Source organism: Tasmannia lanceolata, unplaced genomic scaffold (assembly GCF_043159265.1).
Source record: "Tasmannia lanceolata isolate RefF3 unplaced genomic scaffold, GAP_Taslan_0.1 ptg000008l, whole genome shotgun sequence".
In the NCBI taxonomy this organism is placed as follows: domain Eukaryota; kingdom Viridiplantae; phylum Streptophyta; class Magnoliopsida; order Canellales; family Winteraceae; genus Tasmannia; species Tasmannia lanceolata.
The window spans coordinates 27,182,341-27,254,429 of NW_027518685.1; the positions used below are offsets into that span (position 1 = coordinate 27,182,341).

The window sequence follows — 72,089 nt, forward strand, 5'->3', positions numbered from 1 at the left end:
AACAAATAAACAAAATCTTAGAAATTTGAAAAACTAAAGGCTTTTTTTTTTTTTTTTAAGGATTTTTGATAACCGGTTGTGAGCCGAAAACTGATTATTGGACACAAAATCAAGGCACTGTTCGTTTAAGACTATTACAACTGATTATGAGTGCCAAACCGATTGTTGGACTCTCCCACTAGCGAAAAGGACCTCTCTCTCTCTCTCTCTCTCTCTCTCTCTCTCTCTCTCTGAGCTTATCCTCTAAATCTCTCAGCTAGCACTTATCCTTTCCCGTCACTCTCTCTTCTCAATGTCACAGTCCCGCGGCGTAATTTTAAGTCCAACAATCAGTATATGACTCATAATCGGTTGTCACATCTTAAACAAACAGGGCATAAACGTATGCACAAGTACAAGAAACATGTTCTTTTGGGATTTTCATACCCACAGCAAATTTTGAATAATTTTAACAGTAAAATTAAGCCATAGCTGTGGATGATCTTGACACACCAAATGGGTTGTTTCTCATAAGAAAAGTACAACAAACAAGGTGAATTTTATACTTTATTAGACAACGAACATCGTGTTCTCAGAACATAAGCATGTAATTGTCTGTCTTGAAAAAAAAAAAAGGCTTAACAATAAAAGCATGTTAGAAACCATGGTAGCATGAATGCTCGAATCTATTTCTTTGGCATAGAACATAAATGCTCAAATCCATTTCTTTGGAGTCTCATTGGCTGGGAATTCCTAGAAACCATGATCATAAGAGTTGATCGTTAATGTAAAACAACCTTACTTTGGATAATATCTTTTTGTTATTAAAGAAAAAAACAAGATAGCAATTTTAATGAAGACAAAAAACTGTATATTAATGTGCAAGCAATGGGAAGCCGTTTATTCTAAAGAACACATTGGCTAGGCAAGTTGCAGTTGTTTCCTCTTGGATATTGCACGGAGGAGAAGAAATTACAAAGATATGTGCAGTTTAATTACAAAGATAGTTGTTTTGTTACTGACCACCACACTGGAGTTTTTCTTGTTAAATAAACATAAATAGGAGAAATGTTGTCATGACATAATGCCAAATGATCTTGTTTAATAACATAAATAGGAGAAATGTTGTCATGACATAATGCCAAATGATCTTCTACGGCATCATCAATGAAGTTTCTAGTTTCTTCTACCGCTTTTGAACCTAAAAATTGGAGTAATTTCAATGGCCTTAGGTTGATCCTGTGTGCTTTTTGCATACCCAGCACAATAACATTAAACTAAATAAACCCAAAATTTGTCAAACTTGAAATATAATACAGCCACAAATAAACCCAAAAAATCATATTGTGAAAGATCATATTGTAAACATCTCAGTAGGAGCTTTTGTTTGGGTTGGTTGTATCAATACATGATGTCTACTTACATACCATTAGCACCGCATTAAGATGCGTGAGGCCACAAAAAACCAAATTCATTTTGCTATCGACAACATGGGATTGTATCTTCTCCACTTCAAGACAACACTGGCATGTATAGTTTGCAATAAGATCATGGCAACCATAATATTGATGAGAGTAGCTTTGACCAACATCCATCATCCCTACATTGGCATCTTTTTACTGTGTGACTATGAAATGCCATATTACCACAGAAGTTATTCATTTATTTAGAAGAGGTCACTAGATTAAGATAATCCTAAAACTTTTTTGACAGTAACTGGACAAATCTTTTCTAGAAACTCATGTTCCAAGAACTTCACTAAACTACTATATCAGCAATGGAATAGTAACATAAGATCACACAAAAAAATTCAAAAAAAAAAAAAAGAGGAAAAGAGAAAACAGATACAAAAATATATTGGGATTTTGATTTTTCTCATTTCTTATGAGAAAAATCAAAATAAAAAGTAAAGAAATTGTTCTGTCACTAACCCATAACCCATTAACCTGGATCCTCTTTTTTTGTTAGAACCACCCGTATGTCAGATGTAATATATGCGCTTCTAGGATATCTAAAATTTCATTGATAATTTCTTGTAGAATTGGCAGCTTTATGGTGATATTATCACAGTTATATGGCTAGCTTTAAAAGCAACATCATGTAAATGTTCGAAAGAATTGTTTAGGAGATCTGGAATTTTTTGGATTAGGGATGTTTGGGTCTATTTTCAGCCATTTCATCAAAAATCAATTAACCGAAAAAAAAACTGTATTCAGACGTTTCTCTGTAGATCCATGAAGAATTCGATATTGTTAGACATCCAATTCTATGCAGTTCAAGAAGCCACACATTGCCAAAAATTCCACTTTCGGTCACCTCTATGCAGTTCAAGAAAAACCATAATAAAGTATCAATTCATAGCCATAACATTTCTTTTTTGGCCATCTCATCAAAACCCAGAAATCAAAATATCATTTTGCAGTAGCTCCACAAGAATCCATCACTATACAGTAAACTTTCATCCATTTCTCAACCTAGATTTGATCGACAATGAAAAGGGGCTCTTTAATAGGAATAGGTAAGATGAATAAACAATTGGATATTGCCAATTCACAAAGCACAATTCAGCCATGTATGCATTTAATTGATTGAGGTGTATGCATTTAGTTGATTGAAAGGTGATTCTCTAATTCTTTGAACCTTATATGAAACAATTTACAGCACAAAATTCAATGAAGAATGAGAATTTGCAGGCATGATCAGGATAGAAAAAATGGATATGTATCTATCTAAATAATTAGTGTTGTAATCATTTACCATAAATGAATATGTAGGACCGTTATAAACCGTCAGAAAAAATGCACGCATAGGGGCTGGCATCAAGATGCCAGTTGGTTGTGGATGATGGAATATTCTTCCGCAGTCTGGTTGGGCGGAGGTTGCACATATGCTGATTCTATTAATATTTCTATCGGCGCAGTTCCCAATTGTAAACAAAACAAATAAAGCTTCAAAGTTCAGAAGATACAAACACGTCATTAGCTAGTTCGGAAAAAAAAAGTAATAAACCTCAGCCTGGGCATCCTGACCCAAGGACTTTATTTCATCGTAATTCTTCAGAAGCTTCTGCATCTCAATCTGCTTTTGCCTTTTCATCTAATTTGTGACATTTTTCCGAAGGACCTACTGGTATATCCACCCCACACCCAGGTTTCTTATTTCTCTCCAAAATTTTATGAATTCTGTTCTGGAAAAACAAAGAATTAAATAATCTCATAATGTTGATCAAAAGTTAAAAATAAGAATAGCAATGGAGTGAGAAGATACTAGGACATTTCTAAAAGGAAACAATATCTTTTCCTTTTTTTTAGAGATGGACAATTTAAAGAAACAGCAATATGCTAGTTTTGTGGGATGTTCATTGTGATGTAAGAGTACAAGAGCATTCAATATGTTCCCAAGAGTAGCATCTGACTGAGATGAATCTCCTTCCACTTTTGATGAAGAAGGAGATCCCATCTCTACATTAACAGGTTCATGTTTCTTGCGGTCACATAGCAACATTGAATATTATGCTTCAGTCTACAATTAAAACAAAGATATACTACTTGTAGGGATAGTAGTTTTGGTCCTCTTGATGACAGCTACTAGCAAATATTTACAAAAAAAATTCACCTGTTGCATACAAAAAAAAATTCCTCTTTTTTTTTTGAATGGCTGAAATTTCATTAAAAGAGTCCGAGATGGTCAAGCACAAAAAAGAAAAGGGGCATGAAAAGAGAAAATAACAAGAATACAAAGGAAAAGCAAATGAAGAAATTAAACCCGATATCTGGGTGGAAGGAAGTCAAATTGGTCAAGATCTTCCAAATGCACCCCCTCTCTAGCAAGCCTATCTGCCCCATTAGCCGATCTCCTGATATGTCGGAAGGATATGGAAGAGTTGCCCAAAATGTCCTTTATCTCCTCAAAATACTCGGCAAATCTCAAAGGGAAAGCATGAGATCCACTAAACCAACGGATAACATTTTGTTTTCTAGTTTTGGATTACCTGGGGTTTTCTCTTATTTTTGGGTTATCTGCTATAGATTGAACAATGTCCAATCACTGGGCCGTTGGTGGGACATTCGGCAATAAATGTCATTTAAATAAGATTTGCATATCCATTGGTAAAACAAAGAAACTCAGATACCATACACGCATGAAATGTGGCTGAAAACAACTGACATGATAAAAAATAAACATCATATTTTTTAAATTAAAAGACAAGCTTAAATTATGAAAACCACCTTCCCAGAATAGTGATGCAAAAAAACCAACATGAGAAATGATAAGTGGTCCTTCCCGTAGTGCATTTCCAACCTGTAAACGCAAGTAAATACTAAATAGTACTCTCTAAGACAAAAATCATATTCAATATCAAACCATTCTTTACTTGCAGATAGAATTCAATAAATACAACATGAGAAAAAAAGACTCAATGTCTCTCGTGTTATGTACATCCAATGCAAAATTTAATACGAATTCTTAAAGTTCAAATAATATCAACTTGATGTTGAAAAGAAACTGCATTATGTGATAGACCTGAGAAATTGCACATGCAGTCAGAAAGAGCAATTGATATCCATTTTCCTGTAGCAAAAAAAAAAAGAGGCTTATACAAAGTTCTCAAGAAATTGCATAGCTCTATACCAATAATCAATTTTAAGATCAAAACTCAACAAGAGAAAAAAGTGAATCAGATCTACTCCTGATCTGACCAAAGGCAAATAGATAGTCCGACTTGAGAATATTGTACATTAAATCTTGCAAACAAAATGTTCATAAAGGATTGCAATAAAATGCACGAAAGGAAGATGATTATCATGGATTAAAATGATGAAAAGTATAACGATTATCCGGAATGTCAACTTTTGTTTCAAGAAATTTTGTAATAAATGCAAGTAGGGAAAGCAGTCTGTACCGTACTCATGAAAACTAGATCCTGGGGAGGATTGAGAACCAGCCCCATGGACGTAACTCAGATAAGGTGTCAATTTGGTGCTCAATGGCCGCAATCAAGGAGCAATGTGATGGTCGATCACGGCATTTCTATATAAATGCCACATTGATGGAAACATGGCCATTGGAAAGGAAGGCATGAAGGAAAACTGAGGAAAACAAGATGAAGGTGAAAGCGAAGAAGGAGGTGTCTATGAGGAGTTACCTTTAGAGATGTACGACAGGGACTATTAAACCAAAATGTCAAATGAGGATGCCAGAAGGTGGATACAGAGGAGAGGTGGTTCCTAGGTGTGAATCCTTGGTGTAAAACCTTAAGATAAGTAGATTACTTCGTATCGTCTATTGTTTTTACTAATTTTCTTTTTATTTTTTGAATGGTAGCACGTTTCTACTATTTTTCTTAGTCCACACCCCCCCCCCCCGGCAAACCACTTTCCTAGGAATCCCAAATCTCCATTATTCTTACCCAAAACCTCTGATGGATTATTTCTTACCTTTCTCTACCCATACCTTACCTTTCTAAGCCCTGCCTACTTCTTCCTACCCTATACATCATCCGCCCACCTTTACCTAACCCTTAACCACCAACACCTCATGCACACCCTATCTTCTACCCAAATCCCCCAAAACACCCATTATAAAAATTCCACTACGTTAGAAACATCATTCAAATCCATCCATACCCTACACACCCTTTCGTTTGGTACCAAACTAATTTTACACCTATCCTGTCTGTGTCACTGTTCGCAAATCTTTTGACATAATGGAATGATATTGACGAAGTCCCCAGTCGATCTTGAATCTCATCAAACCAATGAGTGAATCTCCAAGGGGCGGGGTGACTACCCTGACAAACCTGAGAGAGTCTCCCTCCACTATTGCTCGATCCATAAGACTAACCTTGAGGAGCCTAATTCCCTGAGACACTACTCTAACCTCTGCTTTATTAGAGTCTGTGACCTCAATTGGCCCTGAGAAGGCCCACAATGTAACTCCCGTCTCGTCTTTGAGCACTCCCCCAACTCCAGCTGGCCCAAGGTTATCCATAGTATAGCCGTCAAAGTTGAGCTTTAGGCACTAGGGGCCTAGAGGGTCCCACTCTGTGAATGCAGCCATAACGATCCTGAACTAGCACATATCTCCCTGCATCCATACCACAGCTCGGAAACAGAAACAAACCTGAAACTAGGCAGGGATTTAGCCCAGGATATGGTTATAATTATCACCTTCCAAAATAAGAATCGAGTGCTTTTTACCAATCCTCTGAACACTCTGGGCGTTTTGTTCCTTCCAAAGGACACAGATCACAGTTAGCAATGACAGTTTCTAAAGAATCTTACCTTTCTTTGGCCAAGGTGCAAAGGACCAACACTCTAAGAGATTCATAAGCTTAGAGGGAAGAACCCACGATATACTAAACCTGTTGAATAATCTACCCCAAATCTTGCTAGCCATTGTGCAATGGAAAACATTTGGTCGACTGGTTCTCCTGATTGAATGCATAGGGCACAATGATCAATGATAACATCTGGCGATTGAGTAAGTGGTCCACTGTCAATATTTTGTCAACGAAGGCGGTCCAACTAAAAGCGCACATCCTGGACGGTGCTGGAATACTCCACACTTTGGCCAGAGGCGGTGCATTAGGACAAAGGGAAAGCTGATGGTAGAATGATTTGACGCTGAATACCCTAGATGAGCATCAGATCCAAACCTTGTTATCATCTCCCGTTCTCTCAATGTAATGGGCTTCCAACATCTCTATAAGCATGGCCACGCTATATAACTCTCTGTCAAAGAAATTGCAGTCTAGCTTCCAAGAGATTTTCCCATTCCTCCATTCGAAACAATCTTTAACAAATGCCTTCTTGTCTACTACCATTGCATATAGGTCTGAGAATGCATCCTTCGGTGGTGCCTCTCCACACCACTTGTCATGCCAAAATCGTACCTTGACCCCTCAAGTAGACCCTATATCTAATCCCTTCATTACACCTTTACTTTTGCCTTAATATGTCTCTCCACACAATCAAACCTACGTGTCTGAATCTATAATCAGATATCCAATGGCCTGGTACAGAGAACCATACTTACGTTGGATGACCTCGACCCACAACTGATTATTTTCTTTTCCATATCTCAAAATTCACTTCCCCGGGAGTGCCATATTAACTTCTTTTAATCTTCTGATACTGAGGCCCCCAGCTCGTCGGCTTGCGAACGTCATTCCAACTCACCAGATCCATTCCCACCCCCCACCCCCCCCCCCCCCCCCCACCCCACACACACACACACACACACACACACACACACACACACTCACACTCACACTCAATCACTCACACACACACACACACACACACACGCGCACAAAATAAAAAAAATTTGATTCCAAGTGTCTAGTCTCTTTTCAACCCTTTCCACTATTTGGTCTCACTCCCTCTTTTTAGGCCTACCCACACCAAGGGGGAGACCTGTCGAAACGTAGTCTATCTTGCACCCCAGGATTCCTGCAATCCCGTCGATGTCCTCGGAAGCGCATCATTCACATATGACAGAGTGCACTGCAAATGAAAATTATGAAACACATGGAAGATGGAAATAAAACCTAAAAAACACGGGACTCACTCCTTTTTTGGGACAAATATACAAATGCCTATACAGATTGATGTGGCTAAATAGAGATTAACTAATTGAGCAAAGAGACCAATTTCCTAAAATTGATATGCAAATTCAAGTAAGGTCCATGCTAAATAAACAAACAACTATAATCTCCAGACTCAGAATAGAGACAGGGGCAAAGATTCCATGTCGGAAACTAGAAATTAAAACGAAAACACCAGCATGTACCTTAATGAAAGAAAAGAAAGTAATGTACCTGTCATGGGATGGAAGTCTCAAATAAAACATCACACTTCAAGGTTGCAATTAGTGATGCAGTCATCTCTTTCCAACCATTTTGTGCACTATAAGACAGACAATACATATAATTCCATTGCTACAACAACCCGCCCTGTACAACAAAATCTGGAACCAAATCCTGTTCGACCATTCTATCCAACAGCTCAAGCCCTTTACTGAGATGCCCACTCTTGCCCAACCCATTAATTAACCTGAATACGCAATCAGTTCTGGCCAAAAACCCTTTCCGAGAGATTCAACAAAAACATAACTAGCCTCTAGAAATTTTCCTTCTCTACAAAGACTACAATGTTGGATATAATAGTAGGGCAAAACCCATTTTTCATCATGAATTAAAGTAGCCCATATGCTTCAACAATCTTCTCCACCTCACAAAGGCCATTCAAGTAAATATTGTAACTAATTGAATAAGGTTTCCAACCAATCCTTACTCTTTCATTCAACATCATCTTAACCTCATCAAAATCTCCTCGCTTGCAAAGCGCATCAATCAAGATACTGTATGTTACATTGTTAGGAAAACAAACCATCTTCAACATAAACTCGATTAACTTCTTAGCATCTTCATTTTTTCCTTTGGCACAGAGACCTTGCAAGATTGGTGTATAAGTACAAACAATTGGATTACAATTCCCCTCCAACATCTTATATAACACATCATACGCCTCTGATATTCTTCCAGATCTAGAAAGCCCAGTAATCAACGTCGAATAAGTCATTGCATCTGGACTAGGGGTGCAACTCGGGTCGGGTTGGATGGGGCTGAGGCCAACCCTAACCCAATGCAACCCCCGAGCCTCGGGTTGAGATGGTCAACCATAACCCAACCCACCTCTAAATTTCTCAAATCTAACCCAACCCATCGAACCAAAATTGGGTCAGGTTGAGATGGGTTGGTTCTGGTTCACCTTGGGCCAAATAGAAAACTACAATAACTCATAGAAAATCAAGATAAAATTAGAGGGTGGAGGTCGGGTCGGGTTGCCAAGGCCTCAACCCTAACCCAACCCATCTAACCAAAATCGGGTCAGGTTGAGTAGGGTTGGTTTGGGTTCACCTTGGGCCAAATAGAAAACTACAATAACCCATAGAAAATAAAGATAAAATTAGAGGGTGGAGGTTGGGTCGGGTTGCCAAGGCCTCAACCCTAACCCAACCCGAAATTAAATCGGGTTGGCTTTTCCCGACCCTAACCCAACTCAGCCCGAGGAAACGCCAACCCAAGCCGAACCCAAATCGGGTTGAATCCGTTGGGTTCGGGTTGAGCCCGACCCAAGTTGCACCCCTATCGGATCCTGGACGACACCCGCACTTAGACTTTTAACATTTTTTTTTGACGTTCAAGGGGTGCGGCTTCTCCTATAAGGGGGTGCGAATTTATCATCGCCCTATATTTTTATGGTGTGTAGGTGAAGTCAAGTTTTTTTTTTTTCCCTTGTAGGCCCTATTTAATAAGCTGGCGAACCATTCATTTGTTGGCCCACAGCGTAAATAGCCTGTACCCGGAAAATCAAATTATCCTATGAAGTGGGCCCCAAGTACATTTTTTTAGAAAATAATGGACTTCATGCGCACACACCATAAGTATAAAGAGGAGATATTCGGCAGGCGCCATTATTATTTTCATTCATAAAAAACCCCGCGGACAGCTGCTTCCAGAGAAAAGGTTAGGGCTTTCTATTTCCCAAATTTCTGAATCGACGATCCATCGTTTAGGGTTCTGATAATTGTTTTATGATCTTTCTGATTTGTGAAGTCATTCAATTACTGTATTTTCCTTCCATGCGATTCTCTGTTGTCTTTCAGATTAGATTGTTTTGATTTCAGCGCCAGAGTTAGGTTTTGGTACAGAGAATTAGAAAAATTAGGGTTTGGTTGGAGTTCTCTTGTGTTCTTATGTTATGTCTCTTAAGTTTTTTTTATTATGTCATGCATGTCGATGAACTTTTCGTTTCTTGAAAACTGAAACCTGATTGTTAATGTTCTTCCTGTTTCTATTTCTTTATGCATGTTTTTGCCAAATATAGAGGTGGTTTGAATACATGGATGGATTTTATAATCCAGGATTGTAAAATCATGGATTTCAAAGCTAAAACCTGGATTCTATCAGCTAAAACCTAGATTTTACAGGCTAAAACCTAGATTCTACAATCCTGAAAATGTACAATCCAGGTTTTAGCTTATAAAATCCAGATTTTAGCTATAAAATTCAGGTTTTAACATGTAAAATCCAGGATTTTGCTGTTCTGGATTATAAAATTCTTTCATCCAAACGGCTCAATAGAGTTGCTTATTCTTCCTTTTTTTTTCAGATGTTTTCTGTGATTCTTCACGGATTGCCACAAAAGTATATATTACGTGTATGTTGTTTTTTGAATGGCTTATATCACGTGTATGTCTGACAGTTATGATTTTTATTACAGATTATATTTTTCAGTAATTGTAGGAGAAATGGCAAGAAGTTATTTCAAGCAAGAACATGACCTTGGTATGTATTCTTTGCTTATAGATATGCTAGTTTTTATGATTTGAGTTTTGAAATATATATTTATTTCTTAGGGTGTTTCCTTCATTGTCATTCTACGTGCAGAAAAAAGGCGTGCTGAGGCTGCTAGGATCAGGGAGAAATATCCAGATAGGATTCCGGTGAGAATTGTCCTTGAATTGTTTTTTAGCAAGATTCCTCGATTGTTTCCTTGTTGATGTAGGACCGACTATGGGAAGGCTTTTTTTTTAATCGAAATTGTAGGATCTGACCTTATGGGAGGACTGGTCATGGGTAATAATTTGGGTAAAGGAATAGGAGTCTTGTTAGGTTTTGAAAATATGATTTAAACTGGACTGAAAGGGGCTTAATAAAATCACTTGGATGATTAGAATGTGCCTAAGAATGAATGAATCTGACTGTTATAAACTTTTCAGAATACCATCAAGGGCTTGCATGAGGATCATCAATAAGAAAGAGACAAAAAAATCAGGTTTAAACTAATTGTATGGTTTGCTTATCAATGATGAAAATCAGAGATCGAGTAAATTGTTTGAAGGGTTTTAGAGGGATTCTAAACGGTCCCAGGTGAAGAAATGATGAAAAAACTTGCTCTAATAGAGCATGTATGGAGAATGAAGGTAAACAAAGGATTGAAAACAGAAGGAATGTATAGTTGTCAAACAAATCTAAATACCTTCTATAAGTAGGAATATGGTTGTGTTGGAGCTGCACTAATGAAAACCCGAGGCCTCACACCAAGGGGTTCCTAGGGCATCCCACTGTATGATTTGAACTATGAAGCATCACAGTTTAGAAAAGGCATGACACCCAATCAACATATGAAACTGTCAATTATCTTTCATATTCAACTTTTTTTAGGGCCGATAGGCCCTTCATATTTATAGGGTATGCAAGTCATAAGAAAATTGGAAATTTTTTTTCTAATCCTTGTTGCAAACTAGGACTCCTAACTCATCATGGTAACTAATCCACTTCAAATCCCAAAAATGCAAGGATTCCCTTACGTGGCAATGTGGGTCCTTGTGGTAACCGTGGGGAGGGGGGGGGGGGGGTGGGATGGGTGTTAGTCGCGCGGGATTTTAAATCGACCGGGGACTTATGGACCGTGTGTCACTCCAGTAAATCCCAATGGGCTGCGGGTCACTATTGGAATGCCTGAGACTCATCAAGCAGGGACTTTAGTAGGGATTTCAGAGTGATTGGGGTTTTGAAGTTCTACATTATTCGTGAAGAAATGAGGGACTGGAAAATCCTAAGACGTTTTTCATTCCAATTTTTTACCATTACCATAGGATATTTGTGGAAACCCAATTGTGGGTCCAAATAAAAAAGTGTTGTGGGACCCACTAAAATGGGTTAGACGAATAGAAAAAGGAGAATGTAAAGTCCCAAAAGATTTTACATTCCAATTTTTAGAATTATCCCAGGAACTTTGTGGGCTATGTTTTTGTGGGTTCAGATAAATAAATGTTGTGGGCCTATCTATGGCAGGGACCAATAAATGATTGGATTATTTTTTAAAAAAAAGGTGGGTCGTATTGTACTTGCCTATTCTAGCCACTTATTTTCTGCGAAATGAGGGGATTTTTGTAAAATTTTTAACATGAGGTCATTTTTCATAAAATATAGGTATTTTACGATTTTTTCCATTTTTAGAATTGTTTTTCTTTTTCTTTTTTCCTTATTTTCCATGAGATATTGGTTATTTCTATGAGATAATGGCATTTTGGTCATTTTTCATGATATAGTGGTATTTTTTGATTTTTTTATGATTTTTAATTTGCTCCACTCTTTTCTCCATTTTAATGTGGTAAGGGTCTTTTGGTCATTTCCCATGATATTATAGTATTTAAGGATTCTTTCCATTCAAAATTTTCTTTTTGAAAATTTTAGTATTTTCCATGAGATAAGGTTATTTTTGTCATTTTGCGTGAGTATTTTTTTATTTTTTATAAAATTTTCAAATATTCTATTTTTCTCATTTTTAATGAGATATGGGTATATTGGTCATTTTCATGAGGGAAAATAGCTGCCGATTAGCACTTTGAAGTTCTACCTGCTTGAGAAGGATTCTTAGGTGAGCCTTTTGACAAGAGAATGGAAATTTGGAGGAATTTCTTGGCTAAATCCCAGACCTCGACTAACTTGGGTTTTCAAAGTGGAAGCTAAAAGTCAAGTGCTATGTCACAAATATTGGTTAGAAATTGAAATATCGTGAGAAAAACACAAGATTTTGATTAAACAATAAAAATATGATTTTTTTGAATGATAATAAACTGTAAAAATACGCCATTAAAAAAAAAACTATAAAAGTATGAATTTATCGCGAGAAATTGATTTTTTGCAAATTTCTCACGATTTTATCGTGAATTATTGCAATAAATTTGGGACGTGACTTTAAAAAAATATCTCGATCTTCTCGTTACCTCTAAAATCCCCCAAACATCCTAGGCTAAAACCTTCGGCCTAATCCTAATTTCGGGTTAAAAAAGTGTTCATATTTTATATTTTTAAATAATTTTATCTTTACTGTTTTCCAATATAAACCCGGATCTTTTATTTTAAAAATATCGTTAGATTTTCCTTGCTGAGCAATTTCCGGGAACGATATTCGTGACAGGTCGGGTGGTACTAACACGCTACTCCTCAAGTTTTCCGGAGTACCCTATGGGTTTGTTTGATTTTAGGTTAGGTTTTACCCGGAATAAGTTGTTGTACCGGATTCCTTCTGTAAAAGGATAGCTAGCCTTCAATTAGTTTTATTTTGTGTTTGTCAGCATTTTTTTTCTTTCTAATGTTGAATTAACTCTCTCCAATGTTTGTTAAATGCCGGCGGCTGTGGTTCGGGGTATGGTGTGGGTCTTGTTTTGGTAAGCTTCCCATCTTTCTGCGGGGCCATCTCCTTCCATCATCCAGCAATTTTGGATCTCTGAGCCGGAAGAACACCATATCCAACGACCCTGTGTGAGATTTGTCGTTTGTAGACCTATGAGTGACTGATTACTGATTAGGGAGTAAATAAGCCGCCGCGTCCCCATTACTTTGCATTCTAGCGGAAGGAGGGCTCTTCAACTTTGCGTTTCAGGTGGAAGGAGGACTCTTTTAGAAGCTATGATTTAGCCGACACTTCGAATTTATTGTGGACACATGTGTCCTGTCGTGTCCGACACGACACACGTGTCCACCCGTGTCAACACTCCTTTGGACACTTTTAAATATATTGCTAGGAGTGTTAGAGTTTATGTGGGCGTTTGGACACATTTGTGTAATAATCAATAATTTTATGTGTATGTATGTGTCACCAATTCTAGATTTTTAGATGTTGTCATGTCACACAACTCATATCCATGTCGAAGCTCGACAAATGAATCCGTATCAACAAATTATGATTATATATACTTTCTATTTTAGCCGTGTCCCTGTTTCTAAATTTTGGGAGTTTGTCGTGTCCGACACTCGTGTCAGTGTCGTCGACACGCGAAACTCGTGTCCGTGTCCACAAATCATAGTCTAGAAGGCTTCAACGAAGAAGCAGGGCTGGTTTGGTTGGAGATATGCTTCGGAAAAAAAAATCGAGGATACATCCGGCAAAATTTCCTCCACCGAAGACTTCTCTCCTCTGCGATGAAAAACGATAGTTTTTGGATAGATACGGCAGAAGACATTTTGGGGATACGATGTTGATCTCTCTCACGACTTGCCCTAGCTACATGAAATTCCTACTTTTTCTTGGGTTTTCAGTTGCACTTCTTTTTCGGAATAAACTTGGAATTTCGGATAAGGCTTGCGCAGGATAGATGGCGTACAAACACTGAATAGATACAAAATCTAGAATAACTTTTTTTTAAATGGTGAAATCTAGAATAGCTTTTATCTCTAACAATTTAACCTAAAATCAAATAGGCCCTAAAGTACAATGCGACTAACCCCCACTCTTAACAAATTTAGTGATTATTTACAGACGACTTAAATGCCCCTATCACTTAAGATTTTTGTAATATACTTATGGGCCCAATTTTAAACACCTACAACTTAAAGAAACCAAGTATATTGGTAGGAAAAGACCGTCGCAACCATCCTGTAGCTTAAGGGACTTAAAAGACACCTAATTATTAAAATTTGGAACTAAGAAATAATTATAGTGAGTTGCCTATCATGGAATGATTAACAATAGAATTTCGAAAAAAACGAGTACACTTAAGCTCAGTGTTTAAAAACGCGGAATGCGGCTGAAAAAAAACCTAGTCGACTCGACGCGGACACGGCCAAGAACGCGGTCGACGTTGCTTAGTTATAATTTTATATAAAATATGAATAAAAAATATAAGATGTGATGGATCAAACGGACGGTTTGGATCATCCTAAAGTATGGGCAGTACACCACTTTTTGGAAAAATTCTGGACTATATGTGATGCATCAAATGGACGGTTTGGATTATCATATGGCATGGGCAGTACTGCACTTTATGAAAAAATTCTAGACCATGTGGCCACACACACCATAGGATGATCCCAAGATCCAAACCGTCCATTTGATGACCCATCAAATCATACCCTGCAAAATAATACTTGTGGTGGCATTATCAAAATGGCGGGTGAGAGTGAGAAAGAGAAGAGGGATGCCAACTTTAAGACAAAACTATTAAGATGTTGACAACACATACTTCATGATGGAATAGCTGTCAGGTAGCCACCTTTATGCCTCCAGCTTTGTCTACTATGTGTAGGCGTACAACACACTTACCTAGATAATCAAGAGAAAGTGATATATTCTCTCCTTTTTTTTCTAGGAAAAAGCTGGATTTGTGTTTGACTCGGCTTGAACTCGACTGAGATGGCCCAGACTCGTCGAGTCCGTGACTCCATGACGCGGTCACCACCAATCCGCGTGGACTCGGCTGAGTTCCGAGCCGAGTCAACGTGTTTTTAAACACTGCTTAAGCTAGAAAACTTAGTCATTTGGAGATGCTAACATAAAATGAAATCATGTATGACTATGGAAAGATAAAAGTGAGTCTCTGTGTGTACATGAGAGAGAGAGAGAGAGAGAGAGAGAGAGAGAGAGAGAGAGAGAGAGAGAGAGTCATTAATAACTTCGGACTCATGCCAAGACACCAAATATGGCAACTTTTCTCTTTTGTAAGGATAATGAATGATTTAGATGCCAATAGGCACTCATTTTGCCGCTAGGATTGGGATCCATGTATGAGACCATTCCAAGGTTTCAGGTTTTGGTTTCAGTATGTGTTCCGTTGTGATAGAAATGGAAACATGTCGGTTTCGGATTGAAATTTTGGTCGAAATCTTGTAAAATATATGAATACGTATGGAAACATACCCAAATGGTGGACATTTAAGATGAGACTTCAGTAAGTGCTAGAATAAGCAGAGACACTAAAAAACCCATCACATAAGCAAAAAAAAAAAAGGAATTGAGTATTTGTGGGATTTTAGATTGGTTGAACTAGCGCGGAATGTGTTTTTAAGTTACTAGAGAAAGTAATGTCTTAGGAATACATAGTTATTAGGTTCATTATGCACCCTCTCTCCACAAAGACTGGTTCATGACTCATGAGGGAAGGACAATTTTTAGCTGGTGTGGAATCATGTCTAAGGTGAATATGGAGAAGGCATATGATCCATCATTTCTGTGTTATTGTTCTAAATTATGACCCTTCAATATTTGCTATTAGAGAGGATGAGGTTGCATGGGTCGAGGGCCATAATCTCTCCCTGTCAATTCATTGACATTGCTCTCATTTTTTTTCATGCATCCTCTATCACATGTGGATTCATTTTTAGATTTTTTTTTTAGAAGCAACGATTCATTTTTAGATGTTGAGCCCATGTTGGGACAATATGTCAATCTTGATTCTTGAGAAGATAGGAGATCTATCATACGGATGGTCCATGTGTAGGAACATTTGCTAGATGCACGGTTACACGCATGACTTGCGAGAAGTGTTATTTGATTGCCAGTTTTCTAGGGCTTCTCTCATGCATTGGCAGTTGAAGGAATCACTTTAGGGGTTTGGAGAAGTGGGTTGAGACTTGGTCAGATGAGACGCTAAGGATGACTAGAAATAGAGGTTTTTTGGGATGGTTGCAATTAGTAGAATGGGTGAGACCTACAGGGACATTCTAAGGCATGGGTGGGGTTGGTGATTTCTAGAGGATGTTCGATGTGGGAAGGAGCCTTTTGATATCATTTCTTCCAATTTGGCCCACTTGGCACTAGGGGTGCAACTCGGGTCGGGTTGGATCGGGTTGAGGCCAACCCTAACCCAACACAAGATAGCATTCCCTCAACCCTAACCCAACCCAACTCGAGCCTTGGGTTGAGATTCTCAACCCTAACCCAACCCGCCTCTAAATCTCTCAACCCTAACCCAACCCATCTAACCTGAAATCGGGTTGGGTTGAGTAGGGTTCACCTTGGGCCAAACAGAAAAAAAATACAATAACTCAAAGAAAGTCAAGATAAAATTAGAGGACAGAGGTCGGGTTCGGGTCAGGTCGGGTTGCCAAGTCCTCATCCCTAGCCCAACCCGAAATTAAATCGGGTTGGCATTTCCCAACCCCAACCCCAACCCAACCCTACCTGAGGAATGCCAACCCAACCTGAGCGAAAATCGGGTTGAACCCGTCGGATTCGGGTTGAGCCCGACCCAAGTTGCACCCCTACTTGGCACTTGACTAAGGGAATGAGAAAGAAGCTTTTTTGAGAAGAGAGTTTCCAATGCCTCTTCTCAGCTTCTCTAAAGAAATTTGCTTGTGGAGATGTTATTGTTGTTTTCATTGTTAAATCATAGCCGACCCCAACTAGTTTGGGACGAAGGCTTTGTTGAGTTGAGTTTCATTGTTAAATCATGTAGGAGATGTTTATTTCCCTAACCTTAACCTTTTTGTAAGGTGATAATAGGATGGCCTGTCTAGAATGGGGCATTAAAAATACCCTTTCCCACAAATAAAGGGAAAAGAGAAGTGTAGCCCATCCTTCAACATTTTGAAAGCTCCATGACCATGTGCTTGAGAGTTGACGCTCACTATTGTAACAAGGGTATTACAACCCAGCTAGGTTTTTATGGACTTTCCTTGAAGAATCCATTTTTTGAGACTTCACTATCATGTCTAAATGTGATGCTTTCAATTTTGGAAGAGCCTCTCGGCTTATAGATTATCTTATATTCTGCTAGGCATTAAATAATTCTCTTGATTCATTGGTCACAGAGAGCTCGCCGTTCTCCCACTTTCTTCTGATTTGATTTCCATGTTTGATGAGATCTATGAGATTTTGGATCTTTTGGTTTGTCAGGAAGCAAATAAAATAGTAGATAGTTTTGCTGATCATATAGTGGGCTCAAATTGTCTGTTGTGGCTTTCGTCACCCTAATTTGGGGGCGGCTGGTGCAGATTGTTTTGCTATTGGTAAAAATGAGTTATCGTTGTAAAGAAATCTCCAAAAATTTGTTTTTCAATTGTGGTCGGGTCCATAGAATATATGTGTTGAGCTCTTGCATATGAACATTATTTTAGGTCTAGCATTTTTTTAACTGCAGCGAACTGCTAACTGCCACTTTTGGTAAGACATTGCTAGGCTAACCACAACCATTCCAACGTATCCATGTGAAAAGTGATAGCTGTGGGCCACACCACAGTTAGAATCCTTGTGTGCAGTACTTCTTGATTTCAAATCCATCTCTAGGGACTCTCACAATCATCAAAGCCAAAACGTGAGTGCACCAATAAGGGATCTCTGGCTTGTGATCCAACACTCCCATAAAAAGTCCTCTTTCCTGTAAAGGTGTTTTAGATGGGCCCCACCATGTCCATATGGAATGAGCTATGGGCTTCCGTTCATGATCTTATTTATTTAAAGGTAGGAAGTTTTGTTGGCTTTTAGGAATCTTGAGTCACATTTTATGTCAGTTTTAGTGGGCTCGCTTTAATTTTTACTAGTAGAACTGTTTTCTTGTTTTATATCATTTAAAAAACTGTTTTTTTTTTTTTTTTGTTTTATACGTATTTTTGTCATTTTATTAAGTTGTTTTAAGTGGCTTTTAAAAACTCATGAATTTCACAAACCTGGGGGTATGCTAATTGGGTTTTACTTGTGTTTGGGATTACAAATAGGAGTTTTGAAAATTTCCATGATATCTGTGGGTATTTGAATTTTTAGATGGGATTTGGTGATTCCTCGGAGTTTGGTATAGAAACTTGATTAGTTGGATGTTGTGAAGATCACCATTCGAGACTCCTTATGGACATTCCCCAAATTAAGTTCTAGATATGGTGCCATTGTTCGTCAAGGCGCATACTAGCGATGATGTAGAGCCCTATGCTGATCTTGTGAAGAGTTTAAATGTAGACGTGGTAAAAGAGATAGAAGCCAGCAATTAACTATACATTAATACAACTCGACTCACATCTACAGATCGGTGAGTTTGTCGAAGAAGATTTATTGATGTTATTCCAGTGCAAGGAAAGTTTCCATCAAGGAATTATCACAAATAAAATCTAAGAAATCAGTCATTGTGGCATCATCTAGAAGGTTGTGCTGGATGCATATTTTGTGGGGTTGCTAAAGGATGTGAATATCATTCCATTCACAAAAAAGGATGTGAATACCATTCCAGTATTTAATGTGGCTGATATTTATGAATCTGTGGCGCATGATGAATTTGTAGGCATCGACAAGAATGAAGATGCATGGGTAAATGAACTTCCTATGAAGCCATTGAAGAGAACATTCAATATTACTCGTCGGTAAGGAACATTTGATGAGTTTCTAGTCTAGTTGAAAGGAAAGTAATTTGAAAAAAATCAGATGTCAAATACCCCTTTAAGTTTTCAGTTATTTCCTCATACCCTCCCAAATTCCTCCTCATTTCCTGAACAAATCAGACATGGAATGGCCCATAAAAAAGAGTCAAGACTCTCTTTACCTAATGCCCAATTAGTATTGTGGAACTTGATTTCCCATAGCAATCGCTTTATAGTGCACTGCATCCCTTCAAAGGTTTGTGGGTTTCTTTCCATATGGACGCAAATATCACCGAAGGAACCACATACCGATGGAACACAACTCTCTTAGAAATTAGAGGCCTCCACCAGCTCTGAAATTATTCCCTCAATGATTCAGGAAACAGCCAAAACACATCGAGTCGTCACAACATTGAAATCCAAATCATGTGGGCAACAAGGCACCGAAGGAAGATGTGCTTGCTTGATCATGTTGTGGCATTTATCGGCTCTGTATTGGTTGATCTTGTTGTGGCCTTTACTGTTGATACTTTATAGTGTTTGTCTTGGTCAGAAAATTAGGGGAATGTGGGATACTATGAGAATCTTCTCCCACACCCACCGATGTGATGTCAGCTCAGTCTGGTCTATTCATCTAGTAAAAGCTTGACTTCTAGATGACATAGCATGAAAATCATTCTGATCATTTGGGCTATTGCTTATTTTTTGTAACCGTCCATTTGGAAGGCACAAATTAGTTAGATGTGATCATCCAATGAGGATGATTTTCTGGTCATGTCATCTCCACAACAGGGCCCACCAAATGAATTGTCCAGATCATATGGACATCATGTGGGTGGTCCACATGAAGCTTATATGCACTTCTCTATGCAAGGCTTCTCATCGTATCATTCCCCCAAAATGCTTGCAACACGCACATGGTTCATTATGTGTATAACATCTCCGCTTTGAACCTCTCTTGCTTACTTTTAGAGTGTGGAGCATCCAAGCCCTGCCCAGAGTTTGCGCTTTTGGGTTCGTTATGTGGATAAACATCTATAGCTTCCCTCAACAAAACTCTTATGACTATTTGCGTAAGCGACATATGTTAATCATAGACCATTTTGCATTATGTGCCGCAAGAGTCATTGGATCTCATGTTCTCCATTGCAAGTTGGCTAGAGAGGTGTGGAATAGAATCTTGAATAGATTCGGCATATCGTGGGTGTTCCCTGCAAGACTTATTGATCTCTTAGAAGGTTGGTCTTTTGTACCATGTTGGAAAAAGGAAAGATCGTATGGAACCTGTTTTTACCTCTGACAACAGGTTCGCTCGGCTGTTTAGAGGGTTGGTTAAAAGTCTTCAATTCATCTTCTTAAAGGTGCTCTCTCTTACTATATCCTACGTAAAAATCTCCCCACCCCTAGGTTCTTGTTAACTTATGACCTTTGGCATGGGTAGAGAGAGGTCTGTGCCAGGAATTAACAGGATTGAGAGCCACCTAGCCCATGTGGTTTGAAACTTAACTTTGACGGTTCCAGCATGGGGTCCCCGGGCTTGTAGGAATAGGAGGTCTTCTTAGAGACAAGTTTGGAGTGACGAGGTGGGCCTACTCTGGCCCGGTTGGGATTGTTAAAGTATAGAAGATTAAATAACCCCTTCTCGAATAGCTTAAGCTTTTGAAGTAATTGGTTGTTTCACGTGGTATCAGAGCAATTTCCCTGGGTTCAAAACTCCTTCATATTAAAAATACTTATGTAATGGAACCCAAAAGAGGGGCCACAACTGCCATGTGTAGTCAAACCCTAAAAAGAGGAGCCACACGTGAGGGGGTGTGTTAATGTATAAAAGATTAAATAATGCCTTCTCCAACAGCTTAAGCTTTTGGAGTAATTGGTTGTTTCACAGGGATCACAAATTCAATTGAAGCTGAGATCAGAGCGATTCTTCAGGGGATCATGATGATTGACCGTAGTCTTCTAGATTGGACGATAGTGGAGGGAGATTCCCTCAACGTTTATTAGGTGATTAAAGGGTAGTCACCCTCATCCATAGAGGTTTCTCCTGGATAGACGAGATTCAAGAGCAGGTGTCAGCCTCTTCTATTTCCTTTCACCATGTCAGAAGGTCGGCTAATTCAAAAGCTGACAGGTTAGCGAGGTAAGACATAGCTAGAGCCTTTTGATTTTCTTCCCCCTTGGGGGTGCTGTTTCAATGATTCCTTTTCTTGTGATTTCTATTTCTCTTGTATTGACCATCTCGGTCGCAAGGCGCTCTCTTTCTCTCTCTCAATAAAATTTCTTATCATTTAAAGAAAAGCATCTCTGCTTCTATGGTTTATCAGATACATATTGTTTACAGTTTTGAACTTTTCTCATGCAAATCGGACAAATGTGATTATCCATGAATTATGATATTCTAGCCATGCAATCTCCACAACAGGGCCCACCAAATGAATTGTCCAGATCATATGGATATCATTTGGGTGGCCCACATCAAGCTTCTATTCACTTATCCAAGTAAGGCTTCTCATGGTATCATTCCCCAAAAATGCTTGCAATATGCCCATGTTTTTTTTTTTTTATCATCAGGCTTCGAAGGTCTACCAAATACATATTATTACAGGTTTGAAAGTTTTTTTTGTGTGATTCAATTCCTTGTTGTATGCTCTTAATTAGCTTTAGATTATTCAACCAGCTTTGTTTGTTGATTTGATATCGTATTTTATGGTTAACATTGCTTTTCTGAATAGTATCTATTTTCTTCCTTTTATTTTCTGAATGATCAGTATCTGTTTTCTTCCTTGCTCAAATGTTTGAGCATTTTTCAACAATTTCCTGTATCATATAATGACTTATATAGAGGCATGCCCTTATGACTTTAAGGTGATCGTGGAGAAGGCGGAGAGAAGTGACATTCCGAACATTGATAAGAAAAAGTGAGCATTTTTCCGTAGTAGTATTTGTCTTGTATGGCTTACAACAACTATTTGTTCTTTGAACTTACATTGTTTGTTTTGTTCGGATAATTTTTTTAAAAGATAACGATAAAATATACTATAACCCCTTCAAAGTAGTCAACAAGAAGTCATTGCCCAGGGAACAAGGTGTCCCCCAAGCGATCATCAATCTACAGAATTAAAAATAAAATAAAAACATAAACAGTCCCTCCTACATTCCTTCCGACGACTGTCCACCCCCATCTAAAAGTGCCCATTGCTGCAGACTTTCTTGCTTGGTTTGTCCGATAAGCATATCCTCCCTTTCGGCTTTCTTTGGCTAGCTTGTCTGAATTCCTAGTTTGCCGATTGCCTCCAATGATTAGATTTGGTTGCTTTCATCTCAACGAGGTCCCTAATCTCATCAGTGATGGTGGATGGCTTCCAAGGACCTACTGCTTTGTTGGTTGCCCATGCATTGACATTTGACGAGTAACCTTCAATAATCAATGGTCCAGACCCCTGTGTCGTAAACCATTTCGAGCCCTATAAAAGCGCTTGAGATTCTGCCTCGTTCGTATCCCAAATCCCTGCCGGCATTGAATAAGAGAGTATTGCACGACCATTGGAGTTCCAGAATAGGCCACCTTACCCGCCCGCCCAAGATTTCCTTTCGAGTGCCCATCGAAATTTAGTTTATCCTATCCGAGTGAGGGTGGGGACCATCTCTTCAATCCTTTATTTTTTTCAAACATTATAACTTTCCAAATCCTCAATATCTCGAGAACACTATAGAAAGGCGCATTTTCCCCCATCCTCTCTATTTGTACTCGAATATACGGTTGTTCCTTTCCTTTCATAGGTGCCAAACCATTGCGAATGGTACCATCTTCCACATCACCTGCCCCATCTCACCAAAAGGCCCCCCACTCCAATTCAAGATGTTCTTTATGGAATTTTGAAGGGGGTATCGGAGGTCAAAACTTTTGATGATGTACATCCAAATGCAATATGAGAATGTGCAATGCACCATTAAGTGCTTTAAGGATTATTCACTGTGATTGCAAAGAACACACAAACTTCTCAGTCGGAATTTCTTTCTTTTCAATCGATCACACGTGTGTATCTTTTTCTTTGTCACTGTTGTAGCGAACACCATCACTTGGGGATGGGGTCTAGAATACACACTATTCTATCTGAAGAATACGAGGAACAATAATAAGAATAGAGACAGAAGCACGGATAGGTGTCATATTTCACTATGCTTGGGGTTTCACCTAAGCTTTAGGGATCACACAACTCTCCCATCCCCTCCCCCCTCCCTCCTTCCCACATATAGTCAGACTTTTACCACCCTATCTAATAGGTATAAGCTTGAAAATGCATGGCACAACAAGTACTCTCCCAACCAAAACGTCTACCCAGAATCTTGTCCCTTCCCTCTCACTCTAAACCTAACTAAGAGTTCATACAGGGTCTGGACTCTGGACTCACAAATATACTAACATGCACCCAAGCCGTTTCCTAATGAAGGCTTTCTACTCACCCAGCCCCCCCAAACCCACTGTACTTATCACCTATAACTTGGTGCCAATGAGCATTTTTCTCTTCCACAAACTTCACAATCACTTGCTAAGTAGAGCATTAATTTTTGTTCTGAAGAATTGACACAAACCACGAGATTTTCTAAATGATAACAACTAAGGGAACCTTTTGTAAACTAATTATAATTAAGGGAAGAGGAGAGAATTGTATAATATGCAAAATGATGTTCAATAGATTATTGACCCACAAGGGAGAAAGGGAGAAGTACAACCTAAAGAGACCCACAAGGGAGAAAGGCAGAAGTACAACCTAAAGAGATCCCCATCAAAGAAAAAATGCATGTCATCTTACATTCTGAAATTTTAAATGGACTGATTTTGTTGGTAGCCAAAGGGCTCCTTAATATTTCTAAATGACTTTCTATTGCAAAATTGGGGATGCCTGATAATAACAGTAACAACAAAATGCAGGTACCTAGTCCCGGCGGACTTGACTGTGGGGCAATTCGTCTATGTAATTCGCAAGAGAATAAAGTTAAGCGCAGAAAAAGCAATCTTCATATTTGTAGACAATATCCTCCCTCCTACAGGTCTCTTTGATACAATCTAAATCAATTTCATATGATTACATATTCAAGCATCTTAGCTAATTCTGATCAACGGCTATGTCGGTTTTGATTTTGTAGGGGCAATAATGTCGACAATATACGACGAGAAGAAGGATGAAGACGGATTTCTCTATGTGACTTACAGTGGAGAGAACACATTCGGCCGCCAGAGTTCGTTTGCATAGTCATGATTTCTATTTGTTCTCTGCTCTTATTATGTCACCTTCATATATTTTTCTCACATTTGTTTTATGCCATTAAGGACCTCTCTCCACTCGTAAAGCTGTACATCCCATCCTATCCTGTACATAGGTTTCTAAGAAGGGAGAAGCATGGTTCCTAAGAAGTCTGAACCCGGTAAATGTTTTAAATGATAATTCCACTCTTCTTCCATGGTCATTTTAACGTGTTTATATGCATGTCTGTATATGGCCTGGTATGTTTCAGAATACAAAATCTTGGTTCCGTTGTGAAGACTGCTGAGGTGAGTAAGTAAATTCTATCTCCAGTGAAAGGTGGTACTGAATTATTTAATGTTCTAATGGGTTTCCCATACGGTCTTGTACTTGTGTTATTCACAACAAGTGTGTTTAATCAAACAAGTGTTTGACAAATAGATGAGCGTCAGTATCAAAATGTGGGGGTGCCGTCCAAAGCTTATTATCGGACTCATAAATTAAGGGCAATGATAAATTCGCCCCACCTGTAGGATAATTCGCACCCTTGAATGTGAATTGACGTTGAAAAGTTTTACCGGCGTGCGAATTATCCTATAGTGGGTGCGAATTTATCAACTCCCAAAATTAAACGTGATTTTGAGTCCAAAGCGACTTAGGGGAGAGAGCCACCGTGGAGACAACGGCGCCCAACGGGGACAGGGTGGGGGACCACATGTATCCTACGTGGGATGAAGCCACGTGCATGGCACATGGGATGCGTACCACGTGGCGTGCTCTGTCGCGAGTGACGGTAACCCATGCCGCTCTGCCTCCCCTTCCACACTCTCATGTCCCCTCTTGTGGTCCCCACCTCTCTCTCTCTCTCTCTCCTTCCTTTTGTTTGTTTCTCTTGTTTTTGTCACTGTTTGAATTGACGGTGTTTCAATTTGAGAAAGGAAAGAAACTAGTTGTGGGCCAATCAGATTCGCTTATTGTGCTCTTGACCAATAGGTCGCAATTGTCTCTGCTTTTCTCTATACGCGTGTGTGCCATTAGCAGTTGTTATAATCTGAAGCACAATATCTGAGATAGGGGTGGACATGGGTCGGGTCTAGGTAGGCCGAAGAACCGAACTGGCCTATTTGGTTCAGTTCGGATCTAAAGTTTGGTGGTTTGGTTCCGGTTCCAATTTTTGGTAACCAACGTTAGCTGGTTCGGTTATGGGTTTGGGTTTTTGGGACCCAGAACCGAACCGAACCGAACCGGTTCACTCTTCTTTACATTATAAAGTTTTTAAGCATTTAACAAAAAGGTAAAAATGACAGTGATGTGCCTTCCTGATGGGTAAAATCACCCCCTTCCAATAACACGTTTTGAGTCTTTTCACTTTTGTCATTTTACGGAAGAAAAATTGATAAAGGCACCCGTTTTAAGTTTTAACTTCGAACTTAAGTAACAAAGCCCTAAAGTGCAGAAAAAAGTCAAATTTCTCTTCAACCGTTGCTACCCTTTGTTTCATCTCTCTCTTTGTTTCCCTTCCCCACTCTTCAAGAGATTTAAAGAGAAGAAGAACAAGAGCCCCACTGTTTCTTATATGGTATTGATATTTTCTTTCTTTTGTTTCTTTTTTCTCACAAAAAACTGAACAAGAGCCCCCACTGTTTCAAATCTTTCATTGCCCTGTTATTTTTTGATTTTGGTAATCGAATGTGAGCACCGAGTATTGAGTAAACTTGAGGCCCTGTTCTTCTTGGATTTTGAGAATCGGATGTGAGCAACTGAGTATGAAATTGTAGTCACTATTCACTAAACCCAAATAACAAATGAAAAAAAAAGAGTTGGGTAAACCCAAAACCGAACCGAACCGATCGAATTCGGTTCGGGTTAGGTTCAGTTCCGGTTCTAAAATTTGGGAACCAACATGGATCGGTTCGGTTTTGGGTATACCCCACAACCGAACCGACCCATGTCCACCCCTAATCTGAGATACCTGTGTAAGGGAATGATATTCCAGTGACCAACTATGTTGATGTATTGACACTCATTCCACCATGTCTTGACTCTTCTTTTACTTTATTTACATAATATGAGACAAATGGACACGAATTTGGGGCCAATATCCACACTATTGGTTCGATAATTGCACCCCCCTTCACTTTATTAAAAGCTTTATTGATTATTTATAATTTTAGTATTTTATAACATCCTCTAGGTGCTGGTTGGATGATTTATGGGAAAAAAATTTCCATTAAAAATGAATTTTGCCGCATTTGTTAAACTCATTTTACTGGATTTTTTTTTTTCAAAAAATGAAAATCTTCCCTGTTTTCGAGGAAAACTGGTAAACCTACTACGCTGGTATTTTTCCATGGAAAATTATTTCCAATACAATTTTTCCCTCCATCCCAATACCGTCTTAACAACTAATTAGAAAGGTTTAAATAAAGAAAAGAGTTGCATTATTACAAGAAGTGAGTACGTAAATGAATATATGCATGCATTTCTCCTCCCAAGCTATAACAGTGAACAATAAAATAAGCTTAAAATACCTAATCTCCCTAGATTAATTTGATAATCGTGAAATATTACCACTAATTTATTTTTTCTCTCTTTTTTCTAGGTACACTATAAATAAAAATAAAGAAGCATAAACTTATTTATTCACCAATAGTTTGATTATTATTTTTCAATAAAGAAAATATAAACTAGAGGGACCCTTAGAATTTTATACTTCCACCCATTTTAGAGTATTTGTTGTCTTCAATCCTCGACTTGATCTTTAAAGAAACAATAGTAATGAATACATCGGTCATTACATCATGTTGGAGAGTACATTTTTTTTTTATGATTTCCAGCTTACCACGATAGAAGGATGTTTCTACTTTCTACCATTCCTCTTAGAATAATTCTTCTACATTTTCCAAAAATAACGTGGGTAAGTGCAACAAACACGGAGCCACAAGCCATGCAAGACCAAGTTGTAATAGAAGACAAGAAATGGTGTTCATCGATAGAAACAAATAACACGCTCTAGCTTCCTAGTTTTTGTTTGTTATTTCTACTCTCCCTGTCTCTCTCTCTCTCTAGTATATATTCACATGAAAACCTCAAAACTACTCTTCTCTTCTCTTCCTTTGGGGGGTCTATGTTTGGCATCCCCATTGAATGAAAAGTGAAGGGAAGCAGACAAGGGAGGGTACCTATTTCTTCATTTCTCTTTTCTCAAGTCTACATCGCCCACACAGCTCCATGTTCTCTTAGAGGGCCTTCTTCAGTACCTACAAACCTGCATTTAATGCATTCTCCATCTACAAATACTACTCTCTACTGAGCCACAAACATAAGCACAAACCTTACCACTGCCATTGCCCTTCACCATATCACCTAAACTAGCCATACTCCGCCATGTCTTCTCTTCTACTCATTGTGCTTCTTCTATCTCTTTCTCTCCATGCATGCAACGCCCGTCATCTTGGGGCTATCCATAAGGTTTCTATCAAGGTTGGTGCAATACAACTAGTATCTCTTTCTCTCCTTATTTCACATTAGATTAATTCAATTTTAGTCATATTTGCAAATGGAACCTTAAGGCCTCTTTGGAAGCCATTAACTATATCATTTCTAAGACTATTATAACCATTATTTGCAAATAATGTGTATTTAAATTTTTTTTAATAGGTATGGTAATGTGATATTTGAATTCAAAACCATTTGCATTTAAGAGAATTTTTTTTTTTTTTTTTTGGTGAATATAACACTTTCGTTAAATAAGAATGGATTATAGGTGCACTTCAGGAGGGTAAGGATTGCTCCATATAAAATGATTTGCTAGAAGCTCCTAATTTGTCTAAGAGATCAGTCAAATCACTGGAACTTCTAGGAATACGAGAAAAAGAGCAAACACCAAACAAACACATATCTTTTATTTCATCCATAAGATTAGCGAGTCTCCATGGACAGTCGCTAATCCCTTTAGCCTACAAGACTGTGTTAGAGGAGTCACTTTCCACTTCAAATCTACATTCCTTTTAATTTGTCTGAAGAAAATTGTCAATCCTTGGTAAAGTGCACAAACCTGATCAGCTTTTGTAGAGTCTGTAACACCGATAGGGCCCCCAAAAGAAAATTTGCATTTAAGAGTAAATGCAAATAATTTTTATAGGTATAATAATTTGCCATGACATTGTTACTATCTAAAACTCTTTTGGTATGTTATGATTATTGCAGGATTCAGAGAAGATGAAATTTGATAAGAAATTGATTCAGGAGAAACCAGTGCAATTATTGCCTGAGGAATTCCAAAAGCAAAACCATCAACAAATAAATGAAGAAGGCGCAATCAATGGAAGGTTGGGTGGTTCAAGCCTTAAAAAGACAAAGGATATGAAAGCACTTCCAAAGCAAATAGAAGCAACAAGCGGAAAATTTTCAGGTGTTGTTCGAATCGAGTCTCTCGTTACAGTTTCATGGAGAATACCTCATGACAAACATGGAGAACATCCGGGGTTTAACTTAGATTACTCTCCACCCAAGACACATCCCCCCTCTCACAACTGAATAACCCTTTATCCCTCTTCACCCTTTTTATATTCTGTTTGGCCTTTTCCTTCTTTTTTAGGTATCTCTACTTACATCTGACTACCATCAACTTACAATACAGGGAATGGAGAACTATTGTAATAGAAGTACTCTTCTATATTTACTTCAAATATAATCAGATAATATATGCTGTTGCATTGTATGTTTCGCCATGTGTTGGCTCTTCTCTCATTATACATTGGATAATGCTTTTGAATTGAAAATATCAACATCTCCAATCATTTGAAGATATTATGTATGAGAGCTTCTTCTTCTTGCTCCTCCCCTTAAACTCCTTAACACTATTATCAGTAGTAGTAGTACTATAATTAATGATATTTCCACCACTTTTAGGAGCCATTTCACCCTCTTTTGCTTGTCTTATCACTTCATTTTTAAGAAAAGATAAACAAATCTAGGTGGAAATGCAGTCATATATTTAGGAAATGACAAACAAAAGGTGGTGGAAATGTCACTTCCTTTACTATTATCATCGTTGATATTGACTAGTTGTGCAGGAAGTGAGAATGTAATGTCCTCTTCTCATGTGGGTTTGCCTTATGCAACTAAATTAGAGGTAAAACCCTACTTTTTATAAGAATATTATGTATAATAATACACATAATTATCTTGTACTTTTTGAATTATAGATTGATGAGGGGATGAATAGAAGTTGTTAGGGAGTTAATGTGTAGGAAGTAGTGTGGTGACCAACACTTATGGCCCATTATGTAGCTCCATGTCCTCCTTTTGAAGATGGCAATGGCAGATGGTCTGCACGTTTTGCCGGTGCACATGTGAAAAGTGCACTGGTATTGGCCATAAAATTAGGAGGGTTTAACATTCTACTATGTGTCTGTGTTTATGGAGGAATTGGGGAAGCGGGTGCGGTCCGTTCTAGGATCTGGGTCCGGTGTCGGTCATGTCGCCATACCCCTTGCCACCGGAGAAAGTATAGTCTCAGAAAACCAATACTGTCGCGGATGAATTATCCATGGATTATGAGAAACCCCACAGAAAACCACCTATTAATAACAAAGCACCCTAGGTAAATAATTATGCTTAAAATGTACCTTTTTGTTTTGTTCTCCTTTCATTGAACAAGAGTTGCAGAAATTTGGGACATGGAGATTGATTGAAAATGGTCCCCCTTACTGTGGTTATTGTAATTTTTTTATATGACTGAATAAAAACATAGGACGTGGGTCTGTAGTCTTCTTTGTAGAATTTGGTCGGTGGTTGTTCATAAATGTTCAAGGCAGTTATCCGTTAGTTTTTCACACTTTCGGTTGCCTATCTACTGTTCCTCCCCACATGGGTTGGGTGACTCCTTTGAAGGATATCAGACTTCTTCCATTCTACACTTCCCTTCTTCGATTCAACATAAGATAAAAGATTATTCGTGCTTTGTCCATTCTAACTTCATTTTTTTCTTTTCTGTAAATTTGCATAGTGAATAGTGAAATGAAACATGGCGCCATGCTTCTGCCATGAAAGCAAATAGGACATACAATACAAGTGAATTAATTGTGGGGAAATTACAACAACCCAAGAAGACCATGCATGCAAAAATAAAGGGTTGGGTGATTTTTATTTTTTATTTTTTATGACATAGGGTATCCGCACCCCATTTTAGGGCGGGGACTATTCCCTATGGATGCACGCAATCACCCGTAAACCACACATCAGGTTTACTACAGGTGGATTCGAACTCTCGTCACTGGGAGCATACCTATGACTTTAAGCCAAAGAGCCACACCCAGGGAGCATACTCATAAAGGGGTGGCTGATAGCTGTGGAGAAATTAACCGATTATTGGTAAGGAGAATTTCTCTCTTTTCACATGATCGAAACCAACTCCTTGACCTAAATACTAAAGACCAAAGCAGTTTAGGAAAAGCGTCAGAAACAAGTCAGATTTTTTTTTGAAAGATGACAAATTTCATTAGTATCCATAAAGCATTCGGGACCAGTAGTCCCATCCTGCGATACAAAATATTAGTTTGTATGGCATACCCAGACCAGAGTAAGGTGGAAAAAGATACATGAACCAATCATTCCTTTCCTCAATTCTACTATATATGATTCAAGAGTGACCCCTGGCACAAAACTAGCTCTAACTCAATCCTCTAATCCCTCATCAAATCCTTCTTTTTAGTAATCCACGCAATTGTCAACAACTACCATTCTCAGTGTAATCCGAAAATTTTAAAGCTCCCACATAGTTACAAGAAACTAGTAATCCCCAGCAAAATGCAATCATGAGGCCTATCACCAGACCCTAAGCAAAATTCTCTATTCCTTCAAGCCTTACCAAAAGATTGAACCACCAAACTGCACCAAAAAAACCAAGGAAACATACTAGGAAGAGGATTTCTTTAGCGTCAGGATGAGACTCACAACCTCTGACACATATACCTCCTCATCAAGGCCCAAATCCAAGATCTTCTCCTCATATGGGGTTTTACCATCCGAAGCCTTCTTCCTGGAGATCATTGCCTCCAATTTTTGAATCCCTACCTCCCTTTCCTCTTTCCACCGTAGGCGCCTTAAGGTCCATTCTTCCTCCAAAAGTTTGACAAATAGAGGGTGCTTATACATGGGAGAATATGATTCTTTAATGTGCCAAAACCCAGTTAGCCTAAATAACATTTCAGGCGACCTGTTCACCTCCTCCTTAAAGAGCTTCCAATGCCTTTTTAAGGAATCCCTTGTGACTTCTCTTTGAGTGGGCGAGAATTCAGAGGCAAGTTCCTCTATGTAGGCCATCGATTTCAGAGATTGTAAAGCCACCTCCATCTCAAGGAGGTCCATCGACAATGTCCTCTTTTTGCCGCTAAGGGACTTTGAAGAACCAGTACAAGAGGCCGAATCACTTTGGGCTTCCATCTTAGAACCAAGAATTCGAATCCAGAGCAAGCAAGAGGGAAATGAACCAGGGAGAATGAACCGCCTGGAAATGGGACTAGAAAAAACCGCCTTGGGTTGAGTATTAAGGGAGGGCCAAATAACCACATTATGAAAAAACTCCCTCCATGATGAGGTACAATTAAGAGCGCCGAAGCGGTGGTTTCCAAGATTGCATTAATTCTTTTAGAAAAGAAATTAGCCCCACTACTTTGAGGCTACCCTCCAATCCTAGAAGAGCAAGTGAACTTCACAATACAATCATCATTACCTTTAAGGGGTTGCTTATTAGGAAGACCGCCAAAAAACCAAAAACTAAGACCATGCAATCTCCACACAAGAAGGGACAACAACGTGTACAACAATTAAATCAGGCAATTCTAATCAATCTTCTATCGAATCCGCAAGGCAACCAACCATACGTCATCTTTTGGAATGGCCATAAAGAAAGTCCCAAACAATACTAGAACCTATCCGATAAAACAGCCCAAAGAACCTACCCCTAAACCATCAGAGGGGCTTTTCGGAATCCGGGCCATATTTCAGAACTATGATTAACCCCGACTTTAGAAGCATCTACACACAAACCAAGCAAGAAACATATCAAATACACCATTTCTAACACTCTTCCCAAGAACTTGATTTGGAGCCCTACACTACCTATGCTTTATTTTTGTCCCAGGAAGGTTACACCTCAAGGGTATAGAGGGCTTTTCTCCAAGCCTGACGACCCAAAAGATGCTACATGAATTGACATGTCCGGAACAAACCAATCTTTGAAGAAGAAGAGTGTGGGTTAAAATTTTGACCCAAAAAGCTACTGAAGAGGTTCCCTAGCAATTTATATGCTTTCGGATTTGACCTTCGAAATCTTTTGGAAACTTGCCCCCTAGCGCCCCCCCCCCCCCCCCCTGAAAACCGGACGAGACTCCACTTCGATTAGACAGCTGAGTATAAGATTTGACTTTCAAATATGAATCTTGGGCACTGCCCAAGTCAGGGCCCCGCACAGAAGCTTTTTCATATGAGGATTTGAAATTTGAAAGTTCTATGGGGTTAACGGCTTGCCAAGCAAGAAGGCCTCATTCACCAATCGAATGGGACCCATTGGATCACAAGGGGAAGACACCGAAGAATGGGACCTATCAGACACCGGAGCACTTTCCACCGGCAAAGAAAGGTTATTTTTCGAAACTCAACCCCAATGGTGTATGTCTGATCTAAAACCCTAAGCTTAACACCAGAGGTAGGGAACATCCAACGGGGGGTCAGGATTTTAGCCGATACGAAGCTCATACAATTCTGATGGGAACCTTCCATCTTAATTTCCACAACCTTACCAAAAAGGCCCCCTAGTGCCTTCATTGTTGATACGGCCCGGGCGTGCAGTGGGATGCCATAAAAGTGAACCCAAACAGCTTCTTCTGCTTGAATAAAATCCTTTGTCCGTGGTGAGAGAGAGAGAGAGAGCAAATGGTTACCCAAGGCCATAGAACCTAAAGCGAGGATCTGGGAAGCCTGAGATTCTGATTCGAATATGAAAAGAACATCATGATTCGTCAGCAGGGATGGACAATGTAAAGAAGAGATTCCCCAGAGCTCCTTTGCCCATTGCCAAATCTCTTGTAGAGATTCATTGTGATCTCTTTTTTTCCCTATTAAGCAGGTTCTAAGAGAACCCAATCGAACCTCCACTTCTCTGACTGAGATAGATAAAGATGGATTCCTTGAATTTTTGTGGCGATAGACATTACCTGAGTCCGGCCATAGATCGACATCCCCACAGGAGGTATCAGCTTTAAATGAAAGGCTGGTATTAGGGATCCATTTTGAGGGGACTCTAGTCTTACGGCACGACACCACCGGCAATCATCCCTCCATCTAAAGTTAAGATATTGACAGGGGATGCAAAACCATGCTCCTGAATTATTACCATTATTAGACTTCCCTGAAAGTCTCTCCTTTCCGCACGATAGCTGGGGGGGGGGGGGGGGGGGGGGGGTGTTGAGTCTAGCATGAGGGCATCTTCTACACTTATCCCGCCAGCTAAAGTTGTGATAGCGGCAAAGAAGGCACTGCCAGTCCCCCTTCCTTTTGTGCCCATCCATCTCCTTGTAATCTGGTCCACTTATGAAAGAGGGATGGCTGGAAGGTTGAATTATCATATCTTATTGATAGAACAGCATATTAACAAAATAATTTTGAATACCATATCTTCACGGCTGTGTTTAGGAGATCTCCGTATCCCCATTTGACTTGTTTCGTTGGCTATATGGCAGTTAGAGGATTGCTCTTCACAAAGTTGAACTTCAAGCAGTGTTTCCTTTACCTGAAACCATCAAGAGAAAAAGTTTACACTCATGTGAAAGCCAACCAGAGAAACAAGTCAGATTTAATTCCAAGCCTACGAGTATTTCAGAGATGGAAAAGAAACCATGAAATAGTAGACTTGCCCACAAAGCGTATGCTTACAAGAAAACCAGGTTTTGTTTGAGGGCATTTTGGTCATTTTATTTTAGAAGAACCCTTTTTAGCATTTTTCCACCTTATTTGTTTGTTAAAAACAGCTTCATTTTCTGTTCCTTTTTATTGACTCTTCTTGAAAATAAAGTCTTTTTCAGGAAAGACAAACAAAAGGTGTAAAAATGCTCCGGTAAAAATTCGATTTACCCACTATCATTTGATATTATTTTCTTTTTTTTTTCTGGGTAGGCAAGATTTCTTTAGGCGGACCCTACCAATTCATTAATGTGGAAAAATTAATGTTACAATTGGGTATACTGAGTCTCAGGACTGTCCAAATACACAATTTCTAGAAGAGGGGGAGTAATTGGAAGAGGAATATCTTCTCCTTTACAAGGGAAATCATGCTTAATGTTACAATTGGGTATACTGAGTCTCAGGACTGTCCAAATACACAATTTCTAGAAGAGGAGAGTAATTTGAAGAGGGATATCTTTACAAGGGCAATCATGCTTGGAAAGGAAGTCTTCCACTGCATTTCCTTCTCTCCATATATGAGTAATTCGCTAGGACTTAAATGAGATGAGAGTTTCTTTAATCTTTGCAAGCATCTTAGGCGTCATGGACAACTAAGAGTTCCATTTATAACATTTATAGTGATATGTTTGTCCGACTTGAATCATATCTCATTGGTCTCTTTCCTTTTTGTCAGAGATAAACCTTGGTAGATTGCATAAATTTCCAATGCATATATCTCTCATATAGGTATGTTTAGGGAAAATATGCATCTTATATGGCCCTCATCATCCCTGATTAGGCCTCCAATTGCTGCACCTTCAACAACCAATGATACATAGGTGTCGAGCTTTAAGCTTCCTCAGTACCTCTCTTCATCTTGTTTTGGTGTGAAAGGGCAATCGAGTGAAATGGTAGTATCAATATTTCCTTTAGTGGTTCTGCATGTGCCTTAACTTCAAAGAGCGAAGACGGTCTTCTAGTTGAAAAGGATGATCTGGAGAAGATTTTTCTTATGCCTTGATATGTCCTAAAACCTTCCTTCACTTTCTAACCCAGTAAATAGAGGCCGAGCTAACGGCATTGTTGGTTGCCGTTTTCTGATTACTATGGTACGAACCCACCTTTCTTCAACTAGAAGGGATTTGTGAGGTTTGTGCCTAAAGGTGAATCTTCAGAGAATGGATCGATGGATCTTCAGATACATCAAGAGTAGGCACATATAAAGAATAAATGGCTTGTTGTCTCTCTAGGTGAGACATGTCATTGTCATTTATATCTTTGTTCACTTATTGGATTAGGGGGCCGTCTGTGCGCCACAACTGCTTTAAGAAGCCGATGCCTTTTCCGTCTCCAATCAAGCTGAAGGGAATCAAACCGGGTAGAACTTGCCCCTAAAAGCTATAGCCGTTAAGAGGGGGGGTGCCCATTCCCTTATAACCCATCCACATCTATTTCACATGTCCGATGTGGTACTATTGCTTTTGCGTGGAACCCCAACACAAGTAACAAACAGTATCCCTGGCCACATCACTTGAATGGAGGACGCTTCTGATGGCCCAGGTGGGTTTGGATGGCATTTTGATGAGCCATGTATTTTCCTCTTTAGAGATTTCCTTTGCATCCAATCATTCCATCCTCCCCATATGAAGTCCCTAAAAATCCTCTCTTTAGCTGCCATTAAAAAAAAAATCCTCTCTATAGCTGCAAGGTACACTTTTTGGAATACTGAAAGGCGTCGACCAGTAGAGTTAGTATGAATTGAGAACGGTTTTCAGCAACTCTACTCTACTGGTTCTAGATAGATGACTATTATTCCAGGTCATGATTCTCTTCCTTAACTTTCCAACCACAGGGATGCATTCTTTTGCTGTAAGCCTGAAAGTGAACAATGGGATCCTGAATACTTTATCGGGATTGTTCATTACTTGATCCTTAAGTTGCTGGATATCATGTTTTTTGGGGGATTGTCAATGCACATTTGCTTAGATTTGCTTCAAGGCCTGTACACTCCGTGAATTTCTGCATACAATCCAAGATTCCTTGGACTGTCCTCATATCTGCTGATGCAAAAATCATCAGCGAATAAAAGGTGGATTATTGTCCTAGGGGTCTCTGTTTTAAAAAAATAAAAAAAATAAAAAAATGGTGAATCATATTAGAATGGAAAGGGAAGCCCAAGGTGGGACAGCCCAATAGAACAGATTACAAGATAAGAAAGCAGAAACAGAAAATACACAACATCAACAGAACAAGACATGGCTGATCAAGGGGGAAGATAATAAAACCATTATAAAGAGTCACTATTCACACCCCTCTTGGCTAACAGATCAGCCTTCTCATTGGCCGCCCTCCTCACATGCTTCAAGACAGCCAATGAACCTGATATAATCTCGTGGATCTCATCTATGAACGGCAAGAATCTCCAAGGAGGCGCCACTCCCCCCTTAAGCCACCGGACAACATTTAAGGAATCCCCTTCAATAATAACCTTGTCAAGACAATCACCACTTATTTTCTTGATACCGTAGAATACCGCCTTAACTTCCCCCTCCGAAGCATCGCACACACCAATCGAACCAAAGATTATTAGATAGAAAAGGAAGGACTACTAATACACTCTTTAGACACCCGCACCATACTTCATTGAAGCATATCCTTTACATGAAATTGATCAGGTTGCCCCTGTTGACATTGTCAAAGGCCTTTGGAAGATCCATCTTGATGCACATTTTAGTCTGAGTTCTGACGGTGGAAGTTGTGCAGATGGTCATGAGTTAGGAAGATAGTGTCTTGGATGAATGGCCATGGATAAAAACTAGACTTAGTAGGGCTGAAGATTTTCCATATCATTTGATCCTTTTTTCATTAATAAAACCATTAAAGCAAAGAAGGGGGCCTTCAAGTAAACAGAAGGGGCGAATTTATCATCTCCCAGGCTCTAAACTATTCGCCTCTGTTACTGTTTGATAATGGGTAACCGATTGAACGGCCAAGATCATCCTGTTGGTTACAATTTTCAGTCTTCCATCTCAGAGGTGGGGTCTTACTAGATGAAGATTCATGGTCATGCTTACCCAGATGGTTGGGCCCAATTGCAAGTGGCAAAGTCATATATGGGCATCTCGTAGTATAATTCCCCCACTGAGAGAATGAATTTTCCAGCATTTGGTAAACTCATTTTCAATGGATTTTTTTTTCCAACATAGAAAAGTTTTACTATTTTGTTTGGGACAGAGGCTTAGTTGAGTTGAGAAAAGTTTTACTATTTTCAAAGAAAACCACAAATCTACTAAACTTGAAATTTGTTCTATGGAAAATATTATTTTCCGTACTTTTCTTCTGCCTAGCTTTGGTCGGGCCCACAGGTAACAAGTGGTGGCCCGGTTAACAAAGCCAACCCTTCTAAAGAAACACACCAAACTGTAGCCAGTGAATGAATAATCTAGATTCATGTGTAGACATTAAAGAGGCATATACAATTTGATGGTGATTAGAAGAGGGCCCCACCTGCTCAAGAAAATGACCTGCTTGTTGAGACCACCTAATTTCCAACGTGGCTGTTCGTTAGGGGAATATAAATACAAGGATAAGTTGTTCTTGGAATTGGCCATCCTACTTGTATAAGATTGTCTTCTTGTCCTCTGTTCACCACATTTGTTACAAAATAAATAACAGCTTTCCTTCCCATGGGGAACAATGACATTAACAATGGGTACAAAAATCGTTGGAAAAACTGTTTTTGGGATTGCCTGTCCTGCTTGGATAAGTTCCTTGAAATAATCATCTCCACTTTCACTATTTTTAAATATTTCATTCAAAAGCATATCGATGTTGTCACTCTCCGACCCCACTGTGTAGATATTTTCCGGTTCTGAGTCATCTACCCTCCCCGGTTTTGTTTTCCAGCAGCACTAACCATGCCCGACCCACTCCGAGGGGCCTGCCCTTTGGAGATGCTGAAAATGCGTCTACATATGAAGAGGAAAAATCCACATATATAGCCCAGTAACTTTCCTCCATTTCCGAACAAAGAAGGACAAGTCTATCCAGGGATAAAATTAATCCCAACTTACCCCTAAACCCTAAATCTTAAGGCCTACATTCATGGTGAAAAGCCTCATTGGAATAGCAAGCAGGGGTTTATTTTATCCATGCATAGACTTGCTATTCACGGGCTATGGCTATTTGGGCTATTTGGGCTATTTGGGAGAGTTGAAGGCAGAAATACCTAAAAGAAGAATAAATATAAGAGGGAGCAGTAAACATAGTCAGGCCTTAGTTTTTGTCTTTAACAGGTGACTCTACCAATTTCATAATATTATTTTATGTAATACTCTATTATTCTATTATTTTTCTTTCCTTTTTTTTTTTTAACCCAAGAAATGACTAGGGATAAACAAGGTATAAGTAGGGAAAAAAAGAAAGAATAAAAAGAGTTCTGTAATAACAACATTCAAATTTCAAAGCCTAACCATCGACAATAGCTGCATCCACTTCGAGAATGTCTCCTGATCAAATTTAAAATACAATTTGTCAATACCCATCTCCCTAAACAAAATATAAAGGAGAATCTTGAAAACAAAACTGCATGCTCCAAGAAAAACAAACATCCCCAACCCAAGTTCCTAACAGCAGAAACAAACAAGACATTTCCCCCTATGATTCGACGGCTGAGATCGCTTCCCATTAGATTTTCACCAGATAAGGTTCCTAGATTTAATTATTTCAATCCATTTTGTAACACAATCTTCAGTCCTTGTTTTTTACTCTTCAGCTGAGCACAGAAGGTTTAATAAAATTAATGATAAAAGGGTCTAGTTTCATGATGGCTTCATCCAATATTACCTGAAATCAACCCAGTATTTATCCTAATATTTAAAATACATAAAATAATTAATTAAAGCCAATATCAAAGTTTATAATATCTTCAGAATCTACAGCACATCAGTGAGTAAAAATTTGGAACTAGACCAAGGTAAAAAGAAGTTGAGTCGGGCGAGTCAATGATTGGGCGACCAACTTTTTATCAACTCAAGCGAGCCAGAGGAGTTTTTGATTGACACAGAAGGGCAAAACTCGGCCTTGGACATGAAGTCGGCCAAGATAACTGGGGAATCAACTCAGGCGAGTCAATGATTGACTAGATCAACTTTTCATCAACTCGAGCGAGTAAATGGAGTTTTTTTCACCATAGGACGAAACTCGGACTTGGACAAGAAGTCGGCCAAGACAAAAGGGAGTTGGCTCGGGTGAGTAGATAAATTTAAACAATTATACGAGCACCTGAACTATACATGCAGCACACTGCACATATATGCTTTTCTTGCGCTCGAAGATTTTGAGCTGTTGGATTATACATGACAGGAGCAATTGAAAGGCGTAGAGGATGGCAAACTAGTCAACTGTTAGATCTACGGGATAAATCAGGTGGATTGTGTATGTGTGCATGTCATGTAGAGGGTAACATATTAGAATTAAGAGGAAAATCAGTACATCAAATAATATTGTGAATTTATCGTGATATTTCACAATAATAACTAAAATATGAAGACATCCCGATGATTTTTTTTCAAAATCTCGGGAAAATTTCAGGATTTTATCGTTTTATAAGAAAATAGCAATATTTTCAAAAAATACCAGAGATATTTATGACTATGAATACACGTAGGAAGTATGGATATGAATGTATTATAGAGGCCGAAAAGGTGTCAAACATGGCAAATCAAGGAATGAAAAGACATGCTAAATCCGTGACGGTTTTTTTTTTTTTAATGATAAACTAGTTAAAAATATTAACATACCTTGAACAGTCCAGGCAGCCTGTAGACAATTTGGGGGCATTGTCCAACAGGGGAAATCCTCAAGTGACGAGGTGTCGATGCTTCATCAAGCATGAGAAGCCATCCAGGTGATGCTGTCTGAAATACATGTGCATTTAAGGAAAGACAATTATGGTCCCCAAGACAATGCTAAACTATTAAGAGAAGAAAACAAAAGGACATAAGAAACACCTATTAACATTCACCCATAAATTACAAAGAAACTAATAATTGAAGGTGTTAAATTCGATAGTATGAAGTTAGGTGGAAAACCTGCAAGTTGATGGAAATAGGCAAAGGCAAAAGGGAAAGAACAGGTAAATCATTGTTCCAAAACTATAAAAACTGGTTTCTTGGGAACAATGAGGCATATTTTGGTCATTGGGTGACTTCATTGGATACAGGATCTGTAGTTTGTAGTATTGTTCCAGAATCACTTAAAAAAAACAAAAAAGAAGAAGAAGAAGAAGAAGAAAACACTAGTTACAGATGTAATTCTATGATTTTGAGAAGAAATTGATCTCAACCTTGAGTAGATACACAAGAAAGTCAGGCAACAAAATCAGGATTTGTAGTTTGTAGTACGGTTCCAGAATCTATTCAAAAAATAAAAAATAAAAAAAATCTAGTTGCAGTTGCAATTCTAAGATTTTGAGAAGAAATTGATCTCAACCTTAAAGTAGATATACAACGAAGTCGGGATCTGTAGTTTTGTAGTATTGTTCCATAATCGCTCCGCATCCGCTCCTTTAGCTAATCGATCTGCATCTTTATTAGCGGATCGTCTCACATGCTGAAATTTAGGCACAATCACGCTGACTAGATCACTAATTTCCGCAATGATGTCTAGTAGTTTCCACAGCCCCGACTGCTTAGTTACTTCCCCATGCTAACACTTTTGATGAGTCCCCTTCTATGATTATTGGCCCGGAGCCATGGGCAGCAAACATCTCAAACCCCATAAAATTACTCTTGCTTTTGCCTCATTAGAATCGCATACACTGGCTGAACTCGAGAACGATATGTCCATTGTAATCTCGGATTACAACGACAATACCCGCTCTCCCTGGTTTGCCTTTTGAACTCCCATCAAAATTCAGTTGGATCCACCCCAGTAGGGGTTGGGCACTACCTAGGCTTCACCTTGGATCTCTTCTTTTTTCTCAAGCATTAGGACCTTACCATTTCTAAAAATTTCACCACGCTATAGCAAGGAGCATCCTTTTTACTTCTACTCCACGCTATGAGATAGGTTTTGATATTAGGTGTCACGCCCCGAACCAAGCCACAAGTGACAGCGCCGCATACCTGCAGCTACCTCATGGATATGAATGGCAAGAGTAACTGGAGAACCACGAGGCAAAATAATCCACCCTTATTCAATTAAAAAGTCAATCCGCAATTGAAATAGCTATAAACCCACGAGAACAATAAAAATTTATTTTCCGTAGTTCTCACATCCCATCGAAAATAAAATAAATAAGGAAATACGAAGTCTGTAACAATACCCACACCAATAAAGATTAAAGATAATGCTAGTCCAGATGATCCAGCCACGCTCAAACTCCGAGCCTCCTGATCACGATCCAAGCTAACTCTCGGGATCTGAAAATTGTTATCAACAGTCAGATTTCGCCTTGTACATTTATATAAGGATCCATGACGGATCTTGGCATGCCATAAGACAACAAGAGGGTCACGAGATAATAATAATCAATGAGTAATGAAAAGGCAATCGTGAAGTAATAACAATAATGTAGGTATCCAATGCCAACAAGACCTTTGCTTCCTTGAACCGAGTGAAGCAAGCACAAAATAATAATTACATGGCTCCACCTGGGTACCCAAGCCACGGACTCGCAATTCTCAGTATTCAATACATAGGGTCTACTGCACAAGCCACGAAAGCCCGACCAAAGCGACCCACGTGTCAGGTGTACCGCACAAGCCATGAAGGCCCGACCAAAGCAACCTGTGAATACTACAATCTAACTACAGGGAATACCGCACAAGCCACGAGAGCCCGGCCAAAGCATCCCACACATTGGAGCATCTAATCATTCAAGTATACCGCACAAGCCACGAGAGCCCGACCAAAGTATACGAAGTGTCAAGTACACACTGTAATACTACCCATGCACCACACAGCATGATAAAAAAATCCACGAGCACAAGCAAGTAACAAAATATGCATCGAGTGTAGTGGCGTAACAAGTCAGAACTAAAAGCATACACAAATATGGATTTCTTACGATAGAACATGAGAAGGGTATGTTGGCATGCCGGGTCCTAAATTATGAAGCTTTAGGACACAACCATCAACAGATAATCACATTTCCAAGTACCATAACAATGGAAATACTAGCCAAGAAGTATAACGCAAGACATATCCAACCCGAACACTATTAGAAACAATACGGGGTCATTTTCTAAGGTACAATCAATCAAAGATCCAACATAAAACGTACTTCAAGATGTGCTCCTTAACTTTCTGGGTCTCCCAATTGCTCCCCTAAACATCACAAAGCATCCTTTGTTTAGGAATCAGAAAGCACAAAGCATTAACAAGCCTGAGAAATAACAACAAACACAGTCCACTAAAATGGACATAACCTTTCAACCATTCGTCCAAATTTATTGTATTTATACTTGCTGGAAACATCTCAAAAATTTCTACAACTTTCTAGTTTATCATTTTTCGAGATTCTTCCATCTAATATCCGAAAAACTGACTTGAAAACGGTCAGCAGCATTGTGGCGGGAATGCATCCACGACAGACACAGTCCACTAAAATAGACATAACTTTTCAACCACTCGTCCAAATTTCTTGCATTTATACTTGCTGGAAAGATCTCGAAAAGTTCTACAACTTTCTAGTTTATCATTTTTCGAGATTCTTCGATCTAATATCCGAAAAACTGACTTGAAAAACGGTTAGCAGCATTGTGGCGGGAATGTACCCGCATCACGCTCTCCGTTCTCCGATCCGACCTTGGTCGGATTCGATGGGTTCCTCATGAGAAAGGGAGTTCATCAAGCACAATACAATCGTCGGAAACCTATCGAGCAATGATCGGAGCGGATCTAGGGTTTAAATGGAACAAATCATTATATTTCTTCCCCAAGCCTTGAAAACAGTCACTCTCGGAGGGGTATGTTGGCTACAAAGTTTGTAGTTTCGAAGTGTATGTGTTGGGGGTGTGTGGTGGGGTGGGGTAGCACTTGACCAGTTCATAATGCCAAATTATAGATGATGTATAAGCTAGCCTTCCTCTTTTACCCTCCCTCTTTAACGGCTTCACATTGAGGCTCTAGTGTGGGGTGAAAGTGTACTGTAGGCCCCATTTGACTAAATTGGCCTAGCTTCACTTGGCTGTCTTTTTCTTGTCTTGGATGGTTCCCATTAAGGTCTTTCAAGTATATTGTCCAGTTCAGTGTTGGTTGGCTTTAAACTTCAAAGTTCCTGAATTAACAAAAAATTCTGATGTAGGAGTATTCATTGTAATGATTAACGTCTCGTATCTGGATCATTTGTCTAACAGAGAGTCTCTTGTGAAATTATGGAGATCTGACACAGATAGTATAAAGCTTGTTAAGTTAAAGGTTCTTAGGCTGGGACTGTGACTTTAATAACAAATTTGTCTCGGATGTTTCAGTCTTCCTAATGTCTTCTTTTCATTAGGATGTTGAAACTTCTAATAATGAAACCGCCTTGTTTGATGCTACCAACTTTAGGAAGGAAACAAGATAGACTTTGACCATAAAAATCCGCGCTCGAAATAATATATTTTCTCGAGTACGAGTTTTTGTCAGTAAAGAAGAATCAAATGGATTCAAGTAGATTATTCCGGAACGTATCAATAAGTTATACGGTTATACCCATGCTGCAAGTTGTCTCATGCCATAAATAAACCCGGACACTCAAGAAATCTGTTGCACAAGTGGATTCACATCTCTTACAACCTGCACAGTCTTCTGCTCTTGGAAAAGGAGCAATTTGCTTAGCTTTACATCCGTCCTAAGGTATCATTTCCAATACATCTGTGGGGCAGGCTCGTACACATTGAGTACATCTTGGGAAGCACAAAAAGGGAGCACCAGTAAACTTGCATGCTAAAAAGCACAGAGATTACTAGTTGAACTCTCCCAGCATAGCTTAAGTATCTAGTAGTCCGGCCAGTCACTCTTTTTAGAATATTCTCAACCAGAACATGGCCAACGAACATTTGATTGAATTCCTTGCCCCACCCTGAGATGAGAGGGAAGGTCGATTTGACTCGAATCCTGACCTAATCTTTAACCCTTCACCGGAAAATGATGCAATAGGAGAAGTGTTGATTTTGTCATTTTTTAATCAATGCTGCCCAGTCGAGGCTCATCCATACCCAATCCCAATGGTTTCATTTCCATGTAAAGATCATTTCCTCCGCGAGTACGTTTGCCTACTCCGCCAAATACAGATACACCTCCATGAGCTTTGGCAATGTTGTCGATCAACTCCATGATGAGTACTATTTTTCCCACTCCAGCTCCTCCACATAGTCTGATTTGCAGAACCTTCTCTCTAATATAAAAGAGATGTCCTCATTGAACTTTCCCCTTATCGGCGCGCTGGGGGGACACCAGGGCCCTAGGGAAACCACCGCGGGTGTATTTCCCCCGCAAGTAGGTGTAACTGTTGAGTTCCATGGTGGTGAACTCAATGGAGTCAGTTATGGCGATCCTGCTACTGTTAGGATTTTGAAACTTCTAATAATGAAACCGCCTTGTTTGATGCTATCAACTTTAGGAAGGAAATTTGCAACTTACAATCTTCTACAAGTTAGATGAATTTGGGCACTACATTGCAGAGATTGGCAATTGAAGCATTGACACGCAAGAGACTGCTAATGTTCTGTTAAAATTGGATTAGCTGGGTACTGATGGCAGTGTAGCCAACGTTACTCACATGGATTTAATTAGGGCCGGTAAACTATGAAACAATAAGCAAAGTAGAAGAGAGAGCAATACATATCTTTGGTCATGAACTGTAATGTGCTTGCTGTTCTTGTAATAATCTTGCTAATGATTATCTCAAATAAGTGTATTGAATTGAAAACTTGAAGGCTTTTCCAATCGATTCAGTATCACAACCCATGGCCTTGTCTGTTTTACATTAGGACAACCGATTATTGGATAAAAAATTGCACTAAATTTGAGTCCAATAATCGGTTGGGGACTCCACAATCGGTTTCATAATCTAAAACAAACAGACCCTAAATGTATAATCAATTCGTTGTTCAAAGATAATTCATATGCATGCAAGCAGAGATCCAAAAAACACATTCGAAAAAATAAGGCAGCTCATCGAAGCAAAACATTTAGAGAAGAAAATCCGTGACTACCTACAAATTATTGAATAAAAGTTCAGAGAGAATTTCTCTTCTCACCTCGAGGGTTTTATCCAGGAAACCATCTTGAATAAGAAATCTCCAACGCCACGGGCCCTGAGAATCTCTCTCTCTCTCTCTCAGTTTTGTTGGCTAACTTTTGTTATTCATCCCAGTTCCTTGGTTTAGTTGGCTTGCTTTCTCTCTCTAAGAATTTTGGGCTTTTTGCCGAACAAGGAATCTACTTAGCTTTATTTGCAAAAAGAGTGTTCCAGTTTGAAATTTTGCAAATAGAGTCATCACCTTTGAGTGAATTATGCAAATCAGGTCATGCCATCAATTTGTCACCAAAATACCCATAGGCCCTGTTTGGTTGCAAAAAACATGGAAGAAGGCTGGACATGCATTTCCGAGAATATGGAACACCAGATGTTGTTTGGTTGCCAAATTTGAGCTCAAATTCTATTTGACTACAAGATATGGAGGAGACATCATTATTAGCTTTTTTTCCATAGGTGGCCTGTGTGGCGGAATTGTCCCCTCCATTTGGGTGGATTTTAGAAGGGAGAAGAGTGGAATATGTACTGTCTTGTGTAATTATTATATTTCTCTCTCTTTCTCTCTCCCTTACTATCTATTTTGGTAATGCCACCCCTACATTTTCCACACGGTTTGATGCCCAACCAAACACTACCAATCTTCCCCTATTCTCCTCTAGATAACTCTACACATCTCCCACCCATTGTCACCTCCCTGTTGACTACTACTTCCAGTATTCTCCCAGCGAACCAAACAAGGCCTATAGATTTTTTTTACTCACTGAAAAGTGTTAGCCCGGGGGTGTTGATTTGGGTTTTAAAAACTTTAACACATTTCAAAAAGATTAAATAAAGATGCAAAGAACAAATGAAAATATAAACACAAACCCAAAGCAAAGAAAGGGATAAAGAGAGAAGAGATTGCACCACTATAAAACTTTTAAAAACTTTTATAGTGGTTCGACACAAACTCACCCACGAGATATGCCATCCCATTTTGACTTCTTGCGGGTGAAGCCCAAACCTTCACAACCAAGCTTTTATCCCAAGCTCACCTCCAACTCGAGCTTTGAACCCAAACTCGTGAAACCCACTCTAATTCACTACAATCTCTCTAAGAAGATTTACTAGTGAAACCAACTCTAATTCATCAAATGATTATCAAATAGAGGTACCAGGGGTTATTTCACTCAAAATTGTTTTCAGGTAAGGCTTAAGAGTGTGTCCTCAAGGTTCAAGGGGCTTATAAGACACACTCCAACATTTAACTTGGACGATTCAAGGTCAACCGTCAATCTATCCGTTATTATTTTTTGGGAAAAATACACTTAGACCCTCTTTGGTTTCTGGCACATTCAACTTAACCCCTAAAGTTTAAAATAGTTACAAGTAGACCCCTATGGTTTCAAAATGTGACAAGTACACCCCCTCCGTCAACTGTCCGTTAGTTTAACCTGACGGAAAGACTAAACTAACCATGCTTAATATTTTGAGGACAGAAATACCCTCATTTGCAGAGGGATTAGGGTTACGCCATTTCCCGCTACTGCCGTCCCTCCGGCCACTGCCTTTGTCGCCACCTTCGGTCGTCGTCGCCGTCGCCATCTCCGGCCACCGCCGTCACCTCTACCATAGAGGGATTCAAAGTATAAACAAGAGGCAGGAGTTTCAGATTTCTGAAAAATGCAGAGAATCATTTGAACTACTAACTCCGATAAAATCTGATCTAAAATATTTCAATGGAATCAATAACACACTCAAAACCAAACATGATTCTCTGCTAGAAAAGACAACAATTGCTAGAATTTTCAAGTCCCCTTTCTTGCTTAATTTCTATCAAATTTCAGATCTCTCACTCCTCTCAATCTCTGTAAAACAGCTCAAAGTTAATGAAATCAATGTAGCTAAAGAGGACTTGAATTATATCAACCTCAGTCTTTTCCTCAGGACTTAAGCTTAGATGACAAAAGGAATGTAACAAAAACAAGAATTAAAAAACCAAAACAATATTATACTGAAATGAACCATAATATACAGCCTTTGATTAACTGAATTCTAGAAACTTTGATAACCTTGATGAAAGCTCTATTGACATTTTGGACCCAGTCAGCATTAGCGTTGGGCCCCCGAACGGAACTAGCTGCAGAGAGATCATTGTTGTCTATGGCTTGGCCAATTTGCTGAGCTTCTAAACAAGCTCTTGAAGATATCCTGTGATAGCATCAGAAAGATGAGTTCATCAATGAATGAAATGGACATAGCAGATCAGTTATAAAAGTAATGATACAGACCTTTCGACACTAATAAAAAAATGAGAAGTTATCCAGGTCACAGGGGTGTGTTTGCACACATAGGTGTTTGAACTTTCTCCAGAGAATCCTTCTTTTAACACTTAAAATTACATCATATCGAAAACTGATAGGGTAACGAGAAAAGTGAAAGCATAAATTTCACATAGCACTCTCTCATGGCCGCATTAAATGATAGCAAGGAAAACTTTGCAGCGAAGAAGAGAGGAAGTTCTTTAATGGATAATATAGAAATGAAAAGAATCTGAGATTCATGATATACTAGCTTTATATAAAACAATGCAAGCTGACTAAGCTCATAAATCCTGTTCGGTCTTTAACTCCTACTTCAGTAATGGCATTAAACTAAGTTTAGCACTGAGTCTTAAAATGCAAGACAAAATTTTCAGCCTAATAGAGAGATGCCAAACCACCAAAAGATCCAGGAGCTCTCTAGTTCTCCAACTGATTTTTTCTAGACTAGGACTCATTATCTTTCTTTTTAGAAACATTAAGTTATTACCGACATTAGCTTACCGACGTTCTGTAAAAACATCCCTGATACTATATATGCACCGACGTTCGTAAAATAGTACGACGGTGAGTGCGCTAGTAGCTTACCAAGCCTACAAAATACACCGTATTTATCTACCGACGTTTTAAAAATGTCACTAAAGGTTTGTATTCACCCACGTTTGCAATGTAAAACGTCGGTAACTAATTGTGTATTTGCGTTGAGATTAAGCGACAATCATGAGCGTCGCTGCATATAAGAACCACCGGCATTTTCCCGGAACATCGGTGAATCGAATAAGACTAAATCGCGCTTTCTAAAATTTCGCTGGTGAAAACCCCTGTTTTCAAAGTTTGGGTGAAGGAGAAGAAGGCTCGGCTGACACACGGGCCAGACGCATCAGGGCTCCATGAAATCCCACCACCACCCTCTCTTTCCCTTCTCCTCATCTCAGCTCTCCCTCTTGGTATTCTAATCTTAATCACAGTAGCCAACTAGGAATAGCAATAGTTCGGCCCTAATTTAACACAACAGGAACTATCCAGAGATAGTCGTTGCATTCAAATCCCCATTTATACCTGAGTTTTGTGGCAGATCAAATGAAGTCCTCTGGATCTTTAGCTGGTTTAGAGACTTTTAAAATCCAAGTTTGGCTAATAGTAGAACAGAGGAAAAAACCATCAGCAGCTCTCATAAAAACAGGAAGCCAGAACCTAAAGAACAGAATTCTGCTTTTCAGTACATTTGAGCATTTGGTCTATCTAGCTTGTAATTGTTAATTGGATCTGTTGTTGGTCTTGAATCCCTGACAAGCAACAACCAGCAAATCCCACTAAAATGGCAGCACACACAGGCTGGGAATTAAAAGGAAACTGACTTTTGTATGGCTGGGAATTCAACCAGTGTTTAGCCACATGAAACAGTCAGCGAATTCTCATGCAGATAAGTTAGCAAATGAGGGTTTGGATAAGTAGTTGATCACATTTTCAGGCCCTATAATGGAGTAGGATAGTGGTTTCAGCAGCACCTGGGTTTGTTCTTGTGGGACATCTTGTCTCCTTCTATGTAATTCGGCTGCTTGCTTGTAATAAAATTGTCAATTTTCGGGGAAAAAAAACCAGGGGCATAAATTTTTAGATGCCTCTCTGGGTTTTCACAACACCACTGCTTGCTCAGAAATAATTGTAAATTAAATAATCTTGCTTTCACTAAACACTGGTCCTTCTCCACCAAAAAAAAAAAAAATTTAGCAAAATACTGTTGGATTCCTATAATGCTGAAATTAACAAAATCGGTGAAACACACTTGGTATGACATTCTGTTTTCTCTGTTTGCACCATCCTGCACATAGCATATGGTAGTGGCCAGTAAAAATGTGCATCCATATGGATATATGATGGTGGATAAATTCGGATTAAATCTTAAACCAGCACTTTCAGTCTTTCATTATTGCGGACGACATGAGAATTTACTTCCCATTTTTCACTATTTGTTCAGATGACCATACTTTTCTTCTGATTGTATCTCTAAAAATCTCAAATCTTTCTCAGGGTTGCAGCCAGCGCTTACCTCTGGCAGGCTGGAGAAACTCATGGCATTGTTGGAATTCATATATCTATAGGTAACTTTGCATATGGTGCATAAACAATTATATATACATGAGCCTAGTCTGGTGCATGCATGACACCTCCAACATGCGAACACAGCCCAAAACTGGTTCGTTCAGTTTCCTGCCCAATCATAAAACTGATTCCCCTAGCATTGCTCTTTTGTTTTGGCTTCTTCTTTTTAGTTTGGTGAATTCTAGATTAGATGTGACCTCTGCATCAGTATGGATACGAGTGTTGGAATCCGACACGGGTATTGAGTGTGGGACTCGGCATACTTCAAAAAAAAATAAAGGTTTGTGGTGCAATTGTTAAAATTGTCTTGCAGAGGGACTATTTCAAGATGATGAAGTCTGGGGTCAATTGCAATTAAGCTAAAAGTCACCCAAAGCCATTGGATTTCTCTGTCCATCTCCACTATAGAGGGTAATAAGAACTTTATAATATAAGGTGTTAAATTATTAGGATCATTTGTATTTTTTTTATTGATTGCATCTTACCCCTTTCTCTGCATTATACTTTGAAACGCAATTGATATATTTCAGAGTTACCAATAAATCATTCATTGATTCTACACATCTTTTTATTTTTGTGTACGTTCATTTTACCATTCTGTTGTCAGGGTTATGATTCTTTAAGTCTAACAAAGGCCATTGAACAGGTCAACCTTTGGTAATTCAGGCCCCGTAGACATTGTGGGCATTGCCAATGAACATGAGGATAGTCTTTTTTCGATCGATCGGAATAACAGCTGCATCGAAGTGATGCCTCAAGATAGGGGCTGAATTCATTAACAGAAGAGAACGCAGTGGAGATGGTGTTTTTTTTTTCCGCTTTTTCTATTGCTTCACATTTTCTTAGGGAACTCGTGTCTCTCTGAGTGATAATACAATGAGTTGGAAATCTCCGCTTCTTACCGATTAGAATTGGATGAGGGTGTTTATTGTAAAATTGGAAATGAGACTTGATTCTGTATTATAGGTATTACATGTATTACAGATTTTAAAATTGAATCCCATATTACATGTATTACAGGTTGTTTGTATAATAAGATTGTATCCCATTGTAGTGTGAGATTCAATGCCATTGTAGTGTGAGGTTGTTTGAATGCCATATTACAGGTTGTATCCCATACCAAGTCAATCAAAAATCCTTTCACTCACCCATACTATGACTACACCTATGAAATGGGCCTGTTTCACTATTTCAAAACTCTGCTTTAATCATTGAATCGCCAAAGTCTACTCCATTTTACCCTGGTCAAGTGCTTGTCTGAATCCCATTTTCCCATACCAAGTCAATCAAAACTCCTTTCACTCACCCATACTATGACTACACCAATTATTGACTCATCTTAGTTGATCAAGAACTCAGCTGTATCAAGCCGGGTGGACTAGGATTAGCCTTGGACACATTTTGGAGTGCATTTACATTTGGAAAAGGATTTTCCAATGTTGTGAAATCCGTCTTTCTCTATAAGGTATCAGAGCAGTCCTTCACCAAATAAAATTCTCTCTTATAATTGGCTTTGTCAGAATCTCCGCTACATTGTTCTTGATGTTAATCTTCTGCAATGTGATCTACTCGTCAACAGGGTCATGAACAATTGTAGTTGATAAATTAGATTTGTAGCATAATTCAATGGACTTTGATTTTCACAACAATCTACTACCTTCTTTCTCTCAAGCCCCAAATTCTAAGTAACCTCGCCATCTAATTGCCTTCTTTAGAGTCATGTATAACTAACATGTACTCTGCTTCTATAGGGGGCAAAGCCATAACAGACTGCAACTTTGATAGTTAACTCACTATGCCATGGAGCAAAGACAAAACAACTTGTGGTTGATCTCCAACCACCAGATCCTTGATATCAAATTTCCTAGCCAACTAAGCATTCAACTTTACTATCATCTTGGTAAGTACCTGCAACTAGCATTTCATCGGCAAACAATAGTACGATCATAAAGCCACCATTACCGCAGAACAAAAATAGGTACAATGATCGGATTCACATCTTCTAAATCCTAAGATGAAGGAATCAAACTTCTTATACCAATACCTTGGCTTCTTTTTTAAACCATGAAGGCCATGTTTGAATAACGCAAGTTTAAACTAGGACTGGTGGGCATGTGGGTAACACATGTTCAATATTTTTAGTTTGTTATTAAGAACTTATTAAATATTTTTAATTTTTCAATTTTAACATAAGTTAATTTATACGTAAATGGCATAACTTAATAATATCATGTACCTAAAGAACATCTATAACCAAACCTAATCTACTACTCATTCATCAGAAAGGATGAAAACAAGGAACAAAGAGACAATTAAAAACAAGAGAAGAAAATAAATTAGAGAAATTGCTCACGTACTATGGAAAATAAGAACAAATCAATTAATGCAGGCATCAATATGATAAACAAATTCAAAACATGTTGAAAATTAACACACAAAAAATCCAGAAATTAAGTATAAAGACAATGGATAAACCCCTTCATCAAGAAGCAGAAACCCTAAACAAAAAATTTTAAATCATACATTACAGGTAAGAAATGAGAGAGAATACGGAAGAGAGATTTCCCTAAAGCAAAATAACCACAAACCTCTCGAAAGAAAAGCTTCTTCAACAGTTATACCGTAACCTTTAACGCAGATTTAGGGTTTCTGATGGACACGTACGAAGAAAAATAAATAAATATATATAAATAAATATATATAAATAAATATATATATATATATATATATATATGAGAAGAGGAGATTCAAAAAGCCTAATTTTAAAAGAGAAAAAAAAACCCTAGAAAACCACACCCTTTCTTCTTGCCTTCTTTGTCACGAAATAGGTAGGGAAACCCTCCAAATCTGCATCACTTCCTTTTTTTGGTTTCAAAACCCTAGAAAAAATAAATTGAAAATATTTATCAAAACCCTATAGGGAATAAATTAGACAAAAACTATAAAAGAATTCACTACCTTATGAAGAAGACGCAGAAGAGATTAGTGCTGGAGATTAACTTGGCGCGAGGTGGAAAACAGAGGTGGAGGGAGAAACACTCGTGCTGGAGGAGAAAAGGAAAAGAATACACTCGCACGCGAGGAGAAAAGGGAAAGAATGTATTTTCGCGCTTGGGTTATGATAGTTGTCTTTTTTCGGATTTTTATTAACCATTACCAACGATCAATTAACGTAGATAAAAATTCGCTTCAGTATTTGCGACGTCATTTCCAACGTTTGAAAAACGACGTTAATTGATAATTACGGAAGCCAATTACGGGAAGGACTGGAAATTAGATGCACCGACGTTTATTATATAAACGTGGCTAATTAGTCAATACAGCGATGCTATTAATAAACGTGGGTAGATGATCGTCGCTGAAGGCTAAGTTTCTTGTTGTGCGTACACTACTACTGGGTGTCCCACGTAATCAAAATGGGGGGGGGGGTATATCACTTTCCTAATTTTAATTTTAGTAAACTTAGGACTTTACAATGTTCAACTAATTTTTGGGGAAATTTGAGATTTTGGGTTAAGCCAACTAGAGGGATGGCTTACATGGTTGGTTTCCGTCCAAACACTTAATATAATGTGAATCACTTACACCATTATATGATTCAAAAAATGAAATTGGGACAAATAAAGGAAAAAAATGTGAGGACACCCAAAGAGTGTAAAATATTGAAGATTTCCACTAATCTTTGCTTATCTTACAATCAAGCCTAATGAGTGTTTATATAGAACACTCAAGAGGATAAACATAGATACTAGTATATCACAAGATTTATGGAAAGAGATTTGACAAGATATGAGAAGATAATCTCAATATGATAAATTTTGGAGAGAAGATTTCACTAATTCTTGGATGCATTTACAAGAGGATCAATGTGTGCTTATATAGAGCACTTACATGATAAACATGGAATGGAATCAAGACACTTGCCTAATTTATCTAGTTGCCTTGTTTATCCAACTTACCTAATCTACCTCAAAGATGATCCAACGGTGAGATCTTAACCCAATCTAACCGTTGGATCTCACATATTCTAACATGCCCCCTCAAACGTATATGGATTGAAAATCGATATACGTTTGACAACAAATGTAATCAAAATCAACCGATTTGATGTACACTTCCAAAAGTCTATGATGAAGATCCTCTGATGAAGACTGATGTTGCTGCCAATGATCATTGACGATGGTTGCTGAAGAAGATGTCGCTTGACTTTTTGCCACGAAGAGGGCTTAAAAGCCAATAGGTCATAGCCTCGAGAGGGCTAGATAATACTCAATCCAATAGATCATAGCCTCGAGAGGGCTAGATAATACTCCAGCCTTGACGGGTTAGTAAATATGGGTCACTATGGACCAATGCCGGAATGGGCAAGAATTGGGTCACTATGGACCAATGCCAGAATTGGCAAGAAATGGGTCGCAATGGACCGATGCCGGATTGGTCAAGAATTGGGTCACAATGGACCAATGCCGGAATGGGCAAGAAATGAGCCTCGTCGGCGAGAAAAGGCCACGATGGGCAAGACAACATGAGTCGGTTTTAGAATACCGATCCTCATGAGAATTTGAAACTACTGTCTTGGGCACTCACCTCAAACCGAGGCACCTCAACCGAGTAGAGCACTATTTTAGGCACGCACCTTAAGAAAATGTACCTCAACTGAAATAGAAGAAGATTTGAGAGATAAGAGTTTGAAAGAAAAAGAAAATAAGATGAGCGACAACGAACGATAGATGATGGCGGCAAAAATTAGTAAGCATTCTAACAAGCCTGGGAATGTTGCGGATTTAGAAACTACGGGTGTAAGCATCAAATCTGGGGGTCTTAGATAAAGAGAGGTGGTGGTTTCCAAGAGAATAATGGGGTGAAAATATCAAATATGGGAGTGTTTTTAGGCATGAATGAAAAGGTGTGCCGTTATCAAATTTGAGGCATAAGAAAAGACACAGATAAAGGCAAGGAATAAGACTACCCTGCTTTTCTCTTCTCAACAATAATTCACCGAAGAAGACCTTTGCATTAAAGAGGCAAGGAATATGAATAAAATCTCTCATTGGATGTGATGATAACTGGCAGAAAAAAGTGTAAGAAAGCAGTGTAAGAGGCAACAGATCTTGGCGATTAAACATTGAGAAAATCACAGAAACAATATGGATTGAATTTAAATGAGAAAAATCATACCGGAAGCCATGAATTGGGTTTTTCTTTCTCTCTGAGTTTCTCTTCGCTACACAACCGTCGGTGATGGGGACTGGTTTCTTTCTCTTCAAGCGTGGATTCTCAAAGATTCAAAACGAATTTGTTGTGTGCAAATAGGACCCAAGAGTTCCCTTTTATAAGCGTTTGTGGGAAGAGATGCGACTCCTCATCACGCCCATCCCTCTCCCCAAACGTCTCTTTACGTTCATACCTTTTCACATAAAGTCTTTTCATTAATGACTTTTCACAAAACCAATTGACTAACCAAATGATCTTGACCATCGATCTTGCAAAAGCCACATCCACCGTTAGGATTATTTCCTAACATTCTCCCACTTGGCTAGCAAGATCTTTGAGCCAAACATAAGGATCATAACTTTAAATTAGTTAGATAATAAACCCAACATTCCGTTTAGCAAAACTACCAACAATAAACCATGTAACCATTGGGTCACCAACTCTACCCAATAGCCTACCCCATGATTATATTATTAGTAATTCTTACTAACATGAATGTAAAAGTATACATGCATAAGATGTAAACATGGTCCAAAACAGTCATACAGACACATTCTACCTCTTATTAACAATCCATTTACAAAATGTGCACGAAATGGAGCGGTAGAAAATAATCATAATATATATCAGAATCATAAAATATAATGTGATCACAACAGTGTATCTCAATACCAAATGCAGACTCCCACTATCATAGGCTATCAAAAGTGTCAACCAATCCCATGCGCTCTACATGCTCTCTGAAGAGCTTTGGTGACAAGCCTTTGGTGAAGGGATCCGCCAACATTAGTGCGGTGCTTATGTATTCCACAGATACATGCTGATTCTGAACTCTTTTCCTCAGAACAAGATACTTTAGATCTATATGCTTCGAGCCGTCTCCAGACTTGTTGTTCTTGGAAAAGAAAACCGCAGCGGAATTATCACAGAGAAGTTTCAGCGGCCTCTCAATAGAATCAATCAAATTAAGCCCTGAAAGAAAATTTCGCAGCCATAAGGCATGAGCCGAAGCCTCCGAACATGAAATAAACTCTGCCTCCATAGTGGATGAAGCCGTCATTCTCTGCTTGACGCTTCTCCAAGAAATAGGTCCTCCTGAAAGCATAAAAATATAACCAGAAGTGGACCGATGGGTGTCCCGACAACCAGCGAAGTCGGAATCGGAATAGCCAATCACCTCAAGGCTATCCGATCTCCTAAATGTGAGCATGTAATCTGAAGTCCCTCGCAGGTAACGCATAACCTTTTTGGCTGCCTTCCAGTGATCTAGACCTGGGTCACTTTGGTATCTACCAAGCATGCCAACTGCAAATGAAATATCTGGACGGGTACAGACCTGAGCATACATGAGACTACCAACAGCGGAAGCATAAGGAATATGTCTCATCTCATCCCGTTCCAGTGCGTTCCTGGGACATTGTAACTGACTGAATACATCACCCTTAACTATAGGGGCAAGACTAGGGGAGCACCTCTCCATGCTGAATCTCTTAAGGACTTTTTCTACATAGGTCTTCTGAGACAATCCCAGCAATCCTCGAGTCCTATCTCGATGAATCTCTATTCCTATAACATAGGAAGCTTCACCAAGATCTTTCATATCAAAATTCCTTGAGAGGAATTGTTTCGTTTCTTTCAGCATGCCTAGGTTACTACTGGCAAGTAGTATATCATCAACATATAACACTAGGATGATGAATCGACTCCCACTAACCTTAAGATATATGCATTGATCTACAGCATTTTCCTTGAACCCAAAACTAGACACTACCTCATGAAATTTCAGATACCACTGCCTAGAAGCCTGCTTAAGTCCGTAAATGGACTTTTTAAGCCTACAGCTTAGGTGCTCTTCTCTCTCAGTCTTAAAACTTTAAGGCTGAATCATATAGACATCTTCATGAAGATCACCATTTAAAAAAGCAGTCTTCACATCCATCTGGTATAACTCTAAGTTATAATGAGTCACCAAAGCCATGACTATCCTCAAAGAGTCTTTCCTTGATACTGGAGAGAAAGTCTCTTTGAAGTCTATTCCCTCTTTTTGAGTGAACCCTTTAGCGACTAGTCTGGTCTTATATCTTTCAATACCGCCCTTAGAGTCTCTTTTGGTCTTGAAGACCCATTTACAGCCTACAGGCTTGACCCCTTTAGGTAACTCGGTAAGTTCCCAGACACGGTTCTTTTCCATCGAGAGCAACTCATCCTTCATGGCTTCAAGCCACTGAGCTGATCGGTCGCTATTTATGGCCTGACCAAATGAAAGTGGATCATTATCCATTTCACCGTCGTAGTCACACTCGTTTAGATAGACAACATAGTCATCAGAGATGGCTGACCTCCTCTCTCTCTGTGACCTACGCACATATTGCTCAGCGACAATCGTTGCTGGAGCATCAGGAATGTGGGGCGAAACCTCCAATGTGCCATCTGGTGCATCAATATCCTCAGGTGGAGGAATCGACACTACTCTTTCTTGGATTACCGGTATTGGAACAAATATCCGGTTCTCCTCAAAAGTAAGTGACCTAGGCACAAAACTCCCACTGAGATCACCATCCGCTAAGAATACAGCGTATCTTGTCTCTACAATCCGGGTGCTATGAGTAGAACTATAGAACCTATAACCCTTAGACCGTTCAGGGTAACCTATGAAGTAACAAGAGATGGTCCTAGCATCTAACTTTCTCAACTGGGGGTTATAAACTTTGGCTTCAGCCATACAGCCCCAAACATGCAAATATCATAGCTTAGGCTTTTTACCGGCCCATAACTCATAAGGGGTCTTAGCCACAGCTTTACTCGGTACACGGTTTAGGATATGAACGGCTGTTTTCAATGCTTCTCCCCACAAGGACTCAGGCAATGGTGAATTGCAAATCATGCTCCTCACCATATCCATAAGAGTACGGTTTCGTCTCTCAGCAACACCATTTTGCTCAGGTGTACCTGGCATCGTGTACTGAGCGACAATACCGTTCTCCTGTAGGTAAAGTGCGAACGCACCTGGACTGCGGCCCGTATCGGAATATCTGCCATAGTATTCCCCACCTCTATCGGACCTCACAACCTTAATCTTCCGGTCAAGTTGTAACTCAATCTCAGCCTTATAGATCTTAAAAGTATCCAGTGCTTCCGACTTTTCTTTGATGAGATAGACGTAGCTAAAACGTGAAAAGTCATCGATAAAGGTAATGAAATATCTCTCGCCACTTAGGGCAGGAGTAGGAAATGGCCCACATATATCAGTGTGAATAACTTCTAACAGGCCGGTACTCCTAGTGGCGCCCTTCTTACTAGTTTTGGTTTGTTTACCCTTAAGACACTGCCTACAAATCCCGAAATCAGAAAAGTCAAGAGGAGGAAGAACTCCATCCTTCACCAGTCTTTCCATACGACTAATGGAAATGTGGCCTAAACGCTTATGCCACAAACTGGAAGAGTTTTCATCAACTCGACCTCGTTTATTGCCACGGTAACTGATTTCCTCATTCACATGCATGGATAACAGAGAATGTGCAAACGAGCTATCTAAATAAATCATATATAGATTGCCCACAAGAGGACCAGAACCAACAACATTGGAATCATGGAGTAATGTAAAACCTTTATTCCCAAACTTAAATTCAAATCCAAAGGAAACAAGTTTGGATACAGATATAAGGTTTCTGCTCATGGCAGGTACATAAAATGTGTCTTCCAAATACATAATGAAGCCACTATCTAATACAAGACGAAAAGTGCCAATAGCCTTGACGTCTGCTTCTACTCCATTTCCCATCTTAATGGTTCGCTCCCCTTTCTTGAGTCTCCGTCTCTCTTGAAATCCCTGCAAGGAATTCAAAATGTGAATAGTGGAACCTGTATCTATCCACCAGGTATTTCTAGGAGCATCTACAAGGAAAGATTCATGACAAACAAAAACTGAATTATTACCTTTCTTATGCAGCCACTCTTCATACTTGGAGCACTCTTTCTTTATGTGACCAAGTTTCTTACAGAAATGGCACCTAATGCGACTTTTCATCCCACCGGTCAAGCCCTGAGCCGAACCACTTGCTACCTTCTTCTTGCCTTTCCCAAAGCCCTTTCCTTTGGTTTTCTTCTTGAAGTGACCCTTCGATGTTCCCTCTGTGGTGTAATGAGCACTTTCAGGTTGTTCGGTCTTCAACCTCTCTTCTTCTTGAACACACATGGCTATGAGTTCACTCATTTCCCACTTCTCTTTCTGCGTATTGTAATTAATTTTAAATGGAGTAAACTGCGCAGGAAGAGATGTCATCATGAAATGAACAAGGAAACCCTCAGAGATCTCCATGTTCATTTTCTTTAGCTGGGAGGCCATGTCATTCATTCGCATAATGTGCTCTCTCACACCACTACTACCATTGTACTTCATAGTGATCATCTTCATCATCAGTGTACTGGCAAGAGCCTTAGACGATCCCTTAAACTGATCCTCTACTGCCTGTAGGTACTCGCTAGTAGTAAATTCCTCATTTTCCTCTGAGTCGGGAATGCCTCCTCGGATAGAGGTAGAGATCGTGCTTTTCATAATCATAAGGCTCATGCGATTTGACCGTTCCCATTTTTCATAGGTAGCCAAATCCGCAGCAGTACTTTCATTAGAAGGCACTTCAGGTTTGTCATTCCTAAGTGCATAATCTAGGTCCAAACAACCTAAGACTATGTGAATATGATCCTTCCATTTTCCGAAATTAGTCCCACTCAAAACCTCGATCCCGGACAAATAACTAGAGATAGAACTAAGGTTCAATGCTGTAGACGAAAAAGACAGACAGTTACAATTTTGCTCACTATCTAAGACACCAATTAAATCCACAAAAGGAGTTTATTCAGTAAAATCCACGATTTAATGTAATCCAACTTTAAAATAAATGACTAAAGTAAACAGAAACACAAAATACATAAGTGCGTTCTTGATGGAGCACCCGGTGTGTCACCGTGGGATGTCCGTTGGGCCATGCCACGATACACAAGTGGCTCCATTTTTAAGTCAATTTATCTTTAGGGAAGTTAGTTGGATTGCCTAGAATCACAGAAACACATAAATGTGATTCTAGGGAGACACCAGCGTATCATCATGGGTCGTCCGTTGGGCCGTGCCACGACACACATTTGGCTCTCATCCATGAGACTAACTAGGGCCAAATAACTCTATACTTAAGGTACACATCACCGTTGGGCAGAAGCGTAACCCCAAATCAAGTTATCCAGGCCTAGCCCTCTCACACCGCATATTTGTGCAAAGCAACAGTCATCCGTTGGGCTGAGTGTTGCTCTTGGACAAATAGACGCAACTTAAAGTGGTTTTGTAGTTCATAATGTGTCACTATATGCGCCACTGTTCTTTATTTAAACCACTAATCCTAAGCGATTCCGTTTCCCAGTCGGAATCACAATTCTTTGTTCATTCACAACTAAAATAATGAACAAAGTGTACAAACATGTGTACATAAAACCCGTTTTCAAGTTCCATGAAAAACAGACATCAAATTTGGGTTCAAAGGGGTGGAAATCTCCTAAATCCGGATTTACCCGGCCCAAAACCCAAAAAAATTTGACTTAAAATCAGACAAATAAAACCAAATTTTGTTAAATTTACACTGTAACCATATAATACAGTGCTCAAATGAAAAAACTGACTCCAAAAATGGGTTCAGGAGGGTTCCAAACCCCTAGAACCAATATTAGTCGGACCCAAAACCTCAAAAAATGCCAGAAATGGCTCAAAAAATGGTCCCTGGGCCGGTTTGGGTTGGGTCTGCTGGGCCCATACAGGTTTTATGGGTCTTATCTGTTAACTGGGCCTTTCAAAAATCGCGGATCCTTGATGGATCCTTAATGGGCCTGCGCGGCCCATCGGCCCATCACTATTCATCATCTTCTCCAACAGCAGTTACAAATTCCAGAAAATCCCAAAAAAACAACAAATTTCAATTTCAATTTCTGGGTTCGTTTGACATCGGATTTAGGCACTGTTTGTTGCATTGGACTCGTCTCTCGACGAACTTCACATCCATACCGGAAAATCACCGGTCGGAGCAACCATTTTTCGGCGGCACGCCGTTTTCCGGCGATGTCAAAAATTCCCAAAAATAAATAAATTTTCTCAATCAGATTTTCTCGCTGTTTTCTCGCTAGAACCGTGGCTCTGATACCACATGTAAGAGGCAGCAGATCTTGGCGATTAAACATTGAGAAAATCACAGAAACAATATGGATTGAATTTAAATGAGAAAAATCATACCGGAAGCCATGAATTGGGTTTTTCTTTCTCTCTGAGTTTCTCTTCGCTACACAACCGTCGGTGATGGGGACCGGTTTCTTTCTCTTCAAGCGTGGATTCTTAAAGATTCAAAACGAATTTGTTGTGTGCAAATAGGACCCAAGAGTTCCCTTTTATAAGCGTTTGTGGGAAGAGATGCGACTCCTCATCACGCCCATCCCTCTCCCCAAACGTCTCTTTACGTTCATACCTTTTCACATAAAGTCTTTTCATTAATGACTTTTCACAAAACCAATTAACTAACCAAATGATCTTGAGCATCGATCTTGCAAAAGCCACATCCACCGTTAGGATGATTTCTTAACAAGCAGGGCATAGACAAGCATGGTAAATAGCAAATAGTGATAGACCATCCATCAGTACAGACGGATTTGGCCGGATTCATAAGTAGGCTTGCCGTGGTGATCGTGACGGGGAGTGATGGCCACCGGCGGACGGTTAGAACACCTGCACTTAGGAAGTTATCTTGAAATAACAGCTAAAGGATTCAATCCCATCCTCTACTATAAAAATGGATCAATGCCAACACTCTCTTCACCCAAGCATCAAGTTATTTGCAAGAGTTATTGACGCTACAAAATGGCTTCCTTCTGCTTAATGAAGCCACTCTCTGTGGCCTTTATGCTCATTCTTCTCACCACTTCTTTCATGTCAGGTCTCTCTCTCTCTCTCTCTCTCTCTCTCTCTCTCTATATATATATATATATATATATATATATATATATATATGAGGAAAATGATTGTGAGCTTGAAGCTCATATAGCTTATATGAGCTTGAGGGCCCAAACACATGTGGGCCCATACTGTTAGGATGATCCAAAGCATTCATTTGAAAGGCCCTTATATAGATAGGGTGTGTACAAAAAATCAGCTCCATAGGATCATCCTAACCCATCCAAAAGTGGAGGGCAAAATGGACAGACACCGTTTGCCACAAATCTGCCCATTTTTGCCCTCCGCTTTTGGAGGGGTTAGGATGATCCAATGGAGCTGATTTTTGGTACACACCCTATCTATGATGGGGCCTTGCAAATGAATGGTTTGGATCACCACAAAAAATGTGGGACCCATGTGTTTGGGCCCTCAAGCTCATATAAGCTATATGAGCTTCAAGCTCACAATCATTTTCCTCTCTCTCTCTCTCTCTCTCTCTCTCTATATATATATATATATATATATATATATATATATATATATATATATATATATGAGGAAAGTGAAGCTACACCGCCGGTGTAGCTAACTTAGCTACACCGCCGGCTTAAAATACAATGGGCCCACATTATTTTGGTGATCCAAATCATTCATTTGATTGGCCCTCACATAGATAGGGTGTCCACCAAAAATCAGCTCCAAAGGATCATCACAACCCAACGATTTGTGGAGGCAAAAATTAACGTGTAAAAACCTTCACAAATTTGTCCATTTTTGCCTCCATAGTTTGAAGGGTTGGGATGATCCTATGGGGCTGATTTTTGGTGGACACCCTATCTATGTGAGGGCCAATCAAATGAATTCTTTGGATCACCAAAACAATGTGGGCCCATTGTATTTCAAGCCGGTGGTGTAGCTTCACTTTCCTCATATATATATATATATATATATATATATATATATATATATATATATATATATATATATATATAATGTTCTTTTTGGATACCTTTGCAACTTATTCCTTCACTCTTCGTGCAGCTGAAAAAGTGATGGCCACCGACGATGTCGCATGTATTGGTGAAATGTGCGATACGCCTTCCCTTTATTTCGAAATTTGCACCTTAAAGAGTTACAAAAGTGGGAAATGTATTAACGGCTTCTGTTGTTGCTCGAACGTACATGCCTGAGTTTCTTATCCATGTTACCATATATGCCTACATTTTAGTATTAATAAAGAAATAAGTAACTTATACAGTTGGGGATCGATTTCTCAACTTCTCTACTCTATTCGCCTCTAAGTTCATGAATCTTATTGTTGTTTGTTTATGCAATGGTGGTTTTGTCTCTTCTTGATGTGAATGCCGTGAAGGCCACCCCATTAGGATCCACGTCTGGAAAATGGAAAAGTAAAGAAATACACTTTGGTAACGTGGATCCCATGGGGGCGCCTTGTGGGTAGTTTTTGTAAGGGCCACTTCAATTCAGCATTCATCTTATTATAAATTAAACATTTCGAATATGTAAAATGGTGGGTCCCACGCTAATGCATAGGTTTGGATAGAGATGGTGAGCCCCAGATCATCAGTAATAGTAGAAGCAAATGGTAGGCCCATTTTATGCATTGGTTTGCGTAGAGATGCATGGTGGGGCTACCCCATCAAAATATGATGTACAAAATGGTAGGCCCCACCCATGGTAGGCATGGTTCCCCATGAGGTGCAAAATGTTGTGTGTGCCAACCCTGCTTGTGGCAAAGCAATCCTCACATTCATTTAGTGAGCAAAATCTCATTGGATGACCAAAATGAAGGGTGAGATGGTCAAATTGTTCGATAAAAACACCATATACGAGCTCATATAATAAAAGGGGTTTTTGCAAAAGTAGTCTCCTACTTTGCCTTATTTGCAAAACCATTCTTCTAATTTGACCATTTACAAATTGAATCATCACAAATTTGAGGGAAATTTGCAATTCGGATCTTACCATCATCAATTTGTGACCAAATTAGCCATGGAAGATTTTTTTTTACTCCAAAAATGAACAAAATATCCTTATATGTAAAAATCCAAAAATTACCTCAAGTAAAAATCCTGATTTTATTTGGCACCTACAATATTAAAATTCCAGATCTCTCACGGGTTAAAATCAATAACATACCTCCTATTATGGGATTCTCTTAAATTTAATAGACGTTGCCTAGTAAAAAAAACCTCATAAAATGGGAATTGACGTTTCCTTTCCTCTTTTGTTTTGAAAACTATAAAAGAAGACTTAGTCTGATTTGTGAAAATACAAACAATCGTCTCTTTAATTTTGATCGTCTCTTTTCATTGGCAAAAAACAGGCATAGAAAGTATTTAAAATCAATCTTTAACATATGATATCTTCGTGATCTTAGTGATTAAAAAAGATTTTGGTAGAGAAACTTCTATACAAATATATTCATAAATTTGTGTGGGACATTTTTCCTACTTTAGTTAACTTCCTAAATTCAACTCTTCCAGACTTTACAACTAATATTTCTTTTTTTGAATGATGACAGAGATTCATTAACAATAATAGCAAAAGAAAGTCCAGCTGCAATGGCCTAGACTTGTGGTATGAAAGCCTAGCCCTACGATCTATTGGGGAACTGCATATTATGAAAACCTACATGCACAGTTTCTAATCGGGCTTACAACATATAAAATCTCATGGAAAGGCTTTATACGGTGCATGCTCTTTTCATCCAGTATTTTTTAAAACACATTATAGGCTAATCCAAACCGTCCATTTGATGGGCCACAAAGTAATAAGTTGTGCTAAAAAAAGTGCTAATATAATTTTCTATCTCTAGATTTACATGCTGAATTTTGATTAGTTATGTCTGCCATCTTAGGTAGTCTTCAGTCAATTTTACAGCGAGAAAGATCTTTGTTTAGGGCATCTTGCAAAGGGACTTCATAATGGTACTGTTCACTTAGTCTTACAGTTTTTTATTGGATCTTCATGTCATCTTCACCGTTCTAATAAGCATGAAAAGCTATTCGAAACGTATAAAGATCTGTTATGACCTTGTCCACCACATCTGGAGTAACTGAGCGTCTTGGGCGATTTTTCTTGTGAACTTCCTGCCAAAATTGGTAGGGTTATGATCGCGATCCCACGAAAAGGGCATCCAATCCATAAGATACGTACGGGCAATCCAAATTAAGAAGATTAGCAATCCAAATTAAGAATTAATAGTATGTTGGCGAAACCCTAGAAAATGTATTCTTGATCGATATGTTTTCTCAAAGAATACTTATGCTCGCAGGAAAATCTTATAAGCATGATCTGGAAAATCCTAATTATGGTCATTTCCAAATGTAGCCATTTATTCGGGCCCTATAAAAGCCCACGTCCTAACCTATCTTCTTACATGAATTTTTTTCTTCTTTCTTTTCTACATAATCTTTTCTATTAGAAGGGAAGATAATATGGAGAAGACTTCCCTTAAGTTGGCTTTCGTACTCGCTCTCTTCTTCGTGGCATCTGGTTTTTTTCTTTTCTCATTTACTTGCAGCATGTTATTCCCTTTAGATTATTTCCATGGTTTTCAAAAGTAGAGTGACTTATTTTATTGGAGATGATATTTTCACTCCCCATGCATTTGTGGCATCTGGCTTTTCTTCTCTCCTTTACTTTCAGTGTTATCTTAGTAGAGTGATTTATATATTGTTAGCGACATGGCTAGGGTGTGCGATGATTTTCCTAAGTAGAGGGATTTGCCATTAGAAAATTAATGATATTTTCACCCCATTTTCTATGATGATGACTAAGTGGGTCTGCCGAAATCAGCCTTCCATTTTTTTGTGAAGGGCTGAAATTAAAATGTTCTTTTAGTCTAAACCCTCAACAAAAAAGGAAGTACTGATTTTGGTGACACTCTTGAATAGTCTCTCTTTTTAATAAAGAGAGACTTTGATAGGCAATTTTGTGGCTGACATGGGTGTCCTCATGCAAAAGCAACCCCCGGAGTTGCTTTCCGCAAAATTGCCTAGCAAAATCATTTAATTTTTTTTTATAGTATTTCTGTCCATGTTTGGCAAGAGTTTTTTTTCATGGAATATTAGCTTACCATGCCATGTGGCGTGTGGGGATTTGTTCAGTTCCCCTCTCAGTTCCATAACAGCAGTTGTTCGGTCCCTAACTCCGTTTCCATTTCATTATTCAAACAAAAAACTCTACTTTGAGTAGGGTTTTCCTTTTCCATGGTTTCTAGCCACATCCCACATTCCCACCCTCTCATCACTCAAGGCCCTCTAAATTCTCTACTTCTCTCACTATCCTTGCCCCTCTTCTCCCACTTGGTAAATTAATATTCATGGAAAAAACTTTTATGGCTTCCAAACATGGTAATATTAAAAAAATTCCTAATTTCTCTCAATTGGAATGTGTACAGCTTTTTGTTTGTCTATTGTGGCTGGAGGAGAATGCCAATCAAGCGAGGACTGTGTAATTCCATGCGGTGGATGCGATGTATACTGCGAGCGGGGAAAGTGCATATGCGCATGTGTCAAGTGTGACCATGATGATGATTGTTATGGTCTTTGTAAATATGGATGCAATAATTTCTGTGTTAAGAACGAATGCATATGTTCGTGTGACCCCCCTAAATGAACTCTGCTTTAGTTTTAAGAAGAAATTACCTCTTTCAATAAGATTATTTTTATTAGCTTTGTATTGCTTAACAGTGAATAGCATATTAATGAAAGCATTAGCTCTCTCTCTCTCTCTCTCTCTCTCTCTCTCTCTCTCTCTCTCTCTCTCTCTCTCTCAGAAATAAGTTTCAATGCAAATTGCAGCTTTTACGTGTTTAGATGGTTTGGAAGTTGGAACATTCAATTTTGTACCTTTAGTCGTCGACTACAAGGAAGAACACCCCGAGCAACGTCTGTGTGTTTGCAAAGAGCTGATGATTTCATGTCCGCTCCATGAAATCTGAGATAGAACATACGGGATACGTTTGAAAAGGTGTCTTTGAGAGAGATGAGATATACTTGGAAAGAGTCCTTGTTCAGTCAATCCATCTCCGGAAAGTGTCATTGTTTAGAGAGTAAGAGAGGGATATGTTTGGATACGAGTAGAAGGGATATGGACCATATGGTCACGTTGAGAAAGAATAACCTTTTTTATAAAGATGAAATTTGAAATCCCCTAAAATATAGCTATTTTGTAGGAGGGAATCACTTTTCCCACGATATTGCCATTTTTCATCATCTCTCTATTTCTGCAATCGAAAAAATAGGCAAGAACCATGTGGCAAGAGGTGCTGGGAAAGAGAGTTCCCCAAAAATAAAATAAAAACATTGATGAAAAAACTAATGCCACGTAGGATTATATCTATTATATTATAATAGATAACTGCAAAATTATAGCTTATGGAAACGTTATATGGATTAAAACGATTAGAAGATATCCCTGGATTTTCGGGATGCATTGTGTCTCTTGGCTTTTGGTAAGTGAAATGTGACAAATTGTGGGATAGTAGTTTGGCTTATTAGACCGAACTAATTAGATTTACTTTCCTTTTGGGGGAGTAGGGGTGCAACTCGGGTCGGGCGGGTCGGGTTTTCCAAAACCCTACCCTACCCGAGAATTATCTCGGGTCGGGTTGGGTCGGGTCTAATTTTTTACAGAAAAACCCGAGATTTGTAAACCCGACCCTACCCAAGATAGTTTCTCGGGTCAGGTCGGGTTATTCATTTTCACCGTTGGATAATTACTAATTTTAAGGATTGTGGAAAAGAAAAACAAATCTTCACACCAACAATCTCTAAATTTATGTCGCCAAGTGTATAAATTTAAGGACACTATATTTTCACATAAAAGACATGATCACCTCAATGGAAACAATTGTATCAATATGTTGGAAAATGATTTGCTATGTTATTCAAGAGATATTTAAGAAAGTTACAGTACACCCATATGACTCCGGTCGGATTTTCAGGTTTTTTTCTTTAAACCCGGCCCTATCTAAGATTGAGTTGGGTTTTCCAATTTAAAACCCAGCCCTACCCGACCCATGATTTCTAAACCCGACGACCCATGTTATTTTTGAGTCGGGTCGATACGGGTCAGGTAAAACCCGGGCCAAGTTGCAACCCTACTTGTGGTACTTGTTACCTCGTTGTAACTGTTGAATTCATTAATATACTGGTAGGGGTTGATTTGGGGGAGGTGACTAAACTAGTGGCGATGGAGGTGAAATTTGCAATTTCTCTTTTGTTTTCGCCATCCAAAACAATTATTGCATTTCTAAAGCCTTTTGTTAGTCTTTTCCTGAAAATGCAAATGGTGGAAACATTATTTCCCATATTACATTTTAAATGGAAAATGGTCGTGTTCAGGGTGCATTAGGATTGTTAGAAAGAAGCTAGAATCGGAATCCGATTTCGATTCCTCCTGATCCAAACATTTGATTAAAAAATTAAAAAGAACGGAATTGGAAGGTAGGACACATAAATGATACTCGTGTGGAATTAATGGTGGGAAAAATGTCATGATATGTTTCATTCCTCAAGAGGCCGTAGTCTAATTCCGGCCCAGTCAGAATGAATTTTTATCTGATTTTTTTGAATTGAACATTTTATTTTAATTTTTCTCCATTCCGCTTATAAGGGAATCATAATTGGGTTTTCCGAGTTCGATTCTTGATTCCGCCAATCCAAACACAATCTTGTTTTTAAATAAACGAGCAAAAAATTCTTAATCACCATCAATTGGGATGTGTACAGGTTTGCCTTTCTCGATTGGGACTGGACGCGACACAATTTTGCATTGCTAGTAAAAAAAGGAATGCTTAATCCGATGCGATGGATGCCCATCAGCAAAATGTGCGAGGGAACTCCCTCGCATATGTGGATGTCAGAAGATAGGTCCTAATCTTCCCACATTAAGACATAAATATTTCTTTCTATGTTAGCTTTTCTCTTGTAGAAGAGAAGATAACATGGAGGCATGGAGGCTTCCCTCCATGTCAAACTGACAGCCAGGAAATTTTTTTCACAGTAAATATGTGTCTCCAAGTGGTGAGAGAGGGCTGGGGCAATGGGAGAAGGAAAGAGATTTGAAAGGGCACGATTGGGACGAGGTTGAGAAGTGGCTAAAAATAAGGAAAAAGTCGATCCTGTTTTTGAGTAGAGTTTTTTGTTTCCTGATTTTTAGACACTTCAGCCACCCTACCCCTCCCTCGCCACTTCGACACACATATTTAACATGAAAAAAATAAAATTCCTAGCTGCCAGACGTGCCCTAAGTTGACTTTGATACTCATTCTCTTTCTCATGGCATCTATTTTTTGTCTCCTCATTACTTTATTTGCTTTAATTCCATGATTTTACAAAGAGAAATAGGGGTGTAAACGAGCCGAGCCGAGCTTGGCCAGGCTCGGCTCGGCTCGTTAAGCTCAAAAGCTCGGCTCGGCTCGGTCAGGCTCGGCCAGGCTCGCAAGCCTTATCGAGCTCGAATTATATTAATTTTACACCCCTCATCTTCCCTGGACAGCCCTATCTAGTGTTTTTTTACTACTCTTTTTACACTAGGGGGGTGGTCCATGTAACAAATGAGGTTCCAAAAAAGAAGTGACATATTTTGCCTCCCCCTTTCACTCCCTAGACAACCCTTTTAGTGTATATATTAATATAAAATATATATATTTAAATATATTAAATTCTTAACGAGCCTTAACGAGCTGAGCCGAGCCGAGCCTGGCCTAACTTGGGCTCGGCTCGGCTCGTTAAGGATTCGAGCCGAGCTCGAGCCGAGCTTTTTTCGAGCGAGCTGCCGAGCCCGAGCCAAAATTGACACCCTTAAAAGAGAAATGATAAATGCGCCCCTTTTCATCACTTGGGACACCCAGTGTATCAATGACTGCAGAAGGGCTGATGTACTTCACGTCAGAAGGATTCAACGGATTTGATTGCCACTAGACTGCACTTGGGTGTCCCATGTGATGAAAAGGAGCGCATTTATCATCTCCCTCTTATAAAGTAGAGAGTTTTACTCTTAAATACGGTGAGATGGGAATACTTTTGTTTTGCTAAAGAGGGTTTTAAGTGTCACCCAAGTCACTAGAATGAATGTATGAGGTAGAGCATCATATGGCTGGCACAGACTGCTTAGGGCCTAGACATTAGACCCACCAGTTATCATGAGTGATGATGCACTACATGTGGGGTTAACTATTGTTGTCGTCCTTGGGGTGGGAACCGAGAAGTCAACTTTTCAATGGTGGTGCAGCCAACTTGAGAATGGGACTTTCAAAATTCACTCAAATGTGAAGGTTCTATTTGTTAATGTTCAAACTAGTCTGGTTTTGCTACAAAGCAGATTACTTATTGGGAATTGATTTTTTCACCCCCACGCACCCATTTAGGATGGTACAACTCCTTCGTTCCCCGGGACACACCCCTTCTATTGGAATAGGGAGTTAGGAGTTGGGAGTTGGGGGTGGCCCAAGGAAGAAAGGGGGTGAATATATCACTTTCCCCTAAAAAATTGAACAAATGAAGGCGCAACGTATGTGTGCAAGGGGAAAGGACGGCAATTGAAAACACCGCTGTCTGGTGGCAATCACATGCCATATTATTTACGGAAAATTGATACTGACACCCCTCTTTATTTAGAAAGGGAAATTATATCATATCCATGGTTTAAAATTTCGGTTTCGGTAACCGTTTCGGACCCGACTGAAAACGGAAATTTGGTAATTTGGTTCGAAATTCCAGACTGAAATTCCAAAATTTTGTAACTTTTTAAAATAAATAAATAATGGTATTTAATCTAAATTTCGGACCGAAATCCAAAATTTGGTAAATGGCGAAAAATCAAATTTTGGAAAATTTCGGTTTCGGTCCCCACCGAATCCGAAATTTCGGTCGAAATTTAAAACCATGATCAGAACAACCATGTTTTTCAGGAACCAAGCTTGTTCTTTGTTTGTTTTTTTTTTTTTTTTTAAATGTCTTGTGAGTTGTGAGCTGTGACTTGTGAGAGCGTATTGGGAACTGTTATGACCTTTGACAGCTTTGTAAATAATAAAAGACAAGATGAGTTAGTGCAAATATCAAAACATGGCTTTTCTTATATAATTTCCTTTGGAGAACTCTCACTATCTTTTATTGTTTCCGCAACAAGCTTTTTGGACCCAAGATGAAAGAAGATTAAAATACACATAAGAAGACGCCACACCCCCAAATTGCACTGATGAGAGATTCTCATACTCTTCATCATTTCATCTTCTCCCACTTAGAAAAAGGGTTGCTTTCCAGAATAGAAATTCCCATGTCTTCTTTTGCACTCTTATATTGTTTTACACACCCATGATTCACGTGACAAAAAAATAAAAAATAAAAATGGAGACAGCTCGGTGGCATTGTGGTCGAGCATATGTGTGGGGGGCGTGCCAGTGTTGAGCTTCCTCGAAAAGCAACAGATACATACGAGAAGGAGACATTGGAGAGTATGCACAAGAGTGTCATTGGAAGTGCCTATGAAGTGATAAAACTGAAAGGCTACACTTCATGGGCGATCGGCTATTCTGTGGCGAGCCTGGCGAGGACACTGTTGAGAGACCAAAGGAGGATCCATCCAGTCTCTGTCTTGGCTAAGGGATTTTATGGGATTGAAAACCAAGAGGTGTTCTTGAGCTTGCCTACACAGCTCGGTAGAGGTGGGGTTTTGGGTGAGGCCAATGTTCACTTGACTGATGAGGAGGCCCACCGTCTTAGGGAGTCTGCGAATACTATATTGGAGGTCCAAAACCAGCTAGGGATTTAAAATTGCTTGCCTAATATGCGCTGAAAACTGGTTTATTTTTGCACATTTACTTGTATCTTTTCTTTTTGCTCTCCATGAAAAAGCCAAATGTAACGAAAAAATATACTAGTTTTTGTGTATGCAATGAATATGAGGAGATGGGAAA

At 39.1% G+C, this 72,089-nt stretch overlaps 3 protein-coding genes, 3 long non-coding RNA genes and 1 pseudogene across 15 annotated transcripts; 4 read left to right on the top strand and 3 right to left on the bottom strand.

Annotated features, from left to right (window-relative positions):
- Window positions 1-1,091: 1,091 nt before the first annotated feature.
- LOC143883518 (uncharacterized) lies at window positions 1,092-8,394 on the bottom strand. 8 transcript variants are annotated; one of them, XR_013252405.1, is made up of 5 exons: window positions 7,802-8,394; window positions 4,504-4,551; window positions 4,209-4,281; window positions 2,989-3,161; window positions 1,092-2,875 (listed from the first exon to the last, which is right to left on the bottom strand). It is a non-coding gene; the product is annotated as an uncharacterized LOC143883518 (long non-coding RNA). The 8 variants fall into 8 exon arrangements; XR_013252407.1 differs by lacking the exon at window positions 4,504-4,551 and having other exon boundaries at window positions 1,092-1,606; window positions 2,737-3,166; XR_013252404.1 differs by having other exon boundaries at window positions 1,092-3,161.
- A 1,030-nt stretch (window positions 8,395-9,424) lies between these two features.
- Window positions 9,425-24,740, top strand: LOC143885020 (autophagy-related protein 8f-like). Its single transcript, XM_077388966.1, has 6 exons — window positions 9,425-9,511; window positions 10,269-10,333; window positions 10,436-10,491; window positions 21,983-22,035; window positions 24,051-24,169; window positions 24,266-24,740. Exons 2-6 carry the CDS (start codon window positions 10,297-10,299, stop codon window positions 24,370-24,372), a joined length of 372 nt encoding a protein of 123 aa, XP_077245081.1. The 5' UTR covers window positions 9,425-9,511; window positions 10,269-10,296; the 3' UTR covers window positions 24,373-24,740.
- Window positions 24,741-27,636: 2,896 nt separating this feature from the next.
- On the top strand, window positions 27,637-29,088 carry LOC143882846 (root meristem growth factor 10). The gene is made up of 2 exons (XM_077386247.1): window positions 27,637-27,846; window positions 28,573-29,088. The coding sequence occupies exons 1-2, from the start codon at window positions 27,751-27,753 to the stop codon at window positions 28,900-28,902; spliced, it is 426 nt and encodes a 141-aa protein (XP_077242362.1). The 5' UTR covers window positions 27,637-27,750; the 3' UTR covers window positions 28,903-29,088.
- Window positions 29,089-38,397: 9,309 nt separating this feature from the next.
- Window positions 38,398-45,708, bottom strand: LOC143883519 (uncharacterized). Of its 3 annotated transcripts, XR_013252412.1 has the most exons (6): window positions 45,561-45,708; window positions 41,643-41,735; window positions 40,804-41,438; window positions 40,113-40,229; window positions 38,784-38,819; window positions 38,398-38,539 (listed from the first exon to the last, which is right to left on the bottom strand). It is a non-coding gene; the product is annotated as an uncharacterized LOC143883519 (long non-coding RNA). The 3 variants fall into 3 exon arrangements; XR_013252414.1 differs by lacking the exons at window positions 38,398-38,539; window positions 38,784-38,819 and adding an exon at window positions 38,835-39,156; XR_013252413.1 differs by lacking the exons at window positions 38,398-38,539; window positions 38,784-38,819 and adding an exon at window positions 38,836-39,085.
- A 4,158-nt stretch (window positions 45,709-49,866) lies between these two features.
- Window positions 49,867-51,041, top strand: LOC143883520 (uncharacterized). Its single transcript, XR_013252415.1, has 3 exons — window positions 49,867-49,961; window positions 50,133-50,373; window positions 50,609-51,041. It is a non-coding gene; the product is annotated as an uncharacterized LOC143883520 (long non-coding RNA).
- A 7,731-nt stretch (window positions 51,042-58,772) lies between these two features.
- LOC143882848 (uncharacterized) lies at window positions 58,773-60,186 on the bottom strand. Its single transcript, XM_077386249.1, has 3 exons — window positions 60,105-60,186; window positions 59,113-59,955; window positions 58,773-59,005 (listed from the first exon to the last, which is right to left on the bottom strand). Exons 1-3 carry the CDS (start codon window positions 60,184-60,186, stop codon window positions 58,959-58,961), a joined length of 972 nt encoding a protein of 323 aa, XP_077242364.1. The 3' UTR covers window positions 58,773-58,958.
- An 11,368-nt stretch (window positions 60,187-71,554) lies between these two features.
- Window positions 71,555-71,944, top strand: LOC143882849 (L-lactate dehydrogenase B pseudogene; annotated as a pseudogene).
- The last annotated feature ends 145 nt before the right edge of the window (window positions 71,945-72,089 follow it).

Bases quoted from the DNA above. Each gene is read 5' to 3' on its own strand.
- LOC143882848 (XM_077386249.1), bottom strand. From the start codon at position 60,186: ATGGAGCCACTTGTGTATCGTGGCATGGCCCAACGGACATCCCACGGT. The intron at 59,956-60,104 runs GTATTTTGTGTT...TTTCGTCTACAG, and splicing joins TCCATCAAGAACGCACTTAT to CATTGAACCTTAGTTCTATC. The intron at 59,006-59,112 runs GTAATAATTCAG...AATTCCTTGCAG, and splicing joins AGAGTGGCTGCATAAGAAAG to GGATTTCAAGAGAGACGGAG.
- LOC143885020 (XM_077388966.1), top strand. From the start codon at position 10,297: ATGGCAAGAAGTTATTTCAAGCAAGAACATGACCTTG. The intron at 10,492-21,982 runs GTGAGAATTGTC...TATGACTTTAAG, and splicing joins AATATCCAGATAGGATTCCG to GTGATCGTGGAGAAGGCGGA. The intron at 24,170-24,265 runs GTCTCTTTGATA...TTGATTTTGTAG, and splicing joins CAATATCCTCCCTCCTACAG to GGGCAATAATGTCGACAATA.
- LOC143882846 (XM_077386247.1), top strand. From the start codon at position 27,751: ATGTCTTCTCTTCTACTCATTGTGCTTCTTCTATCTCTTTCTCTCCAT. The intron at 27,847-28,572 runs GTTGGTGCAATA...TGATTATTGCAG, and splicing joins TCCATAAGGTTTCTATCAAG to GATTCAGAGAAGATGAAATT.